Source organism: Capricornis sumatraensis, chromosome 8 (assembly GCF_032405125.1).
Source record: "Capricornis sumatraensis isolate serow.1 chromosome 8, serow.2, whole genome shotgun sequence".
Classification (NCBI taxonomy): Eukaryota; Metazoa; Chordata; class Mammalia; order Artiodactyla; family Bovidae; genus Capricornis; species Capricornis sumatraensis.
In genome coordinates, this window is record NC_091076.1 from 100,758,452 (window position 1) to 100,825,661 (window position 67,210).

The following is a 67,210-nucleotide window of genomic DNA, read 5'->3' on the forward strand; positions in this document are numbered from 1 at the left end:
TGCCATTTCCTTCTGCAGGGGATCTTCCAGACCCAGGAATTGAACCCAGGTCTCCTGCATTGCAGGCAGACGCTTTAACCCCTGAGCCACCAGGAAGCCCATTACTTCCTTAGACAGTGATAGAATTCATTTCTGAAGCATCTGGGTCCAGACTGTCTTTTTTGTAGGAAGGTTTTTAACTACACATTCGCTTTTTAAAATAGACATAGTGCTGTTTCCCTAGATATTGCTCCATTGCTGTTTGAAATTATTGTGCCGATTTTTTAGTATCTCTAGCAGGATTTAGGGTTTCCCTGGTAGCTCAGATGGTAAAGCAGGATTTAAGACTTTCTTTTGCTGGAATTCCCCAGCGGTCCAGCGCTTAGGACTCTGCATTTTCGGGATCTCAGTTCCCTGACCACAGGTTGAACCCCAGCCACAGCAGTGAAAGTCTAGAATCCTAACTATGCGGCCACCAGGGAACTCCCAGTATTTTCTTACAGTAAAGGAAAAAGGTGTTGGGTCACTGTTGGTGGAAACATGTCTGGAATGGAGTGGAGCCTTCCTCCTGGGGCGGGTCTGAACTGAGGCCCCTCCTCTCCGAGCCTCCTCTCCTCCATCCTCCTACCTTTCTGACTTGCCAGCTCTTCCTCCCCTAATCTTGATTTTGATTACAAGAGAAACTCTTGCAAGTGGACTTTGCTGGCCCTGCCACTCTCTGGCCTCAGCGGTCTTCCTAGGTCTCACTGCCATGGTAGCAGGTGATCACTGGCCTGAGCGCCCCTCCAAGCCTGCCCATTCAAACAGCCATGAATCCGGTGGAGGCTGCCTCTTCTTGCCCTCCACGAAGGCCTCCTCTGCCTGTTGGACACCATGGCTGCCCTCCTGCTGCCAGGGACCACCCTACTCCGAACTGACCTCCAGTCTCCATCTGTGACCTCCAGATAAACTGAGGCTGGGGTGGCCACTGTGCACATGTGCCATGCCCAGACCCCACCTCCAGAGGGCAGGGGGTATGCGCAAAGGTGTGGAGGAGCTGGGAACAGGGAGAAGCTAGGCTCACCATAGCCAGCCACAGTCACCCCCAAGTCTAGACAGCCTCTAGGGCACCCAAGACCTGTCCCCACTCACTGCCCATCTTCTGGGAGGGTCAGCTTACCCCTAGTGTTCACCCGGGTCCTTTGCAAGTTGGGCCCTAGGCCAATGCCCACCCACATGCTTTCTTTAAAAAAAATTTTTTTTAATTGGAGTAATGTTGATTTACAATATGGTGCTAGTTTCTGCTGCACAGAAAAATGAATCAGTTATACCTACATATATATCCACTTTTTTTTTTTTAGATTCTATTCCCATATAGATCTTTACAGGGCTTCTTAGGTGGGGCTAGTGGTCAAGAATCCGCCTGCCGATGCAGGAGATGCAGGAAATGCAAGTTGGGAAGATCTCCTGGAGAAGGAAATGGCAACCTGCTCCAGTATCTTGCCTGGAAAATTCCATGGACAGAGGAGCCTGGTGGGCTATAATCCATGGGGTCACAAAGAGGTTGATACGACTGAGTGACTGAACACACACAGGTTTTCACAGAGCACTGAGGAGAGTTCTCTGTGCTACGCTGTAGGTTCTGCATATTTTACATATAGTAGTGTGTAAATAGCCCAAGTAAGTAAGTGTTGGTCACTCAGCCGTGTCCCACTCTGTGACCCCGTGGACTGTAGCCTGCCAGGCTCCTCTGTCCATGGGATTCTCCAGGCAAGAGTGCTGGAGTGGGTTGTCGTTCCCTTCTCCATGGAATCTTCCTGAGCTAGGGATTGAACTTGGGTCTCCTGCTTTGCAGGCAGATTCTTTACCATCTGAGCCACCAGGGAAGTCCATCTCCCAATTTATCCTTCCCTCCTTCCTTTCCCCCTAGTAGGGACAAGTTTGTTTTCTTTGTCTCCCACACGGCCTCTCTGAATTCTCCCTGGAGGGTGGTGGTGGGGATCTGGCCTCTTTAAGAAAAGGTAACTGAAGAACTTGAGCCGGCCTGGGGACCCTCAGCCAAGGTGAGGGCAGAGGAGGCCCAGAACCCTCTGTCTTGACCAAATGGGACACTGGACCTAGAGAATAGTCTCTTCAGACGGCTGGGATCCCCACTCCCATTTTACAGATGAGGAGCTTGCGGCTCTGGAAGCCAAGTGGCCAGTCCAGAGTCTTCAACCTGGGCTGACTGAGGGGTGCAGTGTCCTCCCTCCATGGCTGTCGTTCTCTCCCCAGGTGACCCCTGCCCTCTGGGTCCTGGCCTCTGTCTTGCTGGCTGACTCTTGCCCTGAGCCACCATCAAGGTCGTCAGGCTGAGCAAAGTCACATTAGGTGGCGTCTGGCATGGCTCAATCAAATCAAATCACTTAGCGTAATGGGAGCAACAGGAAGGGGCGCCGGGGCTGCGGCCCCTGACCCAGGTGCTCAGGGTGAGGGGGGCAGACAAGCTCAGGCCTGCATCTGGGCCATCAGGGTGGGATGCAGAGCACAGGTGAGGTGGGAATGGAGGAGGCGGGACCCAAGGGCTCCTGCAGAATGAGCCCAGGCCAAGTGAAATGGAGAAGGGGGTGACAAGGTGGCTGGAAAAGATGGGGAGGGGTCCTGCAGGGCTGGGGGCCAGAGTGTAGGGAATGAAGCCTGGGGTTTTGCTCGTGTCAGACTCGCCCCAAAGCGTAAGCATGTATGGATTGTCCTCACTCTTCCCACCACACTGTGTTCTTACAACCTCCGGTGGTTCCCCTTTGCTTTCAGGGCTGTCCCCTCCCAGTGGTGCAGACTGGTCCACAGGCTGGCCCAGCTGGCCTTCCTTAACTAGCTTCCCCAGTCTTCGGTCACCCATCCTTCCAGCTGGCCCCAGAGCTCACCTGCAGAGGATGCCACAGACTTCCTACAGAGAAAATCTGATGTCTTCTCTGAGTGATGGCCTCAGCCTCTGAGAGGTGAGAATTGATGGAACCCTGGAGCAACAAAGCTGGGGTTTATCCACCATTCCCATTCCTCAAGGCGGCTGGTGATGGGGTCGTGACAGCTGCTCACCTAGGGTGGACTGGCCTGAGCCACGGGTGTGCAGGGGCACACTGGTTGAGCCTTGTCTTCAGCATCGGAGTGATGCGGGGGAGGAAACAGAAGTTTTAAGGGTTGGACATCGAGCGGTCTGAAACCTCGAAGAAATCTCTGGTCAGCCAGCTCAGGGCCACAGTGAGATCCAGAGCTCTCTGTTTCCAGCTGAGTTGTATCCCCCCAAAATGTGTATAGTGGCAGAAAGCAAAGAGGAACTAAAGAACCTCTTGATGAGGGTGAAAGAGGAGAGTGAAAGAGCCAAATTAAAACTAAATACTGAAAAAACTAAGATCATGTCATCCAGCCCCATTACTGCATGACAAATAGAAGCAGAAAAGGTGAAAGTAGTGACAGATTTCCTCTTCTTGGGCTCCAGAATCACTGCGGATGGTGACTGCAGCCATGAAATCAGAAGACGACTGCTTCTTGGCGGGAAAGCGATGATAAACCTAGACAGTGTGTTGAAAAGCAGAGACATTACTCTGCTGACAAAGGTCTATATAATCAAGGCTTTGATCTTCCCAGTGATCACGTATAGTTGTGAGAGCTGGATTGGAAGAAGGCAGAACACCAAAGAATTAATGCCTTTGAACTGTAATGCTGGAGATGACTCCTGAAAGTCCTTTGGATAGCAAGGAGATCAAACTAGTCAATTTTAAGGGAAATCAACCCCAATTATTCACTGGAAGGACCGCACTGGAAAGACTGTTGCTGAAGCTCCAGTAGTTTGGTCATCTGATGAGAACAGACAACCCATTGGAAAAGTCCCTGATGCTGGGAAAGATTGAGAGCAGAAGAAGAGGGCATCAGAGAATGAGACGGCTGGACGGCATCACTGATACAATGAACAGGAACTTGGGCAAACTCCGGAAGATGGTGAAGGGCAGGGAGGCCTGGCAAGCTGCAGTCCATGGGGTCGAAAAGGGTCGGACACAACTGGGCTACGGAAAAACAACAGCAAGAAAATGTGCCTGTTAAAGTCCTAACCCCCAGCACCTTGGGATGAGACTGTATTTAGAGATGGGGGTTTTCAGAGGTAATTAAGGTAAAATGAGGCCTTCAGAGCGGACACTAACCCAATCTGACTGTATCCTTATAAGAAGAGGAGATTAGAACACAGACACACACAGAGGGTCGCCCATGTGAGGACGCAGGGAGAATGCGGTGCCTGCATGCACAGGAGAGGTCCTAGGAGGAACCAGCCTTGTACACTTTGGTGTTGGGCATCCAGGCTCCAGACTGTGAATTTTAATATATAAATATATATATTTGGCTGCACTGGGTCTTAATTGCAGCATGTGTGATCGTCAGTGTGGCACTTAAACTCTTAGTTATGACATGGGGGACCAGGGATTGAACCCAGGCCCCCTGCACTCGGAGTTTAGAGTCTTAGCCACTGGACCACAAGGGAAGTCCCACAGACTGTAAGTTGATAAAACTTCTGTAATTCAAGCCACCCAGTCTGTCCAGCCGCTGTGGCAGCCCCAAGACACTCATAGAGCCATCGTGTAGTACGTAGTCACAGCTCCCAAAGCCAGAGGGCAGGTTTGCAGGTAGTCCGGTCAAAGACTTGATTCTGGGGAGGTGTGGGGCCGCAAAGGAAGGACGTTTGTGCTTCACCGTCTCCTGGGCCAATGTCAGGACCCATAGCAGAGGGTGAACCCTGCAACCCAGATCGGGTGTCAGGGTGGAAACCCTCAGCCCCGGAACTCAGACCTTCCGAAACTGCTGGCAGCAGAAGTGGCCACAAGCCTGACTGGAGGAGACCAGCCTCCCGCTGCCCAGGCCACACAGGCGTCACCAGGTAGGTGTCCTTCCCCAGGTCTGCCTGCCACCCCTCCAAGCCCCTGACCGTCATGAGGGGCGAGTCTCGTGTGGCCTGATGATGGGCAGAGATGGAGCATTTTCCAGGGAGCTGTGGCCAGGCAGGCATGTACCAGCAGGACCCGGGAGCAAGGGAAGTGGATATTGAGGATCTGGGTGGGGAGGGGTGGAACTTGCCTGGGGAAGGGGAAGGTACCGATAAGGGTATTTTCCAAATCCTGGCAAGGACACCTGGACTGGGTCCTAGGAGGCTGTTGGAATGGCTCGTGGGAGACTGATGACAGAGTCCGGGAAACAGGAGAGCGGGGGGGATGTATTTGCAAGAGGACCCGCAGCTGACGAGAACAGTAAGGAAAGCCCTGGGAGGATCTTCCAGGCCCCCTGGCATGGCTGTCACGTCCTTAGGTCTTTGCTGGGTGCTGGCTGGACACAGCGGCTCCTTCCTTGGCGCCAGAGCAAGACGGCAGCCAGTCTTCAATGTCCAGTCTCACAACGGACATCCTGTCACTTTGTCACCTTCTAGAGGCACGTCGAGTCTGCACTCAGGAGAGAGGACTTCATAAGGGCATGGATGACAGGGTAGAGTCCTGGGGCAGTTAGAGGAGCCCCCTCAGGGAGTGGGGGTGGGCAGCCCCTGATGGCATTGCTTCACTTTTATCCGCTAGAAAGGTCAAGGTTGGGTGACCCTTCCCTGACACTCCAGACCCGAGCCTCGACCCAGGACAGAGGAGACCACTCAGATATCTCCAGAGTTGCAGATGAGGGTGTTGACCCTGAGACCAAGACACGAAGGAACCATGAGGCCTCCCTGTTGGGTGGGGGCATCCAGAGTCTTAAAGACCTAAGACGCAGCCTCCTTAAAAAGTTAGACATGGAATCACCATGTGATCCAGCAAGTGTATTCCCAAAAGAACTGAATATGGGGCTTGAACAGATATGTGTGTGTTCATGTTCATAGCATCACTATTTTTTAAAAAATATATTTATTATTTATTTATGCTGGGTCTTGGTTGCTGCATGTGGGCTTTCTCTTTATGTTACTTTTTATATTTTATTGTATTTTACCATAGTGAAAAAAATTTTAAGTCTTAAGATGCAGGGAGGCTTGTACATGTTGTACCTTTTTTTTTTGACTCTTAAAATTTTTATTTATTTATTTATTTTATTGGAGGATAATTGCTTTACAGAATGTTGTTATTTTCTGTCAAACCTCAACATGAATCGGCCATAGGTGTACATATATCCTCTCCCTCTTGAACCTCCCTCCCATCTCCCTTCTCATCCCACCGCTCTAGGTTGATACAGAGCCCCTGTTTGAGTTTCCTGAGCCATACAGCAAATTCATACCTCAGTCTAATTCCAGGGCATGACTGCCGCCAGCACCAGCCGTGAACTCAACCGGACAACCAACTTGACCAAGCGACCAAGCGGGGGCCTGAGCACAGCAGCCCAGCAGGCTAGCTCCTCCCTCAGCCTCCGTGCGTCCTGCAGGCACCCACCCAGGGAGTGTGCTTCCTGCGTCCTCATCAGAGGGGAAGTGGTGGCATGTTCCCCTGCCCTGGGGCCCTGTCTCCTCGGCTGCTGCCGCCAACTCTAATATTGGGAAACAGGAAAGATGTTTCTGGTCGTGAGTGTTGGAAACTCAACTAGCTGGCTGGAAGGATAGATGGATGGAAAAACAAAAGCTTTAGGGTCCAGCCTGACCCTGACCCTCACTGGGGCCTGGTGGACCCTCTGGAGGGGGTGGCCTGTAGAGCCCACAGTGACCAGACCTCCAGGGATGATGGGGTCCAGGGCTGAGCCTGGCCACTGGGACCTGTTGTGGGAGGTGAGTCCCCCCACCCCTACCAGGGTACAGAGTGTCCCCAGATAGCTAACCACTGCTGCCAGGTGTGGCCCCTGTAGTGGCCCTGTGTGGCAGTGTGGGCAAGGGTGGCTAGTCCTCCAGTTCCCCTCACTGGGGGCTCTGTGTTGGTTGCTGGAAGAGAGGGAGCCCCACCAGGGTCCCGGGCTTCCTGGTCACCCTCCTAGGGTCTGGAAAATAAATCTGGGCCCAGTTGGCTTATGTGAGGAAGGAGCTGCTTGCCCACAGGGCAGAGAGGGGGGTTGGAGGGTGAAGGAAGGATGCAAAGACCTGGGAGACCACACTGGAAACTTGACCAGGCCCCTCTCAGCACCCCTTCACTGCACCACGTGTCCAGTGCCCCCAGGGCCTACAGTAATGGCTTTCCTCTGAAGCCCTCTCTCCTCCCAGCCCTCCCTTGTTCCACTGGAACCCCACCATCGCATCCCAAAATTATTCACCAAAGGCAGTCAGAGCCTTCTTTCCACACCCTGCTCCCAAGCCAGCTAGGATGGAGACCCTGCTGCAGAACGCCCACTGTCCCCAGCAACATTCAGAACAGACAGATACTCCCCGAGGGACAGACTGGCCACAGGGTCTGGTCTTGGCCCCTTGCCTCTTTCCCAGCCAGCTCTTAGACCACACGAAATGGCTCTGCACTCTCCACCCAGTCACCCGCTGGCCCTTCCAGGCTTGATCGTGGTACCCTGTGAGCCCTCCTGGGTTGCCCTCCCCCATCCTGCCTGCCCCCTCCTCCATAAGTAAGGCTTTGATGTCTGAATCCTCTCTCCCATCAGCCCAGTAGTCCACACTGGGCACTGGCGATGCTTGTGGACTGTCTGGCCATGGACCTGGGTCATATCCCCTCTCCCTAAGGCTGGCTGAGTTCCAGGAAGCCTGAGGGTCTGGAGGAGACCCTGTTCTGAAACCTGAGCTCTCCTCCCACCTGGGCCAGGCCGCTGCCCTCTCTCTGAAGGCGCTGGGTTTTACCCTGGCTTTCATGGGATCTAGACCCTCGCCTTTTGGAGTTTTGTATTAATACTTTCTAGACCACTGCTGTTCCTGGAAAACATTCCAGCCAACTTTTCCTTTGGTCACCCTCCTTTCAACTTGGAAGGCAGCCGCAGTCCCCCCCATCATTGGGCCTCCCTACACCTCTGGCTCCGAGCTCTCCTGGCCATAGTGTCACCAGGCTGCCACCCAGCGGCCACTCGGGGAGTGGCCAGCTTTCCATTTGGCAACCAGCCTGCTGGGTGGACCCACCCAGGCCCAGCCGCTTCTCCTGTCTATTTTCTCCCTCACCCACTCACTCATCTCGTTCACTCGTTCATTCACTGAGCAAACCACAGGGAGCCCAGCTGAGCCAGGTCCCAAAGGACCTCATGGCTGGAAAGACACAGCCAGAGAAAGCGCTCAGCCCTCCTCCCAAGGGACTGACTTTCTAGGTGGGACACAGATGGGGTCCAACAACTGGGGATGGTGGGATGAATTGGGAGATTGGGATTGATATACATACACTGAAAGCGAAAAAAGTGTTAGTTGCTTAGTTATTTCCAACTCTTTGCGACTCCATGGATTGTAGCCCGCCAGGCTCCTCTCTCTATGGAATTCTCCAGGCAAGAATCTGGAGTGGGTGCCTTTCCCTTCTCCAGGGGATCTTCACGACCCAGTGTTCAAAGCTGGGTCTCCTGCATTGCAGGTAATTCTTTACCATCTGAGCTACCAGGGAAGCCCCATATGTATACCGACCGCCATGTGTAAAATAGTAGTGGGAACCTTCTGTATAGCCTAGGGAACTCAGCTCTGTGATGACCTATAGAGGTGGGATGAGGGGGTGCGGTGGAAGGGAGGTCCAAGAGGAAGGGGATATATGTACACATATAGCTGACTCAATCCACTGTAGACCAGAAACTAATACAACATGGTAAAGCAATTATACTCCAACTTGAAAAAAAAAAGAGGCAACACTTTTCTGGTTTTCACGGCTCAAGGAACCCTGAGCAGCAGTCTCCTGAGACACCCTCTATAAGGCAGCGCAGGAAGTCCTGTCTGGGAACGCACAAGCCCTGGAAGTGTTTGGAGATGGTGGAGCTTCAGGGCAGCCTGAAGAACTGTGACCCTCAGGACAAATGCTTCCCAGGCACTGTAAGGCTTAATGCCCCGCTTGTGGTGTCCACTCCCCGTCCCAAGTATGTGTCCTGGGGCACCAGCAGCACTGTGATAAGGCCAAGGCTTGGATATCCCCCACATGGACAGCAAGGTGCTGAAGATACTCAACAAGAGCAAGAAACTGGTCAAGAAGCTGGCCAAGAGGTATGATGTCTTTCTGGCTTCAGGGTCTCTCTCTGATTAAGCAGATCCCATGAATCCTGGGCCCAGACCTGAGCAAGGCTGGCAAGTTCCCATCCTTGCTGACCCACAGTGGGAACATGGTGGCCGAGGCTGATGAAGTGAAATCCACAATCAAGTTCCAGATGAAGAAGCTGCTGTGTCTGGCAGTGGCTATTGGCCAAATGAAGATGACAGATGAGGAGCTGTGTACAACATCCACTTAGCTGTCAACTTCCTGGTGTCATTGCTCAAGAAAAGTTGGCAGCACATCAGGGCCTTGTCCATTAAAAGCACCATGGGCAAGCCCCAGCAACCTGTACTAAGGCACAGCTTAATAAACCATACTCCACACACACACACACAAAGAGGCAAGATTGAAACTTCCATTGAATGTATGTCAGAAAATACTTGAGATTGGTTGAACTACCTCACAATAAAAATTAAACCCATCAGACTGAAAAAACAAAAGCAACCGGGCAGATGGCAGGTAGGATGCGGAAGTGGGGGGGGGGGGCTTCTTCTGTCCCAGCCTCACAGATTCTACCTGTCATTCTGCCTGGGGCTATGTTGTGGGCGAGAAGATGCTGCTTCTGTGAGAGTAGTGGCCTCCTCCCCCCGGAATGTGGCCCCAGTCAGCAGTGGACTGCATCTGTTTCCAGGGGGTCCCCCACTCCACCCAGCTTCTGCATTTTTAACTTACCTGCGAGGACTGTCCTTTTTTGTTTTTTTAATAAATCATTCTTTATTTTTGGCTGCACTGGGTCTTCGTTGCTGCTCGCGGGCTCTCTCTAGTTGTGGCAGGTGGGAGCTACTCTTCACTGCGGCATGTGGGTTTTAGGGCTCATGGGTTTAGTTGCTTTGTGGCCTGTGGGATCTTCCTGGACCAAGGATGGAACCCACGTGCTTTGCATTGGAAGGCAGAGTCTTAACCACTGGACCATCAGGGAAGTCCCTGTTTTGTTTTTGAGTCCCTGTTTGTTGAGACGTAATTCATATACCATATAATTCACTCATCCGAAGCACACAGTTCAGTGGTTTTTAGTGTGCTCACAGCCATGCAGCTGTCACCACAGTTAATTTTTAGAACATTTCATCACTTCAAAAGGAAACCTCCTGCCTTCTAGCCCCAATCCCTCAGCCCTCCAGCCCTCCCAGCCTTAGGCAAGTGCTAACACACTCTCTGTCTCTATGAGTTTGTCTGGCTCTTTTCACTGAGCTTAATGTGTGCCAAAGCCTTTGACTGTGTGGATCACAATAAACTGTGGAAAATTCTGAAAGAGATGGGAATACCAGACCACCTGACCTGTCTCTTGAGAAATCTGTATGCAGGTCAGGAAGCAACAGTTAGAACTGTACATGGAACAACAGACTGGTTCCAAATAGGAAAAGGAGTGCGTCAAGGCTGCATACTGTCATCCTGCTTATTTAACTTATATGCAGAGTACATCATGAGAAACGCTGGACTGGAAGAAACACAAGCTGGAATCAAGATTGCCGGGAGAAATATCAATAACCTCAGATATGCAGATGACACCACTCTAATGGCAGAAAGTGAAGAGGAACTAAAAAGCCTCTTGGTGAAAGTGAAAGAGGAGAGTGAAAAAGTTGGCTTAAAGCTCAACATTCAGAAAACAAAGATCATGGCATCTGGTCCCATCACTTCATGGGAAATAGATGGAGAAACAGTGGAAACAGTGTCAGACTTAATTTGGGGGGGCTCCAGAATCACCGCAGATGGTGATTGCAGCCATGAAATTAAAAGATGCTTACTCCTTGGAAGGAAAGTTATGACCAACCTAGACAGCATATTCAAAAGCAGAGATAGTACTTTGCCAACAAAGATCCGTCTAGTCAAGGCTATGGTTTTTCCAGTGGTCATGTATGGATATGAGAGTTGGATTGTGAAGAAAGCTGAGTGCCGAAGAATTGATGCTTTTACACTGTGGTGTTGGAGAAGACTCTTGAGAGTCCCTTGGACTGCAAGGAGATCCAACCAGTCCATCCTGAAAGAGATTGGTCCTGGGTATTCATTGGAAGGACTGATGCTAAGGCTGAAACTCCAGTACTTTGGCCACCTCATGCGAAGAGTTGACTCATTGGAAAAGACCCTGATTATGGGAAGGATTGGGGGCAGGAGGAGAAGGGGATGACAGAGGATGAGATGGCTGGATGGCATCACCGACTCGATGCACATGAATCTGAGTGAACTCCGGGAGTTGATGGACAGGGAGGCCTGGCGTGCTGCGATTCATGGGGTCGCAAAGAGTCAGACACGACTGAGCGACTGAACTGAATTGAACTGAATGTCTTCAGGGTGTAACTGTGTTTTACCAGGTGTGAGGGTTTCATTCCCTTTAAAAGCTGGGTAGGTCCACCTATTGAATGGATGGACCACGACTTGTTTATCCCTTCATACACAGATGGACTTTTGGTGATTGTGATAGGGCGGCTGTGATCACCCATTTAGCAGCCTTTCATGTGGACATGTCTTCATTTCTCTTGGGAATAAACCCAGAAGAGGAATCGCTAGGTGACATGATAACTCTCAGGGCTTTCCTGGGTGGCTCAGCTGGTAAAGAACCTGCCTGCAACGTGGGAGAATTGGGTTCAATCCCTGGGTCAGGAAGATGGGAATGGCTACCCACTCCAGTATTTTTGCCTGGAGAATTCCATGGAGAGAGGAGCCTGGCGAGCTATAGTCCATGGGGTCCAAGCGAATTGAACACGACTGAGTGACTTGATACTTTCACTTTCATAGCAACTCTTAGTGACTAAACAGTGACAACCATGGTAACTCTATATTTAAGTGATGAACTGCCAGCCCTGAGAATCCTTTAATATCCATGCCTGATCCAGTCACAGCCCTGATCAAGGCGCTCTAACAGTGTCTGACCTCATAGCCCAGGCCCTGCTGGCCCCCCTTCTGCCCTCCACCCTCCACCCACTGGCTTCCATCCTGGGACTCAGCCCCCAGGCTCCCGCCCACTGCAGGGGTTTGGCAAGCACCGGGTTCTCCACATGGAGCTCTCCTGCCTCCCTCCTGCTTTTCTTGGGTCCTCCCAGAATTCCTCCCAGAAACACAGGCAGGCTCCCAGAAGTCCTTTCCTACTTTGGTTCCATGACGTTTATGCAATTAGTTAATTAGAATCCACGTCTGGAGGCACCAGAAGCGCAAGTACTCTGTGTTTTAAAGTACATAATAGATTGTGGGACTGATTATAAAACCTAATACAATTTTTTTCATGGAAAAAAAAGCACACAATAGATGTTTCAAATCATTCAGTAGAAGAAGAAATTCTTTGAGCCAAAGTCCATCCAGACTTGTTTTAATTTCTAAATAGGATTGGGATGGGCTGAGCTCCCTTTTGCCCGCATAACATTCTGCAGTCCTCGGCTCTTTTCTGGTAAGAGTATTTTGGTTTCCCTTTGGGGTCTCTCTCCCCACTCTTAGTCTAGGGGAAGTTAGAAACCCAGACTCGGCCAGCCAGTCTGTCTTTGGCAGCTGAAGTTGATTCATGGAGACAAATGGCTCAGGTGGGGGCAATGAGAAGTCACCCAGGCCTGCTCTCATTTTCTCCATGGAGACGCTGAGCTGGCACAATGTGGCCAGGATTTAAGGAGAGACTGCCCAGGAATGAAGCCATGCGGGGAAAAGTCAGACTGAAACAGGAAGAGAGATGGATGACACACCTGGATTAAGTCATGCCTTATGTCCAGGTGAGTCAATACATTCCCCCATGCATAAATCAGTCTGAACTGGGTTTCTGTACTACGTAATCAAAAGATTCCTGGTTAATGCAGGGTCTTCATGTGTGTGTGCTCAGCCACTTTAGTTGTGTCCAACTCTTTGTGACCTTATGGAGCCCACCAAGCTCCTCTGTCCATGGGGATTCTCCAGGCAAGAATACTGGAGTGGACTGCTGTGCCCTCCTCCAGGGGCTCTTCGCAACTCAGGGATTGAACCCGTGTCTCTTCCATTGTAAGCAGATTCTTTACCACTGAGCCACCGGGGAAGCCCAATGCAGGGTCTACAGCCCAGAAAAATTTTGTAATCTTCGCCCATTTTCCTATCAGGTGGATTTTTTTCTTAGTGATTTGTAAGAACAATTAGTATATTAGGAACTTTTTACCATATACTTTGCAAAGGTTTTCTCTGATCTGTTTGTGCATGTTTGTACGTATTTCTTTATAGAAGGTTTTGCCATGCATAATACCAAAAATCGTTGTATGATCAAATGTCTGTCTTTCCTCCCATAATTTGTGGTCTTTAATTTTACTGTATCTTTTTAAGGCAATGCCCTTTATCAGATCAACAAGTTGTTGTTCTACTACTGGGTTGCTAGACGATTTTTAAAAAATCACAAATGAGTGTTCAATTGTTTCAAGTCCTCCTTCTGCAGCTGTTAAGGTGATCATGGATTTTGTTTTCCTTTAATCTGTAATGGGAAGTACATTCATCAATTTCCTGACATTGAAATCCCACTGTAAGCCCAACATGGTCAGAGGTCTAACATTTTTTGTTATATAGCTGACTTCAATTTATTAACAGTTTCTTTGGGTTTTATGCATTCACCATCAGGAATTAGATTGGTCTTTTAACTTTCGTTTTGGAGTTGAGATCATGCTAGCCCTTCCATGATTTTTTTTTTTTAACATATTTTTGGCTGTGCCAGGTAGCATGAGGGGTCCTCTCAGATCTGAGATCAAACCCATTCTCCCTCTTCATTCCCCCTCAAAGTTGAGAGTCTTAATCACTAGACCACCAGGAAGTCTCTGCAATTTTTAAGACAAGGAGTTTTCTGTTCCACGATCACAGTAAAAACTCACCTGTGAAACCAGCCATATCTGGTGTGCTTGTGTGTGAGTTTTGGTCAAACATTGTGGCAGTAACCAATGACCATGTAAATGAGAACAAGAGAGGCTATGTGCTCACCGTGCTCTGATAGGGAAGTAGCCCCCTCACTTGCATGCTGGAGAGATTCAAGGCAGACAGAGGAGGGGGCAGCTCCATTGTGAAAGGGGAGCTCAGGGGGCTCAGGTGCACTCCAAAAGGGACTATAGGCTTGAGGAAGCTGTGGGTGGCCAACTGGAGGTGCTGCAACCCATCTGGTTGGTTACAGCAGCGTACTTGACTTTCTCTGGTTGGTCCTGAGCCGGAAGTGGAGGCAGAAATTAGGGAAGCTGGCAGGTATTGGCCAAGTCCTGGACGTTTGGGGCTGGCTGAGTTCTGTTGGCATATCTAGTAGCTGTGTGTGTGTGTGTGTGTGTGTGCAAACGCTCGCATTCTCAGTCGTGTCTGACTCCTTGCGACCCCCTAGACTGTGGCCTTCCAGGCTCCTCTGTCCATGGAATTTCCCAGGCAAGAACACCAGAGTGGGTTGCCAATTTTTCCTCCAGAGGATCTTCCCCACCCAGGGACTGAACCTGCGTCTCTTGCATCTTCTTCATTGGCAGGTGGATTCTTTACCACTGCACCATCTGGGAAGCCTGCTACTAGTCATGGTCCCAGTATATTCAGTCTCTCTGTGTTTTCATAGAATGCTACCTATTTCTTTTTCCCTTTCAAATGTATTGGTATCAAGTTGTTTGTAGGATTCACTAATAATTTCAATATCTAATATTTCTTTTATATGTTTTTCTCTTTCATTGCAGATTCATGTCTTTTCTCATTGTCCTTGTTGGACATGTTAGTGGTATGATGACATGACACGTGTTTTTAAAGTACCAGTTTTTAAAGTTAATTAATTTATTCATTTAATTTTGGCCATGTTGCATGACCAGTGGGATCTTTATTCCCCAACCAAGGATCGAACGTGCATCCCCTAAATTGGGAGCGCTGGGCCGCCAAGGAAGTCCCCTAAAGTACCAGTTCCGAGTTTTTGTTAGTCAATTTCCATTTCTTTCCTTTCTGTTCTTACCTTTGGTACTTCCTTCTGCTCTCTGGGATTTACTCTGCTCTTTTTGTAATTGCTTAAATTGAATACTTAGATACTTTTTTTAACCCTTTCAGTTTTGTGATAAATGCTTTTAAGGCTATAAGCGTCCCTTCAGTGTTGCAACTTTCTACATGTCATATTTTCATTGTTGGGCAATTCAAAAATTTTCAGTTTCCATTGTGATTATCTCTTTAGCAGCTGTTATTTAGGAGAGTGCACGTCTTAGTTTCTAGGAACATGGCATTCTTAAAAAAAATCCAAACTCTTTTTATACAAAAAGAAAATTTAACTCTAGGAGGGTTTTTTTTTTTTTGTAGTGTTCTTGGGATTTTCTACATTGAGAGTCATAACATCTGAAATAGGGGCAGTTTTATTTCTTCCTTCTCATGTATGAATGCCTTATATTTTCTTGCCTTCGTTCACTGGCTAGAAGCTCCCTCCAATCCTACACTGCATAAGGATGGTGAGAGTGGACAGCCTTGCCTCATTCTAATTTACAGGGAAAATATTCAGTCTTTCACTATTAAGTATACAATGTTAGCTGTAGGTTTTTGCATCTATATCATAAGAGAAGTTTGTCTCCCGTTTTCTTATTTTGTATTGTCTTTATTTGGTTATGGTATCTGGACAATACTAACTTCACGAAATAAATTGAGAGGTATTTCCTTCTCTTGTTTTATGGATGAGATTGTGTAAATTTTTTCTTTACATGTTTGATAGAATTCTCCATGAAACCACCTGGGCTGTTTGGGTCTTCCTTTGGGAGAGCCAAACCTTTGGGAGATTATGGATTCACTGTCCATAATAGTTATGGGGCTATTCCCACGATCCATTCTAAACTGGACAAGTTGTGGCAGTTTGTACATTTTCTAGGACTTGTTCCAGTTCATCTGAATCATCACCTTACGCTTTACAGTTGTTTGTAAGATTCCCTTACCTCCCGTTTGGTGTCTGCAAGGTCTGCAGTGAGGTCCCCATTTATCAGTCTTGCTATGAGTTTGTCATTTTGATTAATCTTTTCAAAGAAATACATTGTTTCATTAATTTTTTCTATTTTTTGTCTATTTACAACTTAATTGGTTTCTGCCTATAGAATTTCTGTTTACTTTCGATTTATTTTTGCTCTTCTTTTTCTAGTTCATAAGGTGGAAGCTTACATTTTTTTTTCATTTGAAAGATGCATTCTTATATAGTCTTTTCTCATATAAGCATTTAATGGTATGAGTTCCCCTCTAAACCCCGTGTTTGTTCCTGCCCAGACATTTTTCACATTTTTATATGTTGTATTTTCATTTTTATTCAGTTCAATTTATTTAGTAGCTTCCCTTGAGATGTCCTTTTTTGACCTGCTGATGATTTTGACATGTGTTTTTCCCAAGTGTTTGGATTTTCTTGGTATCTTTCTGTTGAAGACGTCTAGTTTGATTCCACTGTGGTCAGAGACACAACTTCTATGATTTCAGTCCTTTAAATCTGTTGATGCTTGTTTTCTGGCTACCATGGGATATATTCCCTGGGCATTTTAGCAAAAGGTGCGTTCAGGTGATTCCTGGTGGCTTGCTGTTACCACGATCATATGGCAATTAGAACTCTGTGTTGTGTCTTGCTCTTGTGGGTGAATGTCCGATAAACGCCAGTTAGATTCTGTTGGTTGATAATATTGAAGTCTTTAACATCCCAAGTGATTTTCTAGATTTCTATCAACTACTGAGAGAGGGGTGGTGATGTCGCCAGCTATAATTATGGATTTGTCTTAGTTTTAAAAATAAGAGTCTTCAGATGACTAACTTTTGCGTAAAAGAACAGATGACAAATTTTATATAATAAATATGAGAGAACACTATTGATGTAAAGGTTGTGGAATAGAGCCCAATTCAGTCTCAGAGGAAAAACTTTATAGCCTTAAATGCATAACTTAGAAAACATGAATAATTAGTAACCAATCTAGTGATTAAAAGAATATTAAGGAAATATAATGAACAACTCTATGCCAATACCTTTGACAAATGCCTTGAGAAACAAATTGCCAAACTCACCAAATAAGAAGATAACCTGAATAGCCCTATATCTCTTTTAGAAATGGAACTGTTGGTTTAAAATCTTCCCTTGGGAATTCCTTAGCAGTCCACTGGTTAGGACTCTGTGCTTTCACTTCTGAGGTTAGAGGGTACGATCCGCGATCAGGGAACTAATATTCTCCATGCCAAGAGGCTAAAAAAGGGAGGGGGTAGTGGAAACTTAAATAAAATAAAATAAAAATCTTTCCACAAAGAAAACTGAAATTGCTTGGTGAGGTTATGTTTTTAAAAACTCAATAATAAGAAAGCAATTTAATTGTTTAAAAAAAAAAATTGGTCAAAGTGGTTGAAAAGACACCTTACCAAAGAAAATACATAGATGACAAATAAGTAAGCCCATGAAAGATGGTCCACATATTTAGTCATTAGAAAAATGCAAGTTAGAACTACAATGAGATCCCACTCCACAATATGAAAATGAATTCACAAAATGAATATGAAAAATAAAAAAATAATCTGACTTTACCAAGCACTGGAGGGAGTTGAAATTCCTTTACTACTGGTGGGTGAAAATGGTACAACCACTATGGAAAACAGTTTGTCACTTTCTTAGTGATTTTTACCGAGAGGAATGAAAGTACGTACATGTCCATACAAACACTGCAGAAATCTTCATAGCTGCTTTGTTTGTAATATCCCAAAACTGAAGACAGCCCTGCTGTCCATCAGTGGGTGAGTAGACAGGCACACTAAGGTCTCTTCATCCGTGCAGTGGCATGGTCCCTGGTGTGAAACGTCCTGAGCAACTTAAATGAATCTCAGAGTTGTTATGCTGAGCAAGGAAATCTGACAAAAAGAGAGCATGTTATGTGTTTTCATTATATGAGAGTACAGAGTATAGCAGTCCATAAGAAATCCATGAAATGAATCTCTAGACATCTACAACCTGTCAGTGATTGTTCGAGGATGGGGAGGGCAAAGAGGGGCCAGAGGAAAATTTGAGGGCAATGTTTGCAATCTGGCCTGGGGTGACAGTTTCAGGGTGTGTTGTCTGCACAAACTTCTAAAATTGTGTGCTGCAATTGTGCACGGTTCATCACGTTAGGACGAATCACACGACAGTGAAACTGTTGACCTCTCAGGTGGCCTTCTGGAACATCGGCTCTTGGGAAGGTCCTTCTGGAACCCAGTAGCTGTGCTGTGAGAGGCCCAAACCACAGGGAGGCCACTGGGAGGCCCCGTGGTCAGTGACTGGCCTCCCTTGGCTCCTTCGTGGGAGCCAGGTCTCAGCTGTGTCACTGCAGGCCCAGGGCTAGCAGCTGGAACACCCTGGCCAGCAGGAACTGACTCACGGAAGGTGGGGAGGCCTCTGCTCCTGGCAGTCGGTGCCTGGTTGCAGGCCCTGAGCCTCTGGGGCAGGGGGGTCCGTGGCCACAGCCCTGCTTCACGAGTCTGCCCAGGAACTCCCCACCCTGGGCACCAGCCTGGGACTGGGCAGCCAGGTAGCTCTGCCCTTGGCTCCACTGTCTTGGGGCAGGTCCCCTGGGAGCCCCTGGGCCAGGATGGAGGGAGGTCAGCCACCCAGGAGCTCAGGGACTGAACTGTATCAGAGCAGGGGGGCCAGAAATAAGGCAGGGTCCAGACAAGGGGCAGACTAGCCTTCAAACAGGGTGCCAGAAACAAGAAAGAAAGGCAAGGGGTGGTGCAGAAAAAGAAAGGAAAGAAGAAAGTCTGCAGCCTGGGTCGGGCACACCAAACACCCAATCTGGGGAGTTAACCCAGTGGGGCAAAAGGCATCAGAGAGAATTAGAGGAATCACTCCAATTAACCATCTGCTCTCAAAGAGGAGGGGACACACCCATGGGGGAGGAGGTGGCAGAGGGAACAAAGGGCTGGAGGGCATGGGGTGTGACAGCAGGTCACAGACTAAAAGCACCCAGAGAGAGCAGAGAAGAGGTCAGAGGTGACCCTAAGTTGAGGCAGAATGTTCTTAAAGGCACAGCGGAAGCCAAGCGCGGATGTGGAGGAGCTGATATTACAGACCAAGGGCACGCCTGGCTCCAGGAACTTGGCCAAGTTGACCCTGAGGCAAATAGATCCTGGTTGTTACTGACGTTCAAGGCCAAAGAACTATTTAGGGTTCAACCCAGAATGAGGCTGTCACCCAGAGAGGGTGGGGAATCAGGTCAGCGTTTACAGGGGAGGTGGCATCTGGAAGCTTACAGAAGTTAAGCTGTGGTTCAGGAGTAATGAGCAGACCCCAGACCTCCAATCCTACCCAGCCTTTCTGGGAAAGACCACCCTCAAAAGAAACCCTGGCAGTCTAGACAAGCAAGAAGATTGCTAGAGAAGCCAGGGAGAGGGCAGGGCCTTCAAAAGCCTCCTCCAGGAGGCCAGGACAGCCCCTCTCAGTCCTGGACACTGGATGGCCCTCCAGGCCCCCCAGGGAGGGTGAGGGGACCTGGGTGTCCTGGAGCAGAATCAAGACCAGGGCTCAGCTTTTACAAACAGAACGGAGGCAAACCCTCTGCACGACAAAATACAAGACACAGCCTTGAGTGTTTAGACTTCGATGATGTAAAACTATTGTGTTGTTACCAAGTCTAAACTCGTACTACTGGCCTCCTGACAGGCCAATAATCAAGAGACAAATTGTTGGGGCAAGGAATATGACTTTATTTGGAAAGCCAGCAAATCGCCGAGATGGTAGGCTCATTCACCCCTCCCCACAAAGAACCATTACCTGAGTTAGAATTCAGGTTTCTTTTATATTAAATGGGAAGGGAGTTGAAGTCAAACATTTCCTGGTTCCCATCAGCCTCTGGAGGGGGTGTGTTCATTTCTTTCTCCCTGCAGTCATTCACAGGTGGGCCTGGTCAGGATATTTCTTGTGAACTAGGAAATGGCAATCCACTCCAGTATTCTTGCCTGGAGAATCCCATGGACGGAGAAGCCTAGTAGGTTATGGTCCACGGGGTCGCAAAGAGTCGGACACAACTGAGCGACTTCACCTTCACCTTCACCTTAAGCAAAGGTATTTTAGCTTAATGCTCATTACCTGGGAGCTGGGCCAATGCATATAATTTGAGCTTATAGGCGATATTCCTTTAGCGATTAACTTGTAATAGAATACAAGGTTCTTCTTCCCAGTTACTGTGGCTGTGAGGATGGGACCCAACAGGATAGGCGTCCTCGAGGGTCACAGGTGCGGGTAAGGAGAGGGCAGGTCCCACGCCCATCAGCTGAGAACCGGTCCTGCTAAGGGGTCCTGTTGGCCACAGAGCATAGGTCTGAGCTCTCAGGACAGACTCCCGGCTTGTAGCACCGGTAGGATTGGCAATGTGGCCATGGGGACAAGCTGTATACACACCGCCCCCCTCCACCTCCCGGGTTGGGTGGTCCAGCCAGGCTGCTGCCCGACCCCTGGGGATGGGAGGGCAGCTGTGGGAGCCGAGCTCAGACTGGCCTCCCAGAGGTGGTACTGGGCCCCTGGGTGCTGTGTTGGGTGCCTTCCAGTCCCTCCAGCTTGTCAGCAATTAGGAGGTGGGGAGCGGGTGGTGTCACAAGGAGGGGAGTAGGAAGGGAACAAGACCACGTGACTCCACTTTCTGGTGTTTCCATCCTCTTTGGGGAACTAGTATCTCTGGTGGAAAATAAATACTTTCTGAAGACTAGCATTTCCCCCCCCCCCCTCACTTCTGTTTTTCATTTTTTTTTTCCTGTTATATTCAAGCAAAGTAGGGAAAATACCCAAATACCTAGTGGCCGTGGTTGTTCTGGGAAGGGGTCAGGGTCTGGGGTTGGTGGGAAGGAAGTAAAACCCTGAAAACCCTGCTGGGTGTGCAAATTTGTATTGTGGTGCATGGGTTACTTGAAACAACTATTTGTAAACATGCAGAATGACCAGTTTCAGTAACAAGGGAGTGAGGCAGGAGAGACGTGGACAGCCCAGCCTTGTCCCCGGGTCAGCTGGTGGAGGTCAGCTCCCTTCCCAGGCCACCACTCCTACCTGCCCTGTCCGGCCCTCTGTGCTCTTTTAGGCTGATTGCAAGATTTGCACCTCATCTCCAGCTGTCCCCAATGCCAGCAGCCTCATTCCAGGATCCAGAATTCCACCAAGGGGTGGATCAACAGGGCTGGAGCAGGATAGGTACTTAGGAGTGTATACATCACAAAGATACCGAGTCCCCAGAGTCCATCACATCAGTGTGGCTCTCTGACTGCTGCCTCTATAGGCACCGCACAGCATTCCTCATTTAATATGTTCCTTGCATGAGTGCATGTTAAGTCACTTCAGTTGTCTGACTTTTTGCGACCCCATGGACTGTAGCCCACCAGGCTCCTCTGTCCATGGGATTCTTCAGGCAAGAATACTGGAAGACTGGCATTTCCATGTATGCTCTCCTCCAGGGGATCTTCCTGACCCAGGGATGGAGCCTGCTGGACGGAGCACTAGAGAGCCTCACTGAGACACAGTCCGGAGTGTCAACAGAGAGACCACAGAGATCAACACAGCCAGATGCCGAATTGCAAAGGACGGGTTCTAATCAGCACTATGCTCCCAGAGGGGCAATTCCAGCATGAATCAAACTCAATTTCAACTTGTGTGGAGGTGACTGGCATTTTAAAGTGAGAATACGGGAATCGGGAGGGCTGAGAGCTCAGGCGATAGAGTCAGGCAGCAGACAGTTAATAAAGCAGGCAGGAGGCTGGGAGACGCCATCTAGTTCCTTAACAGCACTTGTCCGAAATGAGCCTCTGGGTTCTCACAGAGGCCTGAGATGTCCAGCCTCAGGTGGGCGCTCTAAACAGGACTTGGGTTGCCCCAGGGATGCAGTTTGAGCTGTCAGAAACCGAGTCTGTCTAGGCCTGACGCAGAAGCAGGCTTTGAGACAAGCCTGGGTAGAGTTTAGTCAAGGAGAGAAAATTTTAGTCACCACATACCATACAATCCCTCCATTAAAAGTGTACAATTCAGGGGACTTCCTTAGTGGTCCAGTGGCTAAGACTCCGTGCTCCCAATGCAGGGGTGTGCAGGTTCGATCTCTGTTCAGGGAACTAGATCCCACATGCCAAAATTAAGACCCAGTGCAGCTAAATAAATATTTTAAAAGATAAAGTGTACAAGTCAATGACTTTTAGTATTATTCATGGAATTGTGCAACCATCCTATACTCCTACATCTGAAACATTTCCATAACTCCAGAAAAAAATCCGTCTCCGTCTGTAGTCACTCCCAATTTCCCCACCCCACTACACCCCACGCCACCCCACCTCCTGGCAACCACTGATCTATTGGGTTGGCCAAAAAGTTCATTCAGGTTTTCCCATAACCCAATACTTCCTGTCTCTGGATCGCCCTGTTCTAAACCCTGCATACAAATGAAAAAGTGAAGCTCGGTGGCATCTGACTCTGCAACCCCATGGACTGTAGCCAGAATCACATAATACGTTGTCTTTAGTGATTGACTTCTTCCGCTCGGCGTGTTTTCAGGTTTCACCTTTGTTGCAGCGGGGCAGTGTTTCACTCCCTCTTATGGCCAAATAGTATTGCATTATACAAATATACCACATTTGACTTATCTGCTCATCAGGTGATGGGCATTTGGGTTGTTTCCACCTTTTCGTTGTAATGAGTAAAACGCTGCCCTGAAGATTCCTGTGCAAGTTTTTTCATGGCCAAGTGTTTCTAAGCCCCTGTAGCAATAGGCCCAAACTTGGCCAATAACTGCCAGCTTCCCTAATTTCTGCCTCCGCTTCCAACTCAGCACCAACCAGAGACAGCCAAGTATGCTCCCCTAACGAACCACAGGGGTTGCAGCACCTCGTCGGCCCCCCACAGCTTCCCCACGCCCACAGCTCCCACTTGGGGTGCGCCTGAGCCCCCCTCTCGTGATGAAGCCACCCCCTCCTCTGCCTGTCTTTGAGGCTCTGCCAACATGCAAGTGAGGGGGCTGCCTCCCCGCTAGAGCAAGCTGAGCACACAGCCCCGCTTGTTCTCATTTTGCGTGGTTCTCATCCATTCCTACCCATTTTATAGTTTCAGCTCTGTGGTCCACTTTGAGGAACGTTTGCCTGTGTGTGGGAGGGCCCACGCTCACTCTTCGTGTGGTTGTCCAGTTGTTGAAAAGGCGTCTTTCCCTGCTGCCTCGTCTTGGCACCCTTGCTCAGACTTCTTGACAATGGACTCCTGGTGTGTAACTTTTTGTGAACTATTGTCTTTAAGGAAGAAAGGTGGAGACTGAATCATGAAATGCTGAGCTTGCTTCCCTGCCAGTGTGAAATCCATCACTTCCTTACCTGGAATCAGGTGACCCACAGGTGGGGCTGCTCCTCCATTTTGCTCACCTTCTCAGGCTGGTTCTGAGCCAACACAGGTGGAGAACTCCCTAGGGAACGGCCTCATTTCTGACTTGCCCCTTTTCCTGCTTTCCCCTGCCTGCCTCCCCTCTTGCCCCCATCCAGGAAGCTGGGCCCCTGCAGGGTGGGTAGGCAGGTGCTGTGCCCACTCCCATGGCCCACCAGTAAACACTGCATCCCTTCACTGTCCTTTGCACCCCGCCCTCCCCAAACCACATGGGGCCCTTCGTCCCCTGACACTGGTCCAGGAAGCGCCACGTAAGCTGGCTGGGCTGGGAGGAGGCTGGTGAAATGCCATCTTCTCAGGCTGCCTGGGCACTCTCGCAGGCAAGTAAAGAGGATCCCAATGCTTCCAATCAAAGCAGCTTTAAGGGCAGAGAATGTGGCCCTGTGTGGCTGTTTCTGAGATTTGCTGTTTTCAACTTGCCAGGGGTCTGAGAAAAGTGGCAGCCTGCCCCACAACCAGTCATGTGCCTCCACCCCTCCCGCTTCACTTCCTGGGCTCTGGGTTCCAACCACCTCAGTGGGACTCCAGCTTGGGTGCTGGGGCACCAGACTGGACATTCTGTGAGGCTCTGGGTGCTCTGCGCCTGCCCGCCTGCCTGCCAGCCCAGGGCTCAGGAAGTCTGGCCCACAGCCAGGTGTGGTTCCAGACCCATGGCTGCTTTGTGCCCAACACTGCAGCGGAAACTGCACTCTACACCCAGCACCATCACCCAGAAATGTGACTCTAATCCAGGTCTCTCTGCCAGTTTTAGGAAATTCACAGAGGGAGGGGCCAAATCAGATGGGAGAAGCAGCTGGATCCAGGACCTGGCTTCCCTCGCAGAGAGGACGAGGAGGGGACATGCGCCATAGAGACGTGAGTAGACCTCAGCTGGACTTGATTCAAACGAAACCAATTACTTAATGACATGCACGTGGTAACCCGGGAAATTTGATGACGGTAACATGGGCCATTTTATGTACAATGAATTATTGCAGTTATGTTCGAATTTTTTAAAGACCGTTTTCAGAGACTTGGTAAGTATTTATCTATAAATGACAGGACATCTGGGATTTGCTTCCAAATAATCCAGTGGTGGGAAAAGGTCTGTAGGGCTTGGAGAACACAGGCCTGGTGAAAACTCACTGCTGAGGCTCGGGCGGGCATGTGGGTGATTTGTTGTTTCAGTAACAGCTTTGTTGTAATACAGTAATTTTCGGGTTACAGAGCTATGCAACCATAACCATGACTTAAAATTTTTTATCTGCTTGAAATGCTCCTCCTTGCTTCATGGCATGGGGTCAGAGGCACTGATGTCTGAACCATCTGGGGCGTTTCTGTTCATTCCCGACTGGGGCAGCAGGAGCCCCAGGGTAGCTCCCACTTGTCCTGGGACAGCAAACGGTCACAGGTGGTGTTTACACCAGCTCCTGCCCCAGCCTGAGGGTCTGTAGCCCACAGAACCTGGGTATGCCAGTCCAGTCTGTGTTTGCTGGATGATAGGCCAGTATCCAAAAGGCCAGGGCTCTGACTCAAGGGGCATCTCCAGGGAGACCAGGCTACAGCACTGCCCCCCTGCCCCCACCACAGGAACTGTCTCGAGGGGCTTGTAGTGGCAGGTGCCTGCTGGGAAGGGGCAGCCCTGGGTGGTGGTGGGGGGGGGGGTCCCGGTGACCTGGATCCAGGACCGCAACGCTGAGTCCCTCAACCAGCCCCATACCCTGCTCTTCCCTCAGCCCTCTGCCCACAGGCCATCCCAGTGCATCCAGTCAGAGCGGTGGCTTCTCCCCTGCTTTGGCCCCTGCCCCTCGATAAACCCTAGAGCTCTTTGAAAGGTGCAAAGGAGGATCTCATAGGCCCTGACCGCGAGGCAGACTGGTTAGGGCCCTGGATGCAGAACCAGACTCAGCACTTCACCGTCCTTTATTAACATCCCTGCAGGGCAATGTGGGACTGCTGGCCACTTGCTGGGGGTGTGGGGTAGTGGCACAGTGCCCATGTGACTGGGGGAGGCCGACAGATGCAGCCCCCAGCCTCATTTGCAGGCTGCTTTGGGCATTTTGGCTGACCGGCTCCTGGAGACCTTGCAGGTGACTGTGGTGCAGTCAGCCCCCGTGGACATGCCACTCCTGCTCAGGGAGCCGGGAGGGGTCACTGCACAGCCCCAAAGACAGCAGCCTCCTCCTGGCGCTGAAAGGTTTTGGTGAAACTAATTGTTTAAAGCTGGGCTTCCCTGGTGGCTCAGCTGGTAAAGAATACGCCTGCAATGCAGCAGACCTGGGTTCAGTCCCTGGGTTGGGAACATCCCCTGGCGAAGGGAACGGTTATCCACTCCAGCATTCTGGCCTGGAGAAGTCCATGGACTGGACAGTCCATGGGCTCGCAAAGAGTCGGACATGACTGAGCGAGTTTCACTTGTTAAAGCCAGTGGGGGTGGGCTGGACCAGGAGGGGTGGGTGGGGTGCCTGAGGGTCACACGCAGGCCCTTCCTCCTGGGTACTCATTCTGCCCTGACCTGGCAGCTGTGGGGCGCAGCTGCCTTAAAGAACATCATGAAAGCTATGGTCCCTCTGCTGGGATGAAAGTGCAAGTGTACACACCATTCAATGGGTGGTGCTGGGGGTTCACACCCCCTACTCCACCACCCGGGTCCTCAGTGGGAGCTCCTGGGGGTGCTGGGCTTTATGAAAGGAAGAGACTTCAGGGGCTGGAGACCCCAGTCCCTTAAAGTCTGCCCAGCCCACCCCTCCCAGCTCCAGGGTTAACTGCCTACCTGGGGAGAGAACACCCAACCCGGGGCCTACACCCTCCAAGAGAGTTACTGCTGTGCACAGGGCGCCGCTGGACACCAGGCAGGGAGAGTCAGTGGCGGCAGCGGGAGGTGGAGGTGAAGCCAGCAGCTGGGGAGGGGACAACGGTCACTGGGCTGGCCAGGCAGGCTGGGGTGGGGGTCCTGGGCCAGGGAGGAGCGGGCCGGAGCACAGTGGGCAAGTGCTGGGCTCAGGGCAGTGCTCAGCTGCCAACCCTCCGGGACTCTGGAATAAACTGGCGCAGGGGGCTGGGCGTGACCCAGCTGCTCCCACCGCCACATCAGGACGGCACTTTGATGCCAAAGTGCTTGCGAAGCTGTTCCAGAAACACGAATGTGAGCACGGTGTGGGGCATGAGGCGGATGCCAGCAGGCACGAGGCCCTGCGGGAGAAAGGAGGGGAGCATGAAGACAGCTCTGGAGGGAGAGCCCCCCACCCTACACCCCCTACCCAGCCCCAGTGCCCCAAACCTTGTAAAAGGCCAGCGGCCCCAGCTTTGCTGTCTCCATGGCGCAGTGCAGAACACCCTGCAAAAAAACACCAAATAATGAAATAAAACGGAAAGCTGCTTCTCGAAAGGCAGGAACCCCCACCACCTCATCCCCCCCTCCCCCGCCACCAGTGCCAGTAGCTGCTCACACTGATAGTGGGCGTAAGTGTGCAGAGCAGCAGGCCTGAAAGTTCAAAGGTAAACACGGGGAGTAGGGCTGGTGGGCACAAAGGTCAAGGGCTGCCCTCGCCCGTTAGCCAGGCAGAACTAGAATTTAAAAGCACACCAGGGCCAGGCTGACCCGCCAGGAACCCACGGTTCTTGGCCGGCTGCCACAGACACAGAAGATACCATGCGTAATGGAGGGAGCCCCGGACAGGTGCTTGGCCCCAGGCGCTGGACCCGCCACCCTGCTATGACCAGGCTGCCTCTGTTACCATGTCAAAGAACCGGACTTAAAAATACACTTGGGGCCCAGGCGGCTGCAGGCCTGATGGCAGCTGGGAGGGACACAGCCTCGTCTGTACCCCAGCCCAGGGACACAGGCTCACCTGCCGGCGGCAGGGCGGGAAGCCCACTCACCCGATACTCGCCCTTGGCATTCATCAGCCGGGTCTTCAGCACATCCAGGGGCTGGCACAGGAATGTGGCACATCCACCCTGGAGGGCAAGTTGTCACCAATGGATCTGCCAGGAGGGCAGGAGGGCACCCCTTACCTCCCCTCCGCAGGCCTGTCTGAACTCCCAGGAGGTGTCCCCAGGGTCATGGGGACAACATGAACAGTCCCAGCCTGGGCTCTGGGGATCCATGGGCTCCTCCCACTAATGCAGAGCCCAAGAGGGGCAGCCACCACCCTCACCAAAGCCTCCCACCCTTCTGAGCTCTTGCTCCGCCCAGGTGCCCCCAGCTGTCAAGGCTGGTCAGGGACCCCCCAACTACTCACCGCAATGAAGCTGGCGATAAAGTGAGTGAAGATGCCGTCAGACAAGTAGCCCGTGCTGAGGACCAGCTGCTTGGCTTGATCGTAGCAGGACAGCTGTCAGGAAGTGGGGACGGTCAGGACATGAGGGGACAGCTCAGGGGAAAGCAGTGGGGCCCGCAACGACACCAACTGGACGGACCAAGTACCGGCTCTGTGGGTCATCCACAGACACCATACAGGGGCGGACAGACCAGGCCCAGACCCACCTGAGCCCACATCTGCAGCCCCACGTCTGTTAGTGCCCGCTGCCTTCCGGGCCCCCGACCCCCAGATGCTGCCTGAGAATGCCACCCCAAGCCGAAGTCCTACCTGGCCCACGGTGACCAACATCCCTCGACTGGATGCCATGGTGGCGCCTGAGAACAGCTTCCTCAGACCCTCTGTAGGGGGAATAGGAGAGGTTGGGTGCCCAGCCCGAAGCACCTCCCCAGCCATCCCCCAAGGCCTGGAGGCTGTCCCAGGCCCCCACCTCCTGTCTTACCTTCTCGGGCCACACGGTACAGGCCGTCCAGGGCGTGGGCATAGCTGCCGGGGGACAGAGAGTGAAGCTCTGACCACAGGCTCCCACAGGAAGGTCCTCCCCACGAAGAGCCATGCCCCCATCACAGGCCAGGAGGAACCCAAAGCATCACAGGGCCAGAGGACATCAGCCTTTTCTGAGTGCTCAGAGTGGTCTCACTGCTCAGGGGACCTCAGGGCCTAAAGATCCCCCGGGTTCCACAGGAAAGCCCCCTCACTGGGGGGCTGCCAGCTCCGAGGCTGGTCACGCCTGCAGGCTGTTCCTGAGGGCGGGAGGAAGGGACGCCCTGCCAGGTCCCCTTCCCAGCCTACTCAGTCTGCCCTCCCCATGGCCTATGCTACGGCCAGAGAGTGGACAGTGGGATCGTCTGGGGCCACACTTCTCCCTGAATTGGCTGATGCTGGCGCCTAGGGTTTAACTACGGTGTCTGTCCATAAACAGGGTCTCAGAACCCATGGTGTCTCAGATCTCACACAATGATGTTTTTATCACAGAAACAACCTCCTAGCTCCCAAACCCTTTTGAAGACCACATAAGCTTCTAACTTACCCTCCGTGAAGCATGTGCAGGTATAAGAGGGAGCAGAGTGACCAGCCCCCGCACCTCCCAGTCTGGCCCCAACCCTGGGTCACCCACAGGGGTAGGACCCAGAGATGCTGGAAGGCCCCTCACAATGTATGCTTCCAACATCCACCAGCCGCCCCATTGCTCCATGTGACCCCACAGGTGTGGGGGCCCATAGGACTCCCCACTGAGTCCCGCAGAGCTGCTCAGAGGTCTTCTCAGCCCTGGTCCCCAAACCCGTGGGGACACCGGGTGACTCACTTTCGGCGCTGATTCTGGGGCAGCTTCATGTCATTCTGCATCCTGAAAACAAGCAGAGAGTTCAAGAGGGCAGGGCCAGACACCCCACAGTCCCCAGCGGGAGTGAGCAGCTGGCCCTACCCAGGGCTGCCCCATCACAGGCTCAGCACCACCCTCCTGCGCCTCGGACCCCAAGATCTGAGTGACATGTTTTAAGCGGAACACACTGAGACCCTAGTGAGCCAACCTGGCCCCACTGGGGGACAGCAAAACCCTGGCCTCAGGGCCGCACTGACCTGACGTTGACCATGTCCGCAGGGGTCCCCACAAAGCCGCCGATGCAACCTGGCACAACAGCCAACACATGACCACTGGCAATGCCTCCTGCCTCACCTGCACCACCCCCTCCCTCCTGGCTGCTCACCGCTGATGGAGCCCAGCAAGACCTTCTTGTAGAAGGGCAGGGGGCCTTCACTGCCTTTGGTCACCTGGTCCCGCACGGTCTCGTAGATGGCAAACCGAGTCAGGGAGTAGGTCATCTGAGGAGAAAGGGCCCAGCTCAGAGGGTGCAGGAGGAAGGATGGTGCTGGGCACGCCCACATCCTTGGCCCTCCGGTGCACGGACATCACCATGTGGGCCACAGGGACACCCAGGAACCTTCCAGAGGCCACACAGCCAGCAAGCAGCTGAGCCATTTAAAAAACCTAGGGCTGACTGAGTCCAGGCCCCACCCCTCCTCATCCCCTATCATGTCCCTGCAAGCCTCAGTTTCCCCATCTGTAGGTGGAGGTCTCGGGCCAGCTGTGCCAGCTGGGCTGACTCTGTGCAAGGCAGAAGCCATGCCTTGCGCCCACCCCGGGGGGCTGCTGGTCCCCCAGGCCTTGTAGTTCTGTCCTTGTAAGAAGTCTTGAGAATGAGAGAGTAACTTCCAGGCCCAAAGGGCATCTGTGGTGGGCAGGAGGGAGGCCAGCGACCCCTCCGCCTCCGTGGGCTGAGTGGGCTCTGGGATCAGTCCTAAGGAAGGGATCGCTGGCCATGAGTCTCCATCCACCCGCTACCCTGGGAGATGGGGCCCCCCAGAGGTACCTGTCTGCACAGGGAGGCGCTCAGCCCGTTGTAGAGCGCCAGGATGCCATCAGAGCGCACCACCTGCAGCGCCATGCCCGTCATGCGCATCTTCACCTCCTGCTGCGTCTGCAGGTGCACCTGTGGGGGAGGGTCCCACCACTCAGAGCCGCACCCCACCTGGAGCCCGCCCTGGCCAGCTCTGCTCTAAAGCCCTTTGCCACAAGTGCTACCAGCGCCTGTATTGAGAGACAGGAAACTGAGGTGGGAGAGATTGGGGGCAGGAAGAGAAAGGGACGACAGAGGATGAGATGGCTGGATGGCATCACTGACTCGATGAAAGTGAGTCTGGGTGAACTCCAGGAGTTGGTGATGGACAGGGAGGACTGGCATGCTGCGATTCACGGGGTCGCAAAGAGTCAGACAGGACTGAGTGACTGAATTGAACTGAAGGCACCAGCTGGGACGTCTGGCGCCAAGCTCTGTTCCACACCATCACCTCACAGGAGACAACGCCAGCCAGTATCGGAGCGCAAATTCCAGCTGCCCTGGAGTGGAGTCATCAGCCCCATCCTTTAGATGAGGACACTGGGGGACTCCAGAGCCCCACTTGGTAGTCTCCCAAGAGAACAGAATTAGGGGACTCAGAGATGTCCTGAGGAAACAGGGGAGGCTCGGGAGAGGTGGGTGGAGCTCCGTGGGGCACCCAGGGGGAGGGGCACTTCGGAGTCCCTTCCTGAATCACACTCTCAGGCTCTACACGTCCTGCCTGGACACGCGGGGGCAAGGTACTGGCTCTGCTGCCTTAGTCTCTCTTGGCTGCGAGCCGGGAACCTAGGGCCTGGGGGCAGGGTGGCCACACAGCAGCACCCCATGCAGGCAAGCCACTGTGAGGGTTCAGCCAAGATGTGGGGCAAAGGCAGAGATCAAGGAGCTTTAAGATACTTTTTTTCCCAAAGACAATGCCTATGGCTGCCCACACTGCCTGCTGCAGCCCAGCCCAAGGCCATGTGCTCCCTGGGCCAGAGGGCGGCCACATTCCTGTGGCCAGCCACCTCCCAGACTCCCACCCCCACGCTAAGTGTGCAGCAGAAAATAACACCTGGGGGTAGGGCAAGGGGCAGTGACGCCCGAAGGAGCCTTGAACAAGGCTGGCCTGGGGCCAGGAAAGGCTCCAAGAGTCCTTGAAAGCTGCTTCTCCAGTCTGACCCTCCAGGGCCTGTGATGGGGGAGGGGGAGGAGGGCACAGGGACCTGCATGGGCAGAAAGTAAAACAAAGCGCCCATGAGAAAGGTTTCCTCTTCCTACAGGCCCAAAGCACCTAATACCTGGCCCTGCTTGGCCAGGCCACGTCACAGGCCCTGGCGGCTACCAGGAGCCACAAAGGACCCTCCCAGGTCTCTGAAATGCTGAGGGGCTGCCAGTTTCAGCCCCACCCCCAACGTCTACTAATCCTGCCTTTCCTGGTGGCCAGGCCAAAGCTCTAGCGATAGGTGGATCAGCCCAAGACACAGGTGCCAATCCCTCCAAGGGGGCCAGCGTGGGTTTCAGGCTGCTCTGGGTGGGAATAAGGAAGGGGATGGCCAAATGACTGCTCTTGCCAACAGCCTCCGTAAGACCACAGCCCAGGTACTGTGGCCCAGGGCCCACTTGCCAAAATATGCTTTGAGTTTCTGGCCTTTCTTTGTCGTTTGTGGTGAGTAAGGAGCAAAAAACTAGTCTGCCTCAGAGACAAGGGAAACTCTGTCTTATTCTGCCCCATAGGCATTTTTTTTTTTTTTTTCAAAAAAATGTAGAAAGTGTGATTGCTTCTCGATGGAAGAAACAATCACCCTCATTGGGCAGGACCTGCACGCAGGCTGGGACCATGGCTTCCAGATGCTCACCCACCTCCCAGGAGGAAGCAGCCCAAAGCAGAAGCGCAGGCCACATCCCTCCTCCGTCTACTGGTGTGTTTGGTGGGCACCCACTAGGCAGAGGGAGCGCGTGGTCCTGCTGGGATGCCGACAGCTGCGCTTACTGAGAACCACCCTCAGGAGAGCTGGGAGGGAGACCAGCCCAAGGTCACACAGGTAGCAGAGCGGGGGCCAAGGGGCACCTCTGCCGCCCGTTCCACGCAGAGCTTCTGGGCGGGGGCGACAGCCCGGCCCGAGGCCCTCCCCACAGCCGTGCTCACCTTGAGCAGGTCCAGCGGGTGCGTGCAGCAGGCGGCCCCGCATGACGCCAGCCCACCGAAGTACCAGCGCGACACGCGCGCCTCATCCGCCATGGCCCGGGCGCCGCCGCCGCCGCCGCCAAGGAGCGCAGGTACCGGCCCCGACCCGGCCTGTGAAACCCAGACGCCGGCCCGGCCCCGCTCCAGCCCCTCCCCTGCCCGACCCGACCCGGCCTGGTCCTCGTAGCCGCCCGCCGCGCGTTCAAAGGCTCGCCGGACGCCTTCGCCGCAGACAACCAATGCACCCGCGCGGCCCGGGGGCGGGAGCTAACGGGCGGGGTCTCAGAGACCCCGCCCCCAAGTCCGAGGGTGGGTCCCGAGCCTTAAAGAGCCCGCGGCTCGGTAGGCCAACGCGGTGGGCTCCAGCGAGCCGCCCCAGTGGAGGCGGCTCAGTGGGACCCCCTCACTGGCCGGACCGCAGGAAGCCTGCTAGGTAGACCTTCCTCGTTCATCTCAGGGACCTGCGGCCTCCCCTATGCTGCGCCGGCCAGCCCGCGGGGCGGCCCCGGCGCCTAAGGCACGTCTGCAAAGGTCACGGCCCGAGTAGCTCGGGCGCTCGGCCAGCCCCCACCCCTCCTAGAGGCCTGCCTCCCATAAGCGCCCTGCCGCTGCCGCGGCCCGGAACTTGCGCCCGGTTTCCCAGCCCCGCGGCGCAGGCCCCGGATACGTACAGCTGCTAGGGGCAGCGGAAAACCTCCACGGATCACAACCTGCGGATTACAGGCAATTCGGAGACTAGCCGCCCCGCCTACCCATCCCTCCCGAACGCCCAGCCTTAGGCCAGCTCTGACCAGACAGCCTCCAGGCAGCTACCCTGAGGCGGCACGGGATGGGGATTCTGGGCGTGAGGGCTCGGGCTCCTGGGAGGCGGTAGTCAACAAACTGTCCCGGCCTAGCCGGAGCCGGAGCCGCGCACCTCCCAGCAAACTGGAAGCGCACGTGCGCTGCTATCCAGAAGGCGCGCCTGCGGGGCAGAGAAATCTGGGTCCCCAGGGCCGCTTTTGGACAGGGCCCCATGGATCTCAGGGGAGGCAGAGCCAGAGACCCCTGGACTAGTAAAGGCCCCATGTCCTGCTGTCCCAGCTTAGCCACTGCAGCCCCCAGCCCAAGGGAGAAGGGTGAGGGGCACCAGGGAAGCAAATCTTGGCCCCTGGACCCACGGGGCACCAGGAATAACAAGTCCAGCCAAGCCTAAGCAAACAGGGATTCTCTGTCGGAGGCAAAAGTTGCCAGAGCAAACCCTATTTCCCTAAAGCGGCCTCCTGGAAACTAAGGAAACTGCCTTCTAGAACCACAGGAGGCCTCTGCCCTCTGTCATCAGTTGGGAGGGTGAACAGCTGGCTACAGAGATTTCCAGCCCAGAATTGCCAAGCAGCCTGGGATGGGGCCAGTGGTAGAGGTGTGCTGAAAAGGCAGTTGCAAGTATAGGAGAAATCCTGGGAAAAACAGGAATGCCCCAAGAGTGGGGCACCCTTTTTAGAAAAAGGTGGATTTTGCAAACTATAGGTCTAGGAACTCGAAAAGATCCCAAATTTTCAAAAGGATCCCAAACACTTGTGCATAAATCCGAAGGGATGGGGACTTTGGGCAACAGCTTGGCCTGGCAGCCAGGGATCCCTGTTCAGGGATCTGGTGTCTGTGCTGCAGCGTTTACACTTTCTTGGTTTCCGGGCAGGGAGGATGCAGCCATGTGGGTGGCCTGGTATACGTCAGGGTCCCTGGAATCGGCAGGGAGGAGGAGGTGGGGGTGTCTATGGGGTGAGAGGCACATGGCTAGCTCTCGTTCTGCCACTGCCTTGTCCTCTGTGATCATCTCATGAGCCTGCACGAAGGCCAGCTCCTACCAGGCTCTGAAGGGATCTTCTAAGTTCTTCTGTGGGTGCTAGCAGGGCAACTCAGGATGCCCAGCAGACCCACCTCCCAACACCAGGCCTAAGGGCTAAGTGGGCTTCAGGGACCCAGGGTGATCCCCCGTGGCACACCCAACCTATTTCCAGGTCTGAGACACCTTAGAGCTACCACAGGCTAGAGCAGGTCAGGGGGTGCTGGAAGGGTCCAGAGGCCTGGGCCAGGGGGCTGCCTGAGAAGGGGAGGCTGAGGATCTTCAGCGCCTTCAGACAGGACTGTGAGGTCAGGTGGGGGCACCATGGCAGCATCCTGTGTTTTAAGCAATGCGGGAGGAGTTGGGCTTGATGGTCCCACAGGTAGACACCTTTAGCAATACTACCACGAACAAAGCGACCCCTCCTTGGCGGGTGGGGTGAAGGGAGCCCATGTCATCACCCTACCTGCCCTGGAAAAAGATGAAGGAGCTCAGAGGATAAGCGGCCTTTAAAGGTCACCCATAGGGCGGGAGGTGGGGTGTGACCACACAGGCCTGGGCTGAGGGGTGTTCCTGAGCCTGGACCACTCCCTGCCCCTAGGAAACGGCAGCTGATCAGCAGCCATCGCTTTGCCCCAGGTAGCCAGCTGTCCCTTCTGCTAAGTGAAGGCACACCCAGAGATCTGGTGCTGGCCAGTCGCTAACTTCATGGGCCCCAGGCCTGGCTAGTGGGGCTCTCCAGTCAGGGGGCCGCCTCCCCTCTCCTGGGATTCTTCACCTGGGAGCCTGGCAGCTCCCAGGCCTATCCTGAGCCATCTCACCCAGAGGGTAGCACTCCCAGACCGAGTGTCCCCTTCTGGTCCCACAAACCAAGGGAGGGGGCTCCAGGTGGGACCTAAAGACCCAGGCCAGAGGGTGGGTCCCCACAAGTCACAGGAACTGTGGGCTTCCCCAGAGTGGGTACTCAAAAAGCCCTGCAGCTGCCTGCCCTCAGCTCCAGGGGCCTTCTGCCATGGGCCAGTGATGGCGCTTCCCCAGGAGAAGGAAGCCAAGGGTCCTTGGAGAAAAGAGAGCACTAGGCAGAGCCTGCAAGCTTGGGTGATCACTGCCACCTGTAAACGTCACTCTGGCACCAGGTCACCTCTTCTTACCAAATCCCTGGCTCTATGACAAAGCTCCCTGAGCCCCTCTAAGGGAGCAGTGGACACCCCCCAACTGCTGTAGTCTTGCAAAGCACACCCTCCTGCCTTCTGTGCCCCAGCTATGGTACACACCTCACTCTCACCTGCCCAGGTCTGTATTTGCTGTTAAAGACCACCAACACTTAAAGACAAGGAGTTCCAAAGGCACCCCCACCAGCTCCCAGGTGAAGATTTAGTGCCAGCCACGCAGGAGCTGCCACCTCCACAAGCAGGACAAGTATGCGTTGGGACCTCAGAGGACAGCCTGCTGCACGTGGTGCCCAACCGACACACACGACTCCACACACAGGGCCTACACGATGCATTTTTCCCAGCGGCCACGGGGGGCGTGTACACTCCTGGTAGATTCTGGAGTCCTTCTCCCTGGGGCTGCACAGTCAGTGGCTGCCCCTCCCTCCCCATCTCAGCAGGTCCATCCGTCTGTCCCAGAATGGAGTTGGCCTCATGGTGTGGATGCCCAGTTCTGCTCCAAGGCTGCTCCATCCACTGAGCCTGGATGCTGGGCGCAAAGCAGCCGGAGCCCCACTCAGGGCCCGGGAACCCTGTCCACAGTCTCCTGGGCGGCTACTCCAGAACCACAGTGCCACCCACTGCCTCCAGGGCTGCCTTGATCTTCTCGGCCTCGGCCTTGGCCACGTTGGCTTTGATTTCCTGAGGCAGGGATTCCACCAGCTTCTTTGCCTGCCAGAGAGTAAAGTCAGAACCCAACCTGGGCCTGGGTCAGCCTGAGAGCTGTCAGTGGTGGTGGGAGAGGGCTGTGCAGTACATGGAACCTCACCTGGACGAGGTTGATGCCCTGGACATAGTTCTTGATCTCCTTGATCAGCTTCACCTTGTCCACGGGCTTTGCCTCTGTCAGGCGGACAGTGAAATGTGTCCGTTCTTTTTGTTTGGGAACGTCGTCTTCTGCTGCCTGGGGGAGGGAGGGAGGAAGTGGGTGGCAAGGTGAGAAAGGACGGGGTGAAGCAAGCAGATTCATTCCCAGGCCACCCTGTCCTCTAACCCAAAGGCAAGACCCAGCCTGACAAAGCCTACGATTTTGCCAGGAGGTCACAGTGAGACAAGCGGGCTTAGGCTGCCAAACTGGGTGGTCTCCTCACCTAATCCATTCCATCTCCCCAGATGCTGCTCTAAAACTACCTTCTGCCCCCACCACCCAGCACTCTAGTTTCCTTGTCCTTTAAAAATTGTAACTTTTGAGACAAGGAAAAATGACACCATAAGCACTCTGCAGATAACACTACAGAAAAGCAGTGCAAGCCCAAGGTTACATACTGATGACAAATGTACGACCAGCTTCAGCTCCACCAGGTGACCAATAATGGGACAACTGGGCATGACAGAGCTCCAGCGGTGAAGACTACAGCACCCCCAGACCAGGGACTACATGGGCCAACAGCCTGGGGCAGTTCTACTTTGGGTGTGCTGCCTAATTATGAACAGCACCCCCTTTATTCTTAAAAGGGCTCCAGTTTAAACAAGTTACACAGTAATTCTCTCCTTGCCCCAGATGTTTAGCCTGTATAGTCACCTTCCAGTTCATGGTGTGGGAAGGAGTGTGGACAAGGCTGGTGGCACTATCAGACACGTGAGATGTGGGACGCTCCACAGGACCCCTGACCTGGTTTCCTCAGTAGGTGATGGCTGGGGGAAGGGGGTTGAGGGCAGCCACCCAGATTTAAGAGGCTTGAGAAACCCAACAACCAAATGCAACACAGAGACCTCATTTGGATTTGAGTAAAGTGACTGTTTTAAAGAAAGTCTGGGACGTTCCTGGTGCTACAGTGGATAAAAATCTGCCTGCCAATGCAAGGAACATGGGTTTGATGCCTGGTCAGGGAAGATTCCACATGCTTTGGAATAACTATGCCCATGTGCCACAACTACTGAGCCCGTGGTCTAGAGCCTATGCTCCACCAACAAGAGGAGTGACCGCAGTGAGAGGCCAGAGCACCACAGCTGGAGAGTGGCCCTCGCTCTCCACAACTAGGGAAAGCCTGCAAGCAGCAACGAAGACCCTGTGCAACCGAAAGCAAAACTAAATACTTTTTTTAAAAAAAGGGTCTGGAAATGGAACTTCCCTGGTGGTCCAGTGGTTAAAGAATATGCCTTCCAACGCAGAGGACAAGAGTTTGATTCCTGGTCAGGGAACTAAGATCCCGCATGGCTTGGGGCAACGAAGCCCTCCTGACTCTACAACAGTGCCGCAACTAAGACTAATAAATAAAAAAACTATTTTAAAAAGTCTGGAACTATTACCAAAACTTGAAGAGGCTAGGGTAGGAAGCCCTGCTAATTGCATTTGTTGTGCAAACAGCTCCTGGTAACACGAGGAAACACGTGCTTTCAGAGATGGATGGTGGAACACACAAGGCAGAAGAGATCAGAAATCTGTCTCAAGCTTCAAAGAACAGGTGAAGCAAATGTGGTAAAACCTTTATGATTTCTGACGCTGGGAAATGCATATCAATAATTGCGTTATTTCTCCTTGTGGATAAGTCCGAGATATCCATGGCCGGGCTATCCCTCTGCCTCACTCTCATCCTAAGCTCCTCAAGTCTTTCCTCAGTTTCCTTCCCTGCAGCCTTTCTTAAAACTGTAACCCTCTCCCTCCCTTAAGAGCTTCTTCCTTACTCTTTTCGCTTTCTGTTTGATACAAATTCTTTTTTTTGTTGTTTCCTCGCCTTTGGCTGTTCCCCTCCACCACAAGCATGGTCTTCATATGGGCAGGAACCTGCACAGTCTTGGCAGGGAAGAGATGCCAGTGAGGGTGCCGGGGTGCCCACAGCCAGAAACCACACAGACCCACAGGCTGTGCCTGGTTGACGCAGGACCAAGATGAGGGATGAGGAGAGAAACCTGGCCATGTGAGCTCAGGTAAGATATCAGCTGGACACCAGAGAAACACCGCTTTATGCCCCGGCCTGAGCTCACCTCTGGGGCTGCTGGGGCAGGGGCAGTCCCAGGCACCATGCCACCCATCGGCATCAACCCGACATCTTGGATCTTCAGTGTTTTCTGCAGAGACAAAGAAGGATAATTTCAGGAGCTGGTTGTTCCACCCAGACATGCTCAGGAACACGCCTGGCAAGGTCCTTGCATTTATGGAGCACACTTTGGATAATTTACCAAACTCCCAAATACCCCAGCAAGGGGCCCCAGAACTCCTTGCCCAGCCTGAGCACTGATACCTTCAGGAGCTCGTTGAGGTCGGAGATCTCCAGCAGCGTGAGGCTGGCAATGTCCTGGACCAGCTGCTGGATCTTGGGGGGGTATTCCTTGGGGGCGTTATCCAGGGGGGCACCAGTGAGGGCCTCCCCCCTTCGATGACTGCTGCATCTCATAAGCCGCACAGCACAGACGTGAGGTACCTGTTGCCTGAACCCCATTAAAACAGAGTCGTCAGCCTAGCACAGGCAGGTGACATGGGCCAGGCAGGTAGGTGCCATGAGCTCAGAAGACCTAGCTCCTTGGTCCCAACCCAGGTTCTCAGACTCCAGGGACCGCATGGATAACAAAAGGGATTTCCCAGCCATTTTATACATTCTTCAAAGGGCCTTGGAAACCCACATAACTGTTTGCAGACACGCTACCCACGACGTTTCCGGCTTGGATGAACTCTACCAGTCCATGGACGTAAAGCAATTATCTGAATGCATTTTGCCACGCAAACTTTCAGAACCTGCGGTCCCTGGCGGTAGAACGCCACATCAACTCATGGGAGTCCTACCACGCCACTGTGCTGCCGGGGAAACTGAGGCCCGGAGAAAAGCACGGACCGGTCCAAGGTCATCCGGGGCCACCCCAGAACTATCGGCGGCCCATGAGGTCAGGGGATCGTTAAGTGGGGGCCCCGTGCCTACCAAGCACGTAGGGACTCGCGGAGTCGGGGGAAAGCCCCCCGCCCGCGGGAGCCGCCCCAACGTGCACCCTCAGTGCCGGGCCAAGGGCCCCATCCTATCAGCCTGCCCGGCCCTTAGCGGCCCGCAGTACCTGACGAGGCGAAGCGCAGCGGCTCGAAGCCCGAGACAGGGCCCCCATAGGAGGCTTGTGGCCGACGGCAGCATCGCTGCACAGGAGAGAAGGTCACACGCGGATCCTAGTAGGCGGGACGCTCTAGCCGCCGGGGCCACGGGACAGACGAGCTGGGGGAGAACACTCTAGCCACCAGGACGACCAAGCATAGAGTTGGGTAGTACGCTCTAGCCTCCAGGACAGCCGCGCATACTAACTGGAGGAGGACGCTCTAGCCTCAACTCGACTTGCCTCCTCGCTCCGCGAGATTATGCAAAAGACAACGGGCGGCGCAGGCGCAGAGCTTCGTTGAGGGGACGGTGGCCCGACGGCAGCTGACCTGGGCCCTACCTGCCGAGGGGCGAATGAAGCCAAGAGAAGACTGAGACCCAGCGCCAGGGTTCGTTCGAGTCGGGGAAGCGGACTGGGCCCTCGATACGCTAGGGACGACGGGCAGGGACCTGACCCTGTTGAACAGCCCAGTGACACCTGCAGCAGAGTCCGGGCATATGACGTTAGTGCTGCCGCAGGACACGCCCGGGTATCCCTTAGTGCCATTCCTCCTAAAGTCTGTTCCGGGGGCCCGGCCGCTCGTGGCCTGTGGTCACCTGGCGGGAGGGAGCTCCCCGGCCCTCTGGGTCGCCTTCTCCTCGGTCTCCTGTATCTAAACGGATATCTTGCAGGCCAGCTCGGGAGCATATTTGGTCCTTCCGTCCTGGCCGCCACAGTAGCGAAGCTGCCGCCCTCCGCCTGAACCAGACCCGCAGCTAGCTAGAAACTCTGCTTGCAGCGTCTGCTAAGGGTTGTGATTGAGCCCGGAAGGGGTCGAGGATGGGGTCCTTGGGAGAATTTGTAAGCCTGGACTCTTGCCTCCAGCTGCCCAGATCCTTTGCACTCTTGTCTCTTAGTTCAGCTCCCAAATATCTGGCACATGGGGTGTCCCCAGCCCTTCGGGTCCTAGGGGCTTTGCTCCTTAAATGCAGCAGGGGACATTCCCCTCTCCTTCTGTCCTAGACACCATAGGTGATTTTCTAAGAGCCCAGAGATAAGTCCTAACTTTAGGTACAAGGCGGCTGGGCTTCCCTTTGCCCAGCATCTCTGTGATCCTGAGCCTGCTTTTGACCTGAGCTCTGAGCCCATTAAACTACTGCATTGCTTCATAGAAGAGTTAAGGGGAGTCACCCAAGAGGTTTGTACACTTAGTTTATGAAATGTACTGAACCCTGGATGTGAGAGGCCATGAGTCTATGTTGTCATAAACATTTTCTTCTAGGCTCCAATTCTGACAGTGCAGACTCAGACTAGAGCCCAGGCCCCACACGTCTCTCCCAGGAGTCAGGGCAGCTGGGTGGAGAGGGCACAGGTCCTTGGTGCTCAATCTCAGGGAGGAAGACAACCGATCTCAAGGCTGAGTAGCGTGCACCAGTTGAGACTACTGTGGAGCTAGGCCTGGGGCAAGGGGCAGCTGGCCTGTGAGGAGGCACCCACACACCCACCCAGAACTGAAACAGCTGCCCAGCACTTTCCCTCTGAGCAGACACCCTGATACTTGTTGAAAGACATTTTTATTATCGCTGTTCCATTCCATCTACTCAGGGCACTGGATAAGATGGCAGCTCAGAAGCAGAGAAGCTGGAGACAGGCCCCACCCTTCCTGTGAGGGCCAAGAGCATCCCTGCTGACAGCCTGGGGGGCCATGCTGGAGAACTCTGGGGAGCACTCACGCTAGTCACAGACCATGGCCTCAACGTCTCCCAGGTGGGGATGGGAGGGCATGAGCTGTGTGGGGCAGAGACCCCACTCTGGCCAGCCCTCACAGAACCTGACATACTGGGCTGGGGGCTTCCTCTCAGGGAAGGTCCTTCCCTTCCACCCTCCTCCCCGAGGCCCAGCCCTGGGGAAAGGAGTCAGACACGAACTTAAGGAGCCAGAGACAAGGATGGGGCCTAGAGGGACCAGGAGCTGGCAGGCAAGGACAAAGATGGAGGAGGGCCAGAGTGAAGGGCCACCCCGCCCACGCAGAGGGGAGAGCGCGAGGCAGGAGGACCACGCTAGTTAGAGATGGAGGCGGCAGTTTTGGAGAACCGTAGTGTTACTCTAGATGGGGAGCTCCCAGCCGGGGTCAGTCAAACGAGATGAGCTGGGCTTCGCTGCCCTGTGCCGGCGGGCCCTGTGCTGGGGGCTGCTGGGCCACTGGGGGCTGCTGCTGAGGAGGGCCGCTGGAGGGCGCCATCTGTGGGAGGACACACAGGCCAGTGGTCTGTCTTCCCTCTCCAGGCCCCAGCCTCCCCATCCTCTACCAGCTCCTCTCCAACACTCCACAAACCAGCCTGGCCCGGTATTTAGGCCCCTCAAGCCCATGCTCCCCTTCCCTTCCTCCAGTCATCAGGAACTCCCTGTCCTCTTCCTGTCCCCAGCAGAGCCCACTCCCCAGGCATTCCGGATTCATGTCTCTGGAGCTGAGTAGATGGGACCTTGGGCTTTTAAGTAAACATGATTTTGACACCCAACAGCTATTGCTACATGTCTGTCCTGGTCCTGCCTGAAGAACAGCAATCCTGGCCCACGCCAGCCGCACTTCCCAGGACAGCCCCACTGCAGATGAGGGGTCCACAGGGAAGCCTGTCCCGTCATGACCCACGGTGGTCCCAGGAGAGGCTCACCTGCTGGTACACCGGCTGCTGCCCTGAGATATAGGGTTGCTGTGGGGGCGGCAGAGGCGCGTCTTGGCCAGGGAGGGTCGGCATCAGATTCTGTGGACAATGAAACAGCCCCATGCTAAGAAAGCAGCTCTGTAACCGGGTAAATGCCAACCAGTAGAGAGGCAGTGGAGGGGACATGGGGCAGTGGGCAGAGCGTGGAGCCTGCCCAGCACGCTCCCACCCCCAAAGGCCCTGCTCCTCCCATCTGAGGCCCCCGACAGCCTCTCACCTGCATGCTGTAAGGCTGGTAGCCCATGGACACTGACTGGCTCCCCATGTAGCCCATCGTACCAGACTGCGGGGGCTGGGAGATGGCTGGGAGGCTCTGTGGGGCCTGGGAGGCCACATTCTGTGGAGGAGAGAGGGCGATGGGAGACAGTTGGGCCTAGGGGCCTTGAAGGGAAGGGGCAGCCTCCCCACCTACCTGATAGCCCTGCGTGGGAGTAGGCTGGTATGATGAGTAGGCTGGGCTGGTAGTGGGCCCTGTGGGGCCCTGCGGGGCTGCCTGTGCACCAGCCGCCCCTGCTGGGTACATGTAAGCGCTCACCATGCTGGGGTCTGCAGGCAAAGAGGAGAGAGCGCAGAACTCTGATGGGGTAAGGGACAGGGGTTTGAGTTTCCCTTTTCCTTGTGACTTACAGAAATAAGTTTGTGTTTCACATTCTCACAAAATAATAGTAAGTGAAATCAACAAAGACAGGAAAGGACCCACAGAACGTCACACTCTCAGAAGACCAGTCACAGCCCAAATGAGAGGTGGTCTGCAAGACGATAGGCCAGTGGTCTTTGGGAAGTCAGTGTCACAGAAGCCCACAGAACATTCTAAGAGGGAGGACAGCTAAACAGGGGGCGGGTTTCCTGTTGGCACAGGTGAGGCCCTGGGGCTGTGTGAGCACGAGCCAGCCGTGGATGCAGTCACACCAGGGCCTCCAGGCTCCTCGTCTGGTGCCTGTGCCCAGGCCCTGCAGAGCATCCTGGTCTACAAACGCAGAGGTCTCTAGTAGTAAAGGGTGTCACACCTGCCACTCCCCCTAAATTGGGTCAGAAGAGAGTGAGTGTGGGTTGAGTGTGGGGAGAGAGTGTGACTCTGAGAAATGCTGTGTACTGCTCTGCTGACTGTTCTGTAAGTTTGCGATCACACCGAAACAACGAAAGAAAGAAAGGGTGGTACTGGTCTGGGGTTTGTCTTGGCTGTTGGCCCCCCAACCCTCCTGCCCCAGCCCACTCCGTTACCTGCTGCGGCTGCTGGCATGCTGGGGTAGGGGCCGCTGGCAGCCGGGGCCGGCTGACTCATGTACATGGTGTGCATGGGCGAGCCCTCCACCGAGCCGGCTGGGCTGAAGGTGCCCGCGAAGCTCGCCGGGCCGGAGGGCTGGTACAGCACACCCCCCGCCGCAGGCACTGCCTGGAGCTGGAGACAGAGAGACCGCTTTCAGGGCACTTGTCCGTCACCAGGGTGCCCAGAGGGACCGGGGCATGTGGTGGGTGCGTGCCTGGGCGTAGGGCAGGGAGAAAGCTGGCATCTGGGCCCGCATCTGGATGGTCTGCTTCTGCTGCTCCAGGCGCATCTGCCGCTCCTTCTCTTGCTCCTGCAGGCGCTGGATGGCCAGCTGCCGCTGCACCTCCAGGTATTCCTGTGGGCCACGAGGCAGGCGTCAGGGCCGGGCAGGCTGCCACCACCCCCGCACCCCACAGCCAGGCGGGCCGCCACCACCACACCTGCTTCTTCTGCCGCATGATCTCCAGCTTCTGGGCCAGCTGGATCTGGCGCTGGCGCTCGGCCTCCTCGGCTGCGCGGCGAAGCTTCTCCCGGTGCTCCTCCCGCAGGGCGCTGAGCGCCCCCCGGGCATCACGAATCTGCGCCAGCTTGTCCTGCAGTCCCTCATAGTATACTGTGGGGAAGGGGTGAGCTGGGGGGCCCTGGCATTGGCTGGAACACGAGCTGCCCAGCAGTGGGCACTGCTGCCCAGCCCGGCCTGGGAAATGGCAGGGTGCAGCTGGCATAGGGGCTCCAGGGCAGATGGACGCACATGCATAGGTATGGGCACACATACATACACATACACACTCCCTCCAGCTCACTGTGCTCAGTGGGACACCTGCCACTGGGACTCCCTCATGCAGAGCCCAAGGTCCCTCGCGGCAGCCCTGCCCACACCATCCCAGGCGCGATAATGCCTGGCCCAGTAGGTACCCACTGCCCCTAGCAGGTGTGGCAGGCCCCTGATGGGAGCCCCCGAGGCCTGGAGGGCCATCTGGGAGGGTGTGCGTGGCACATACGTCTGCGCTCATCCAGCTGGTTGAGCAGCTCTAGCAGCTGGGGGTGCATGGTGTTGATGGACTGGAAGAGGGACAGCACGGCCGAGTCGTTGGTGATGCTGCGGCCCCGCACGTGGTTGCTCTTCATGCGGTTGACGAAGGTGGTGACGGCGTTCTGCAGGGCCTTCAAGAACTGTGCGTGGCTCTCCTCAGACTCCCCATTCTGGTACTGCTGCCAGGGCACAGGGAGTCTGCCTGAGCACCTCCCACACCCCCAGCCCGAGTGGGGACAGGGTCCCTCTGTCCGGCTGAGCCAGGTGCTGAGCTCTGAGCTTGCTGCACGACTGACTGGGTGCTCCTGGGGGGTCTGCGAGAGGTGCCCTCAGCACCCAGTTCCTAAGGGAGGAAACGGAGGCCCAGGGAGGCTCGGCTTTTGCCCACAGGCACAGCGTGGCCGAGACGAAGCTGTCCTGGCCCTGGCCTCTTACTCCACTGGGCACCAAAGAGCAGAGCCCCAGAATATTCCAGCCTGTTTGGGGTAGACAGCAAGGAGCTGAGCAGAGCCTACAGCCAACCCAGAGACATTCAATGGAGAGCTGTAAGTGACAACAGCCCACCTCTGGGAGGTCACCGTGAGTCTGGTGCTCTGCACTCTGGGAGGCCAAGTCTGCCCCAGCCCGAGGAGGGAGTCATGGCTTACCTCACTAAAGGCAGCTCCGGCTGCAGTTACAGCCTGAGGGTCTGTCTCTGCGAGGGAAGTCTGGAAAAGACCAGACAGTGAGACTCCATCTCTGCCTATCCTGGTGTCCCTCTCCCAAGGGACCACAGTCCGAAGACTGAGAGTGGCCCCTTACCTCCATGTTGGCAGGGATTGCGTGTCCCTCCCCAGGCTGGGCCGTGGGCTCTGTCAGAGGCACTGGCGCAGACGGTGTGGGGCTCTTCCGAGCCTCCTCCTGCTTCTTCTCCCAGTAGTTCCGGTTCAGGTACCGCGCAAGCTGCACAGGCAAGAGGGGGTCACTCCCAAGGGCCAGGAGGCAGCAAGGTGAAAGCACCACACTTGGGGTATCCTCACCTCAGGGTCGATGTCCTCAGCCAGAGGCGCCGACGAGTTCTGGGGAGACATGGTGGATATGAGAGGCCACAGGCCGGAGCAGAGGCCTGGATGATATAGCCATGAGTGGACCCTGCAGACTGGCCAAAGCCTGTCCAAGCGCCAAGGGGCTCCATAACCGTAGATGGGATGCAGGGTGCTACCCCACCAGCCCTCCCACAGAACATAGGGTCGGGTGGGCAACTGGCAGGGCTTCTCTCAGCTCCACCCACAGTGCCCTGTAGGGTTTGCAAATGACTTTCTAAACCTCTGCCCCACCTGCCACCTTCCTCCTTTTTACAGAAGGAACTCGGTCCACCTCCAGCAAACAGACCTGTGACGGCCTCACAGGAGGCTAGAAAAACAGAGCACCTTTGACCCAAGGTGGCCCCAGCTCCTCCCGCTCGGGGGGTATGGGAGACACCGGGGTCTCGACGGTGAGGCCTCCAGCCCTTGCAGTGTCCTCTGCTCCACCGGGGTCCTGACCAGGGAGCTGAGACCTGTGGGCACCAGGCTGCCTCTGCCCCTGCCCAGGAGACTCAAGCATCCCTGCTGAGGCACAATCACCTACCCCCCCATCCCACAGGAAGGGGGTCTAAGCCACTGGGGCTGAGCTGAAAGGCAGGCTCACCACAGGCGAAGAATACAGGCTGCTGGCGGGGGGCGCTGAGGAGGCCACGGGTGTGGGTTCTGCCTTGGGGTACGCGGTATAGGCCGACTTCTGCCTCTGCGGGATGACCAGGAGGAGGGCGTCTGAGGTGCATGCCGCACTTTCCTGAGCACCCCCAGACTCAGCAAGGCTGCCCCCAGCTCACCATCCGCTCCTTCTCCTCGGCCTCCGACTGAGACAGGGCCAGAGCCAGCTGCAGCTCCTCCTCTTCCTGCAGGGCTGTCTCGTCCCTTTTGGGGGGCAGCTGAGGATGACAGGACAGGGTTAGCGGGGCCAAGGGTCAAGGCGCCCCCAGAGGCCCGGGCAGTACCTGCGACTGCTGAGACAGCGGGCTGGTCAGGTACTCCGGGGGCAGTTCTGTCGTCGAGGCCGCTTTTCCCTCCGCTTTCCTGGAGGAGACAGGATGCCATGTGTCACTGGGCGCTGTATCCCACCCCCATGTGTTCTTGGAAACAGCCTGGGGCTCCCCTCTGACACCCTCAGGGATGGAAGACGGGGGTTCCACAGACCACACTCCAGAGAAAAGCTGGACCCACGAACCAGTTGTCACCTCTGGGCTGCAGGGCCCTGGGCAAGTCACTGGCCTAAAAGACAGCCCCTTTCCTGGAAATGGGGCTCAAACACCTGCCACGCTGTGGCTTTCCACAGAAAAGACTTCCCAGTGGAGTGGCCTACAGATACCACTTCCCCAGGAGATCAGATCCTATCACTGATGCTGGGAAGATGGACAACATGGGCTCCTGGGCCAGCCACACAGAGCCTGACTGTCACCACAAGGAGACCCCGGACCCAAACCTAGAGATGTGCCTCAAACAGCCTTGGCCCCTCAGTGATGTCCTTGTCACAAAAGAAAAAGACGCTGAAACTTACCAGGTTAGATAGCTGAGGAGATGGCTGGGTCCTAACAGGACCGAACCATCATAGGACATTACTAGGACTTGGGAACCCTGAGCAGGGACTAACCACACTGATACCAAATGCCCCAGCTCGACAGCTACCAGCAGGCTCGCAGGAAAAGTTCCCCTTGGGAGGCACACATGGGAGTGGAGGGGAGAGGGACAGGGTGCCTGCGGCTCACTCTTGACTGGTTCAGGATACAAGGTGTGTGTGGGCACACAAGCCTGGGGTATGTTTGTGTGTATGTGTATGTGTGAGAGAAAGATGGAATCAATGGGGCTGCAGAAAGGCAATTCATTGTCGTGGGGTGAGGGCCTGTGTGTGTGTGTGTGCACGCGTGTGGGGTGAGGGCCTGTGTGTGTGTGTGTGTGCACGCGAGAGGAGTGAGGGTGTGTGTGTGTGACAGAGTCAATGGGGCTGCAGAAAGGCAATTCATTGTCATGGGGTGAGGGTCTCCAGGCAACTCCTGTGTCTCTTCTCCCAACACTTAATAAACAAACCCGAGCAACTGGCCAGCAGGACTCAGACCTAGGAGCCCTGCCTGGCACTGCCCTAGCTCGTGTCCCGGGGACTCACTTGTTGAGCTGCTCGTAGCAGGGCTCACACACCCGCACCTCCTTCTCGATGCCGAACTTGGGGATGGTGGAGTACTTGGAAGAGCACTTGCCGCAGAAGATCTGGCCACACGCCCGGCAGTGGTGCTGTGACACAGGGTGGGTCAGGGAGGCCTGGTCAGCCACTCTTCACGACCACCACCTGCCCAGCACCACCTGCTGCAGGAAGTGCCAGGTTGGGGTGGGCAGAAGGTGAGCCTGGGAGGCCACAAAGGATCTGGGGGAACAGGGCACACTCACAAGCTCTCAATTATAGCCTCTACTTTGAGGAAAAGTAGTCAAATTAACAAAAAAAGTTCACAAAAGAACACATAAGCTGTCCTAATAAATAAGTTTTGCTGGACATTGAGTCTGGGGAGTCTGCTCAGATGTCCCAGGCCCCAGCCTTGGCCACGGCTTCAGTGAGCAGAAGGAGGGTCCAAGCTGGACAAGTCAAGTCAGCTGAGGAGACTCAGCCAGGGGGCTAGTGGCCGAGGCAACGCAGACCCAAACCCCTGGGCATGGGGTGCTTGCATTCCCCAGGAGTACAGCCTTGCCTGAACTTTGCCTGAGGGCACCGACCATTGGATACAGACCCCAGATGACCTCACTCCCCACGCCGCCAGGTCCCAGTCCAGAGAGAAAGGGCCTGCTGTGCGCACAGTGGCCTTGGGATGACAGTGGGAGGCTTGGGGTCTGTCCCAGCCAGGCGGGGAGCTGGGGCCCTCCCTGAGGCAGGCGCACTCACCTTGCGGGTCATAACCCCAAACTGCACCCGGCACCGGTGGCACTCCTCGGCATCCACCCAGTCAGGGGCCTGGGGACGGGCAGAGTCAGGTCACACGCCCCTTCCCTCCCTGGCCACCCGGCTTTCCACAAGGGGTGCAGGGACTGCAGCCAACCCACTGCAGACATGACTCGAGGAAGATCTCCCTCCAAAATGGTCTTCTTTTCTTTCTAAAGATCTGACTGCAAGACTTCCCACAGCTTTGGGGACATGGAAGTATTTAACTGGGAACCACAGCCCTAAGGCACCTTCAACCAGGTTCCTTTCTCAACCTGCAGACAAAGCTGCATATTCTACCTAAAGGGCATTCTCATGCTGAGGTCAATTAGCAGCTCACCTGCTCCCAACAAGCCCAGATCCCAGGGTCTCCCTTCTGCCTCCTTGCAAGCAGCCTAACTCCTGGACCCAGCACCCCGTGAACTCACTCTCTCCGCAGCAAACATGGCATCGCTCTCCTTGAACTCTGGGAAGACGTGTCCTGGAAAAAGGAGGCCCCTGTTACCACTGAATGCTGCCCTGCTGTGTGAGGCCCTCAGCCTCATCTGTCCTTTCCCATCAGCCCTGAGGCCTCCAGCAGTCACATCCCAGTTCTTGGCGTCTGCCTCCCCGAGCAGACAGAAGTGGCCCAGAGCGTGAGGCGGCAGGCACAGTGACCTCACACTGCACAAGGGCGTCTTGGGGCGCAGCTCAGCCAGCCTGCCCCACAGCTAGGGTGGCTCCACATGGCCACTCAGTCCTGGGGACCACACACAGAGCCAAGCCTTGCTCCCACCACATCAAGGCCTCGCGGGTCTTTCCTGGGCCTCCCGTCTGGCTCCTGGCCTGCGTTCCAGCCAACCACACTTCCCAGAGCTTTTAAACCAGAGCTTTTTCTTTTGAGCCATGGACCCGTTGAAATCCCGTAAGTCTTTGGTTTTTGGTTGGGTTTTTTTTTTTTTTTTTGGCCATGCTGCGTGACTTGTGGGATTTAGTTCCCCAAAGTAAGTAAGTAAGTAAAGTCACTGAGTCGTGTCCGACTCTTTGTGACCCCGTGGACTGCAGCCCACCAGGCTCCTCAGTCCATGGGATTCTCCAGGCACAAATACTGGAGTGGGTTGCCATTTCCTTCTCCAGGGGATCTTCCCGACCCAGGGATCGAACCCAGGTCTCCCGCATTGGTGGCAGATGCTTTAACCTCTGAGCCACCAGGGAAGCATAACCAGAGATCAAATCTGGGTCCCTGACAGCGAAAGTCCAGAATCTTAACCAGTGGACTGCCTGGAAATTCCCTCCGTAAACTCTGGATGTTCTCTCTCATTTCTGAAGTTCAGGAATTGAGGGTCTGAGACCAGCTTATTGACCTGGATGGTCCTTCATCACATAGTGTCTGCACAGTCCTGCCCACCCTGCTAGCAACAGGCAGTGCCCTTGCTCCCACTCCGTGGCTCATCTTGGGGTCAGAAGACCTGGCCCCGCCGTGCGGCACAGGTGGGAGAGGACCCAGCCTGCCGTCTCACCCACACCGGGTGGGAGCACCAGGAAATCTTCCAAACATGGCCTGAATCCACCGCTCTCCTTGCCAGAACCCCAACATCTCTCCACAGGCACAGCAACAGGGAGGCACACACACTGGGCCTGAAGAAGCCTGCCTCAGCTGCCACAGCCCCGCTTAAGACTCTCCAAGTCCACTGGACTCAGAGCACAGTGCCGTCCCCAGCACAGCCTCCCTTGGGCCAACCTGGTGCAGGGCAGCCCCTCAACTCCTGATGGTGCGTCCCAAGCCCGGGACTGGACCCTCTTGCCCCCACCCCCGTGACTCACCTTCCACCTTCATGATCTGGTACGTGTCCTGGACCACCTTGTACTTGGGCTCATTCCGGAAGGCGTGTGCCCAGGCCTGAATCAGGTACAGGATCTTGTTCCGGACGTTTACTTCCACCTGCCTCTGTAGGCAAGGGAAGAAGGAAGATGAGGAGATGGAGGTGCCAAAGAGAAATCCCAGAACAAGGAAGCAACTGGCAGACTGCAACTGGAGATGGGGCCATGTAGGGAGCCACTCTCCAGATCCAGGCCTCCTCCAGGAACCCCATCCCCAAAGACAAATCCATTCCCCCTGTCTGTCGACTAAGGGCCTGCACTGATCTCTAAACGCCTAGAGAACCTGGGGAATCCCTCAAGTGAAGGCTCGCCCACCCCTACTGTCTCATCACCACCTGTCTCTCCCCATCTCACCCCTGTGCTCTACAGGACCCTGACTACCTAGGGAGCCCCTCAGCCTGTGACCCACTCTGGGGCTGGCTAAGGCCAGCCACCAACAGGCAGAGCCAACCGAGCCTGGGCTGAAGGTGCAGACGCACAGTCAACCAGCTCCCTCCTTCCAGTCATAGGCAGCCCAGACAGGGGATGAATGGCTCCAGAAAGTTTCCCACATACAAGGCCACCACCTCCAGCAGATTAAAGCACAACCAATCCCACTTCTAAAGCTCTCTTGATGATGTACACACACAATGCTCCGGACAAGGGGTCGAGAAAGCTGCTTCGAGGAAACACCCACCACAGCTCACATGCCAGAGTTCCTGCTCTTTTTTGTAATCTGGGTCCAGTCAGTGGACCCCTCTCCAGGTAGCCCCAGCCCTCCAAGGACTCAGACCCTGTGCCGTGAGAACAGAACACGATCATGCCCACACAAAGAGGGCAGGTTCTAATTATTCTTCTGTCACCCAGGACAGAGGAGGGGCTGGCCAGGCCTCCAGTCAGGGCTTGGAAAAGTCCTACTGTCAGCTCAGCCTCAGATGGGCTCCAGGCTGCGAGGCCCACAGGTGCCCAACAGGCCCAGGTCACAGTGGCGGTGGAGTTGGTGCCGGAGCCGCGCTCCTAGGTTGCCACCTAGGGCGGCCTCAGCTCTACGGGATGCCCTTCACCTCCAAGAATGGCTGTACCACCCACTCTACATCATACAACCCCCTGGTGTCACTGCCCACATCACAATCCCTATAGGTGGGCAGCGAACCTGCCCTGCTCGGATGACCCCTTGAGGCCCTGGAGGACTTCCCTCCTCTGCCTTGGCGGGTGGGGCGGGGGGCGGGTTCTGGCATCCCTTCTCTGTTGCTGTTCCCCAGCTCTGCCTCCACACACACATCAAACTCACGTGCCTCCCTGCTCTATGCAAGTCTTCTGGGGACCCCAGGTCTCCACTCACATGCTCTGCCATGGCCACAGGCACACTGTTCCTCCTCACCTTCTCTGCTACTCAGTGAGCATCCCCTACCCCTCAGACTCAGCTCCTGCCCTCCAGGAAGTTTTCCTCACCTTGCAGGAGGAGTGGGGTCTTCTCCGCACTCCCAGATGCAGCCCTGCCTAGCTTCTGGGAAGGCCTGACCTCTCCAGGCAGGGATCACAAACACTTGCCCTCCAGCCCTCGGCACTGTTCCTGACACAGGTGCCAGCAAAGCCCCAAGAAGCCCTTGGGGTGGCGCACCCCCACATGGGCCTCTCTGCTCCCTGAAGAGCACCCACCTTCAGCAGCTCCTTCAGCTCCTCCATGGTCTGCTTGTTCGCCACCTCATCATGGACTGTCTGGCCGCAATTCTTGACCACAGACTCCATGACCTGCAGACCCCAGGGCGGGGAAGACTTAACCTGCAGGTCAGGGCAGGAACTCTCCCTCCTGGACAGGTCCACCTTCCCCACAAGACGGTGGGCCTCAACAGGGCCCTCAGACCACCCAGCTGGATAGGAAAGCCCACAGAGCAGTCTCCAAGGCTAGCAGCAGCCAGGGCTACACCTGCTCCTTTTAACTCCATGTTTTATCACCAAGGACAGACACTGGAGTCAACCTCAGGGCATACACGTGTCAGTCTCAGGTGGAAGAGTGAAAGCACTGCTCCCAGCTCAGCCCAGCCCTCTGTCCCTGGTGCCTCCACTGTTGGCAGTGCGCCCATCGCTGCCACCCCGACCAGGGCCGACTGGAGTACAGGGTCTGATTACCTCTAGGGCGTACAAGGCCACGTGGGGATTCTTATCATTAACTTTCTTCTTGATGGAACTCACTGCATATTTTGCCCTGACAGAAAAAAAGGCATTGGTAAAAGCAAACAGAGGAAAAAAAGAAAGAAGAAGAGAACAGCTTCTAAGACTGAGGAAAAGCCCATTGGCCATCTGGTTCTTGAGACCCCCTAGGCAAATGTCCAGGTAATCATGCACTCCCGAACTGTATAGAAAAAGTCCTTTAACTGTCCTGAGATCTCAAGAGCCAGAGCATACAGACCACACAGTACTCCATCGGGGCCTAACATGCTCAGCTTTCATCAGGGCAGGATCTTGGAAGATGAGTGGGCACCAAGCAACCCCAGTCCACCGTACGGCCACCCCCCTGCTCCCGAGGGTGCACTTACTGCGTGTCCCCCTGGCGGATCAGGTCACAGATCTGGAGGATGGACTCCCAGTCAGTCTCCAGAAGAAGCTGGCTGGTCGCTTTGTCTAAGGCAGAAACACACCATTACAGGGGCTCATCCTGCTGGGTGATCCCCTAGCTGGATCCCCAGCTCAGCAACAGGCAGGAGGAACTGCGCCCTTCCCATTTTAGACATCTGGACCAAACGGAAAACTACGTGACCATCCTCCTGACACCTGACAATAACCGTGGAAAGCACTGTCCTTCCTGAAAGACATTGCGGGCTTTTTACACACAAGTGCTGTTCCAAACACTTTACGCGAACTCACTCAACTCTCACACAAACCTTAAATATTAGGGGATATTTCCACCCTCTCTGCGGACAAAGAAACTAGGCGAGAAATGAAGACAGGTAAAGTCACTAGGCCTGAAATCACACAGCTTGCTGGGGTGGAACCAGAATTCAACACTAAGCTCTGTTGCCTCATCCCTCAGAGTCCCTGGTTTTCAGAAGCTTAGCCTGTTTCTTTAGCTCTCAGCTGTGGCACTGCTGGAGAGACATACAGCAGAGACCCCAGTCCTCTGCCTCAAGTGTTTTGTGGAGTGCAGACAGGATTGACCTGCCAAGGAGTATTCCCCAACGACCACCTCTAGTCTACGTCACTGTGGCCTCAGACACACAAATGAGCAGCTCGGCTGCTCTCCCAGTTCAGTCAAGACCACGGTCCCTGGAGTCATGCAGAAGATCAAAAAGGATTTGACAGTGACTCCTGGATTGATCGCTGAAGGGCTGAACCATCTCATGAGCTGAGTTCCTCAGCCCAGATAATTCAACGAGCAACGAAGAGGCCTCATCTGAGGTCCCTCCGAAATCGCATTTGAGGAAAAAGGAGGCCAGGTTCAGGCTGACCATTCCACTACCCAGAGCGCCTGTCCCAAACACAGAACAGTTTCCTGAAGGAGAGTGAGCTTGTCCATAAACATTGATTTTCCTTCCTAAATCCTGTGACTTCCAGGAGGTTCAGAAAGATCAGCTATCCACCCCAACAGAGGAAACGCCTTCTTAGCCCCGGCGCTTCTTTTCGGAGCCCAGTGGGGACATACGGCGCAGGTCTGGATCCCTGGGGAAACAGCGCTCCGAAGAGCTGGCAGGTCCCAGGGAAGACACTGCCGGCTCCACCCTTAGGGCCCACGTATGGGTGAGAATTCCCAAATCCCACGCAACTTAGGTTTTTGGCGGGGAGAGAGGGTCTACTGAGACTTTACTATTTCACTGAGTCATCCATTCGTAACTCAGGACGTGAGGCCCGCTTGGCCAGACGCTGGTAGTTACTTCCCCAAGCTCCTGGCCGGTCTCCTGCGCGGACCCTCACTCAATCGGTCGGCGCCAGGCCCTGCGCTCGGGACCGCCGGGCCTTATGTCGCCTGCGCGCCCGCCCAGGGCCCGAGTCGCGCGGCGGTCGCCCGGAAGCACTGGGGGCGGGGGTCTTTCCCACCAGGGAGCGGGGGCAGCGTTACCTAGGAGACGCTCGAAGGTGCCACTGCCGCGCCCCATGGCGACCCGGGACCCCAACCTGACGCCGCGGAGATTCCCCACTGCTGGCCGGCGCGCCCCCGACTTCCGCTTCCGCCTGCCTCTCAGACGCGCGCACGCGCACGTCGCCGGCCAGCCCGCGAGCCGTGGGGAGGCGGGTCTTTCCACTCGCCCCAGACGCTGGGCGCCAATTAAACGGCGCCTACTGAGACGGTCAATGTCGAGAGCCAATGAGCTGCCCGGCGGCGGAGTCTATCCAATGAGAGCGGAGCTGAGGGTGGGCCTCGCGTGGCTCACGGAGCTAAGGCTGTCGAGTGGAGCGTGAAGCGGGATGTGTCTCCTCCTGGGGGCCACGGGGGTGGGGAAGTCGCTGTTGGTGAAACGCCTGCAGACTATCCTTCCGCGCCGGGCAGGGGGTTGAAGGGGTCCGGAGGGGCGTGGGGATCCGAGGGGCGCTGGCGGCGAGCGGGGTGGGGTGCGTCGGGGGCCCTCGGGCTGGGGGCGGGGTCCGGCCGGCGCGCCCTCCTTGGCCCCACTCAAGAGTCCTTGACTGCCTCGCACAGTTGAGTTCCCGGGATGGGAAGGGCGACCTGGGCGATCCGCCCCCAACGCGACCCACGGTAGGCGTCCTGCAGGTTTAGAAGTGGGTCCCCTTGAGATTAGCAGAGCTTTGGGTTCCTTTAAATGGAAGCAGCGGTCTGACTGGTGGGTGTGTTCAAGACACCTTTCCGGAGGTGGTGGGTGTCACCGCGGGGAGCCTGGCTCCGCCGGGACAGAATTCGCAGGGCATCCGGAGCCGCCTGCCCCTCACCACTGGTCAGATTGAGTGTGCTGCTCCCCGCACAGGGCGAATCCCTTTGGTGGGTGTCACAGCCAGTCCTGTGGGTCCTGCACCCCAGGGAGCATCTTTAGACCTCCTCCCTTGTGGGTTCTGCCTTAAAGCCTAAACACTTAAGACCTATGTTAGTGGTTAGGTCGCTGTGTAAAGGGCTGGGCACATTGCTCTCCAGGAGTTGCCAGTGGGAAAGCGCTTGTGGTGGTCTCTACATCCCGGTTTTTTCCACAGGTGGGTACCAATTTAACGGACATTGTGGCTCAAAAAAAGATCACCATCCGAGAACTGGGGGGCTGCATGGGCCCCATCTGGTCCAGTTACTATGGAAACTGTCATTCTCTCCTGGTAGGTCCTAGTCTTTTGCTCTTCCTTTGGGGAAGAAAGTCCCCATTTCAGTGTTGTCTAGTCCCCAGTTTCACTTTGTGTGGGATGGAATTTGGGTTCCCAGGCAGCTATGCTAGTCAAGGAAACATGGCCCAGGCCAGAATTGCTTCCTTCTGGGACTCCAGCTGCTCCCTAATGCTGCTGGTCCCAGGCAAATGTGAAAGCTCACCGAAGGGTTGCTGAAGACAGTATTTCTTCTCTGCAGATAACTGTGTCATCCACTCACTGTGTTATTGTTCTGGGTGTGTTTGTATGTTTTATGTTTTAATTATGTATGGCCTGGTTCATCCCATCCTGCAAGATCTATGCCCCAAATTCTGGGACACTTCCTTGTAAAAGTAATGGCTACACAAGTAGAGCAACTTCCGTGTAGGTGGAAACAAATAACACTGGTGATTCTTGCATAGCTCGCTCCCCTCTGCTTTTCCTGAAGCCTTCCTTGCTCTTCCTGAGCCAGGCTTGTGATGTGAATAGAGATTTGGCAAGGATGGTATTTCATCCCAGGGGGGCCCTAATCTCCATTCACTTCTTTCCAGTTCATGGTGGATGCCTCTAACCCCACCCAGCTCTCGGCATCCTGTGTGCAGCTCCTGGGTCTCCTATCAGCAGAAGAACTTGCAAATGCATCAGTTCTGATTCTCTTCAATAAAATGTACGTGTCTGTGAGGTGAGCAGGAGTGCAGGTGTGCCCCAGGACGGAGCTCCTGTAGAGGGTAACCAAGAGGGTGGCTCACTGGGGGGTGGGAGGGGCACAGTGATGGCTAGGGTGGGCTTCTGGCAGCTCACTCTGATACGTGCTGCTTTCATTCCAGTGACCTGCCCTGTTACATGACCATAGAAGAGATGAAGTCATTAATCAGGCTCCCGGACCTCATTGCTTGTGCCAAGCAGAACATCACCACCTTAGAAATCAGTGCCTGGAAAGGCACTGGCTTGTCAGATGTGCTGCGCTGGCTCCAGGACACCCACAGAACCAATGGTTGACTGCAGGGTGGAGAAGCATGGCCGGCCTGCTCTGTGACAAGAAGGCAGAGGCGGTACTGCTTGGCCATCGGCTGTCTGTTGCTTTTTATAAAAGCAGGCTAAGCCCTGGAAGACGGGGTTCTGTGCTGAGTTGCAGTGATGGATAAACTGTCACCCAGGTTACAGAAACCCCTGATATCTGCCCTCTGGCTCCAGGATTGGGAGAGGACGACAGGCCTGCCAGGTGGCTTGTGTCCTGTACCATCCTGGGATGGTTTTAGGGGAATTGTTCCCCTCTCCCCAGGAGATCTGCTTTCCAACCTGTAAAGTTTCTGGTACCTTAATGGTGGGATACCCCACAGACAGCGTCAGGTACATGAGTCAGTGTGGTAGGAAAAACCAGGCTTTGGGTTAGAAACAGTAAACCTTTACTAGAGGTGCCTCAGTGGTCAGGGATCCCGCAGGTAGGCCAGGGTGGAGAGAGGCTCTCATGGAGTATGGGAGGTGCTGGTGAGCTCATGGCCAGACCCTCAGGCCACAGTTCCCCCATGGCCCGCTGTGTTCTCAGCTAAGAGAGCTTGCAGGAAACACCTACATCTATTGCTGGTGCATTTGTGTCCTAGGGCCCCTGTAATGAATCACCATAAACGGTGGCTTGTAGCAACATAAACTTAACAGTCATAGGACTGGAAGCCAGAAGTCTGAAACTGAGGTATCAGCAGGGGTGATCCTTTTGGAGACTCCAAGGGAGAATCCATTCCTTGCTGTGGTTGCTGCATGGTGTCCTTGGCTTGTGGCTTGCAGGACTTGAATCCCTGACTCTTGTCTTTTTTTTTTTTTTTGGTTGTGCTGGGTCTTTGTTGGTGCCTGAGGGCTTTCTCTAGTTGCAGAGAGCTGGGGCTACTCTGCCTTGCAGCACATGGGCTTCCTGTTGCAGGCTTCCCTGGTGGCTCAGACGGTAAAGAATCTGCCTGTAATACAGGAGACTCGAGCTCAATCCCTGAGTTGGGAAGATCCCCTGGAGAAGGGAATGGCAACCCACTCCAGTATTCTTCCCTAGAGAATTCCATGGACAGAGGAGCCTGGGGGCTACAGTCCATCGGGTGTAAAGAGTTGGACATGACTGAGTGACTAACACTTTGACTTTTCTCTTGTTGCGGAGCACGGGGTCTAGGGTGCAGGTTTCTAGGGCGTAGTTGTTGCACTCAGGCTCAGTTGCTCCACAGCATGTGGCATCTTCCCAAACCAGGGACTGAATCCATGTTCCCCACACAGGCAGGCAGAGCCTTACCCACTGTACCGCCAGGGACATTCTCTGCCTCTGTCTTCACATGATCTTTTCTTCTTATGAGGACGAACCAGTGGTAAAGAATCAGACTGCCAATGCAGGAATTGCACGAGACACAGGTTTGATCCCTGGGTCAGGACGATCCCCTAGAGTAGGAAATGGCAACCCACTCCAGTATTGTTGCCTGGGAAAGTCTATGGGCAGAGGAGGCTGGCAGGGTACAGCCCACGGGGTCGCAAAGAGTCGACATAACTGAGCAGCTGAGCACAAACAAGGGCCCACCTTAATCCAGATTGAGCTTATCTCAAAATCCACAGTTACAGGTACAAAGATTGTTTTTCCAAATCAGGTCCTCTTTATAGGTTCTGGAGGTTACAACTTGGGCATACCTTTGGGGCTGCTATTAAACCTGCTGCAGTCTGGTAAGAAATCCTTTGCTTCTGAGTGTGGTTGTGAGTTTCCTACAATACCTTCCCCTGTCTCAGCTGGTGGTCTAGCTCACTGGGTTCCAAGGGCCTTGGGAAGGCCTGCATGGCCTCCTTTAGCCTTGTGGGGACCCAGGGCTCCAACACCCTGGGGTTTCTCTAGGGCAAGAACAGTTCACACTGCCCTGCCTTGGCCACCCCTGTGGTTGTGCTTTGGCCTCACCCACTCTGATCCCAGGGCCAGATGTCCAGGCCCAGAGGGGCCAGACAGGGGGCTCAGTACACACTCCAGAAGAGTAGGCTGAGGGGTCTGGGCTCCAAGTTGACCTACATCCTCAGCCTGCTTCAGTTTCCCCAGTTGCTCTGAGAAACAGCTCTCAGATGGAGTAAATACACTCTGTGAAGAGGCCCTGGGGTTGGGCAAGCCATCCTGAAGAATCTTAAAGACAGCCTTCCCGAGACCTGGAGGAGAGAATAGCTGGTTTTTGGAGGGAGCCACTGGCTGGCTGGGTCGGTCTAAGTCCGTCTAAGAGTGCTTTGCAGTGTTTGTAACGCCTGAACATGGCCGCGGTAGAGGCTTGGAGCCCCACTGGGGACCATCTGTGACTGTGACCCAGGAAAGCATGCTGGCTGTGCAGAACGCATCTTCCCTTCTGGGATGGAGTGAGGTTCTGAGCTGTTCTGCTGTCTGGAACCTGAGAATCTGGTGAGGGGCTGGTCATTCTCCCTGGAGAATGTGCCACCTGTGCACACTCCCCACTCGCCCAGATTGCAGGGTGAGCTTCTGAATGCTGCGGTCCCACTAGGCCCCGACACCACCCTGAGGTTGGCCATTGGAGGAGCCCATCCATTCTGTGTTCTCCCCACTCTGCTTTCTCAGAATCACCTACAGAATTCGTCGACACAATGGACCGTGGACCCCCAGAGTCCATGTGGATGCCACAGGGCTCCCTGAAGTCAGTACTGAGTTCTCAAAAGTGCTGATGCTGCCCTCTGGTGTCCTCATTCCTAGACTGGCTGGGAGGGTAGGTGGGCAAGGGGGCAAGAGTCCCCCAGGTATCAGCCAAGGAAGGACCATAACAAAGACTGCCTCCTCCTGACCCCCACGCTAAGAGCAACACTAGTGCCATCACCAATATATTTTTTGTATACATTATACTTGTATGAAATATAAGTATATAACAATATGTTTAAGATAATTCGGTTGCCCACCTGTTAAAAATGAGTAAAATAAAATTTTTTAAATATCAATAAAGTTAGACAATTTAATGAATCATGACTTTCATTCACAAAGTGAGTTTTTAATATTCAGGAGTAAACTGTCAAGAAACGTATGACATAGATGAAGCAGACCACAAACTAGCCACAAGAAACAAGATTTATATACACAGTAGTTCTTAACTGGGACAGTCTGGCCACCAGTGGATACTCTAGAAATATTTTGGATGGTACAGCTGGGGGTGGGGGCTGCAATCCAGCATCTATGTGTATCTATTAGTACAAACATAGAGAACAGGAGAAAGAAAGAATGACATTTATTTTAAGGAACGAGCTCATGTCATCGTGGAGGCTGGCAAGTCCACAATCGGCAGGATTGGGCAGCAGGCTGGTGAAGCAGGTTGACGGTATGTTTATAGTCTGAAGGCCATCTGCTGGCAGAGCCTTCTTTGTGCGGGTGAGGTCAGTCTTTTCTATTATTAAGGTCTTAACTGAAGTCCACCTGTATTATGGAAGGTAATCTGCTTTATGCATAATGTCTACTGATGCTAATCTCTAAAAAACACCTTCACAGAAACATCTAGAATAATATCTGTCCATCGGTAGACATCACAGTGAGTTCCTTGGTCTGATGGAGTGATGGTCAGGTGCCCAAACTGGTGCAAAATCCTCTGTTGTGATTCTTTCATAGTATTCTGAGTATTTGCATCTACCACCTGGGCGGCAAAGCACAGTCCAGAGTTGGCATCTCTCCTTGTCAGAACCCCTTGTAGCCCTGGGTTGCTGGCATCAGTCTGAGCTGACCCTGTGCTCAGGGCCTGCCCACCAGTGCACCTGTGAACATCCATGGTCTCAGTGTCTCGCGTTGGCAGACAAAACAATTGTTATCAGCATTTTGGATTCTCAGAGGGTACAAGAGGTCTACAGGCACCTCAGTGATGCTGTGTATTCCAGCTCTAGACCACCACAATAAAGCAAGTATAATAAAGTCAGCCACACAAATATTTTAGTTCCCCAGTGTGTAAGTTTGAAATATTGTGAATATTGCCAAAATGTGACACACAGACATGAAGTGAGCAAATGCTTTTGGAAAAATGACACCTATAGACTTGCTTGATACAGTTATCACAAACCTTCATTTTTTTTTTTTTAAGTTATCTGTGAAGCATAATAAAATGAGGTCTGCCTGTTTGTCTACATTCAGCCCATCTCAGTGTTGCTGCAACACCCATGTCCACAGATTTCATGGACCCAGGTAGTTATCTCACAGGAGCACATGGGGTATCTTTGTTCCAGTCACCTTCCAAACCTGGAAAGGGGCTCTTCTGATAGGCACTGACATGTCCTACTCTAACACACCCCTCAAATGGTCATCACTGATTTCCATAGGACTGTGCCCAAATGGACATCCTTAAATAGGCCACTGCCCTCCTGCCTGATATGGCCAGGCCATTAGCCACTACCCCAGTCAGTAAAAACTCAAACATGGGGGCTTCTACAGCTCAGTGCTTCATCACTGCTAGGAAAAATGCATGTAATTTAGCCCAAACAAGCTGGTCCTTTTTAACCTATTTCAATCAGTCTCCATTTGCTGGTCTTTACGTAGAAGCTTTCCAAACAAAATGCTGTCCATTCAACTTGGAACTGCCGTTCACAAAGTGAACAGCTCTTTGTCGGTCAGTCGAGAGCAGTTTGTAGGGCACTGTCCGAGTGACTCCCAAGTAGAGCCCAGCACCTCCTCCTGGTCCCAGAGTCCGCCCCGGGTGCAGAGGCTTCCTGCACCTTCTCACATCCTGCCGGCGGCTTGGTCTGGTGTAAGCCATTTCCACTACCATGTCTATATGGAAACCTTCTGGGCACTGCCACTTGCATTAGAGTGTCTCTCGACATCGTCTGAGACATCACTGCTATCGGAGCTTAAGATTTTATATCCTTCAGTCACTGGGGCAGCTTCAGTTATTGTCAGGTGGCAAGGTGGTAAACCCCCCTCAAGTGGAAGTTCTCCCATCCAAAGTCCCAGCAGCTGCCCCTAGGGGGTTGCTTACAGGCTGTTGCCCTCCACACAGGGCCACCATGGCACCCCACCTTCTACCCCACACTGGGTTCAGCCAACCTTCAGTTCAGTCACTCAGTCATGTCCGACTCTGTGACCCCAAGGACTGCAGCACGCCAGGCCTCCCTGTCCATCACCTACTCTCGGAGTTTACTCAAACTCATGTCCACTGAGTCAGCAATGCCATCCAACCATCTCATCCACTATAGTCCCTTTCTCCTGCCTTCAATCTTTCCCAGCATGCAGGGTCTTTTCCCAGCATCAGGGTCTTTTTCAGCCACCCTTACTGGTTTCCATTTAGCATGTCCCGAAGGGAAGTTATATGCCTTCTGTTTTTATAAGATGAGGTGCAAGACTGCACAACTGCCCTCAGAAGCCAATTGCAAGCCCAGGTTGTTACCTCTGCTCTTGACTGACAGCTAGGCTATAAATCAGATTCCCAAGACCGCCCTCCTCAGGTTCAACTAATATGCTAGAGTGGCTCACAGAACTCAGAGACAGTTTACTTACCAGATCACTTTTTATGAAAGAAAATAACTCAGCCAGATGAAAAAGAGCCCTAGAACAAGGTATGGGGAAAGGGCAGAGTTCCCATGCCCCCCCCCCCCAGTGAACACTCCCCATGTTGCCATGTTTACCGACCTGAAAATTCTCTAAACTCTGCCCTTTGTGTTTTATAATTGATTGAATCATTAATTCAACTTCCAGGCCCTCTCCCCTCCCTGGAGTTTGGGCAGTTGGAGGTAATGGGCACTGAAAGGTTCTAACCCTCTAATCACGTTGGTTCTCTTGGCAGCTAGCCCCGATGTTTAGGCGGGGTCCAAAACCCAACTCATTCATCTAACAAGAGACATCTTTGTTGCTCTAATCAGAAAATTCCAAGGGTTTTAGGAGCTCTGTGCCAAAAGTGAAGATCAAGACTAAATGTATATTATACATAAATCACACCATCACAGGCCGATTCCAAATTGTTTTTCAGAAGAATGCTGGTCTCCCTATGGATAACAAATCCACTAGGACGGCCTTCAACTCTGTTCATTAACAGGCCAAACCAGGACTTTCTTGGTTAAGAGAACTAGAATAGAATGGGAAACTGTCCTCTGAAGATGTAGTTAACTTGGCAAACCGATTAGCCTGCACCCTAGATGAGTCTACTAAGAAAGAAAAACAAACATTAAAATCCTTAATATTTCAGTTCAACAGGTAAGAGTCCCCTAAGCGAAGTCCTCCCAGCCTTCATCATTATTTTAAGAAGCCAGGACATTGAAAGAAAGACTTCGAGAAACCAAAGCGCTCTGGGCATCTTCAGTCACCCAATCCATCTTTCTAGTGTCCTCCCACTTCTCAGTGATGGGATTCCAGGAAATCAGTTTTTCCAAGTCTCCCTCTTAATTGGTTCACAGAAACAACTCTCCAGACTGGGAATGAATTTTCTATACTGGAGCTACATTCTCAATGCTCAACCCCAGTACTACTGAACAGTCCCTGCCTCAGAGCTCAATTCCCAATTGTGGAGGTCTCCAATAAACCTCAGCAAATCAAGAAAAAATGATCCTGAACCCACAACACTTAGTGCTCTTCCAAAAGGAGTGAACAGATCGTGCCCTTACACCAGACTGGTGGTGATAAAGTGAGGGGGCAGGTGGACCCGCTATTTAAAGTGCTGGATATTATGAATCTGAACACCAGTGTGCAGGCTTCAGTGTTGCTTTCCCAAGTAATGAATTCTCAGCAGACGATATCAGGCAATTATGCAGCATTATGTGGGAAGATATTGGATCCAGGGTTGGTGTCACATTCTAAAAATGCAATCCAGAAAAACTGTCCACACGGCTCCCTCCCAGATGCTCCAAATTGCCTGACAGACCATTCGAGGTTTGGCAAGTGAGTTTCACAGAGCTGCCCACCATCTCACGGGTATAATTCCTGGTAATGATTGGCAGGGCTTCCCTGGTGACTCAGTGGTAAAGGACCCTGCCTACGCTGGAGATGCAGCTTCCATCCGCTGGTCGGGAAGATCCTCTGGAGAAGGAAATGGCAACCCATTCTAGTATTCTGCCCAGGAAATCCCACGGACAGAGGAGCCAGGTGTGCTATAGTCCATGAGGTTGCAAAGAGTCGGACATGACTTAATGACCAAACGGCAACAATGATTTGCATGTATCACTTGATTCATCAGCTAAAGTAACCTTAGACAACCACACAGACTTTGATTTCGTACTTAATGAATAAGGAGGCATTTGTCCAATAGCAAATACTACTACTACTACTACTTGGATAAACACCTTTGGAGAAGTAGAAACTCAATTTCACAAGATGAGGGAACAAGCACAAATTTCACCCGACTCTCCTTGGCCCTTTGATTTATTCTGCTACCTTCAGGTCTAGGGTCATGGTTTAGAACCATCACACAAGCTAGTTGTCATATATTACTTTCGCATTCTGCTTTGCATAGTTTTGGCTTTTTGTTTCTGTTTTTATTTTTTTTTTCCCCATGCTGCATAGCTTGCATGATCTTAGTTCCCCAACCAGGGACTGACCTTGGGCTCTTGGCAGGGAAAGTACAAAGTACTAACCACTGAACCACCAGGAATTCCCTATTTTAAAACTTTGTACATGTTTCTTGTCAACCCCCTGCAGAAATGCACACTAAATAGAATGATGGTGACTCAGTGCCTTGAGATGACTGCTGATGCTTGTACCTTCTTTACAAGATATGATTTTAAGAGGGAAAATGGCTGAGAGTTTCTCCTTCTACTTTCCTTATTACTCAAACGTGGCCTCACTCAGTGTCAATCACTATGCACTTTCTCTCTGATGTGGGACACGATGTCCAGGCAAGGTCCTGGCATTGAGGGACAAAACACAATTCTGCTAAAACTGATCAGTGATGGTCTCAAGGAAAGACCCGGATCAAAAGGGAGAGGGAAATGCGGAAATGAGCAAAGGAAAGCTCAATCAGAATGGGGTCGCGAAGCTCTGAAGGGAAGGCTCTCTCACGCATGCGTCCCTCAGCACAGCTCACAGGCCCAGCGGGAAGATTTCCTGACTCAGAAACAAGCTACTCACTGCAGCCAATGGAAAACCAGATCCCTCCTAATTTTCTCCTCAGTTCAGTTCAGTCGCTCAGTCATGTCCGACTCTTTGCGACTCCATGGACTTCAGCATACCAGGCTTCCCTGTCTATCACCAACTTGCCAAGATTCCCCAAACTCATGTCCATCGAGTCAGTGAGGCCATCCAACCATCTCATCCCGTCGTCCCCTTCTCCTCCTGCCTTCAATCTTTCCCAGCATCAGGGTCTTTTCCAAATGAGTCAGTTCTTCAAATCAGGTGGCCAAAGTATTGGAGCTTCAGCTTCAGCATCAGTCCTTCCAATGAATATTCACGACTGATTTCCTTTATGATTGACTGGTGTGACCTCCTTGCAGTCCAAGGGACTCAAGAGTCTTCTCCAACACCACAGTTCAAAAGCATCAATTCCTCCTCCTGCTGCTGCTGCTAAGTTGCTACAGTTGTGTCCGACTCTGTGCGACCCCATAGACAGCAGCCTACCAGGCTCCCCCGTCCCTGGGATTCTCCAGGCAAGAACACTGGAGTGGCTTGCCATTTCCTTCTCCAGTGCATGAAAGTGAAAAGTGAAAAGGAAGTCGCTCAGTCAATTCATCCTAAAACCTAGTAAAAGCTGACCTTCCCCTTTGTCTCCTCCAACTTGCCACACAGTTTGCTTGTTCTGGATTGAAATTCTGATTCCAACAAACTCATTTTGGCCAAAGATCTTATTTCATGCTAAGAGTCAACACCCTTAACGCAGGCTGGAGGTCCTGATGGCTGATCCTACCTGGGTTCTATCTCTAGAGGAGACCCGAATCTGGGCTCCATTCCTGAGGGGTGATGCCCGGTTGGGGGCCCATCTCTGAGGGATGATCCCAGCCTGGTCACCATTGCTGATGGGTTAGGTTGGGCCTGGTGACATCTCTGATGGTAAAGCCAGCTGAGCTGACTTGACCAGTTTTTAGAGGCACTCCAACAAGTGTCTAAGGAAATATAATTTCCACATTTCATGTGACCAAGGGCAAACTTCCTTCACCGTGACCTATTTCCTCATTCCCACGTTCATACTGTACTTACAATGTGTCCAGGAAACACCAGTGTTTCTCAGCAGCCCCACCTCACTCTTTGCTCTCACTGCCCTGCCTGTCTCAGAACCTGATTGTAAGAAGGATGTCAGCACTCAACGAGAGATTGCGCTGCCCGCCCCAACTGTCATGTGATGGGGGGTGAGTCCTGGCTACTGCAGCCAGCCAGCACCTGGCCACCCATGCAAGGGCTGGGGCCACCCACCATGCAGAAACACAGCCCAGAGAGTGACAGCCCTGATTCCAAGTACAGCTTCCAGAACTTCAATCTTTTAATTCAAAAATAAACTTCACTGCATAAAATACAAACTTGGGGAAGAGCAAAACAGATCGCATACCACTCCATACTCATTCTCTTGGGCCGCCCTAGCCAGTGCTGAGGCCTAGCACTGACTGAGGTGCCCAGGCCGTCTTTGCTGGCTTGAGGAGCCTGAGCTGTAGAGAGCAAGGCAGCCCAGCGGCTGTCAACCTCCAACAGGGCTATGAGTGCCCTGACCCTGTCCCTCCATGTTCGACTGCTAGCAGCCTGTAAGCCACATCCCCATGCTCTCACTTGTATCCCACACCTGAGCAGGAGGATAAATCCAGGTGCTCCCTCCTTTGGCACCTGTGGGAGGTTCAAACCTTGCCAGGCCCTGCCCTCAGCAGGAACTCACATGGCTCCTCTGATCTCCAGAGCCCTGAGCTGGGCTCCTGTCCTTGCTGTCTAGCCACTCCTGACCTGCTGGAGAACCCTGCCGTGTCCTCCCCAGAGACCCTGATGATATAAACACTCAGCCTCCCCAACCGTGGTGTGGGTGGCTTAGTCTTCGCACCCTAACATAAGCTGGGATGGCTCCACCTGCCCTGCAGGGACCATGAGGACATCTAGGTGACCTAGATGCTGACCCCCCCGCCCCTGCCCCACACCAGCCTGCTGTCTGGCTTTGGCTCCAGCCGTGTGGCTCTGTCGAATCTGGTAGAGCCTCACTTACTGAGTCAGCAGTGTCTACAACTCACAGGCATTTAGGGACAGGATTATGGGATTGGCCCTCCCTAAAGTGGCCCTGGGTTGTGTCTCAGCCTGGACCTGTGTGTTCAGAACAAAGCTGCATGTGACGCTAGGCTTAAGGGAATGACGTTGACTGCATTTCACCCAGGTGGTGGCTCCATCTATGGGGGCTCAGGAGACAGACTCTCTGTGAGATATGGGTCCAGCGGATGGTCACTCCTGAAAGAGCAATCTCTAGAGAGAAGAAACAGGAGCCCGCTCCCCCACCTGAGTCCCAGGACATGGCCTGGGAAGGGACTCTCGATTGTAGGCCATCTGCCTGTCCAGCTCCAGCCCAGGTGCAGCAGCTCTGGTCCCTCGTCATTACAGCTGCGTCTCTGGCTTCTTCCCAGGAGGGAGGTGGGGTGGCTGTAGCGACTGAGTCCCCTGCCGCTGCTGCTGTAGTCTCTTTAGCGCCCTGTAGGCGTTCACGGCCCGCTCCCTCTCCTCCGTCACAATCCTCTGTCTGGCCAGTGAGGTGGTCAGAGGCTGGGACATACTGCCAGGGCTTAAAAGCTTCTTCAGCATCAGTGATTTCTTGCCAGGCTGAAGAACAGAGAGAGGGAGGGTGAGGCACAGGTTCGGGAAGAAGGGGAGGTTAAGGAAGGGTCTAGGTTAGTCCAAAAGTCTAAAAGTCAGTCCGTGAGAACACGGTGCTCTCCTGTATGCCCTGGACCCAGCAGCATCAAG

General features: G+C 53.8%; 5 protein-coding genes across 7 annotated transcripts in view; 1 reads left to right on the forward strand and 4 right to left on the reverse strand.

Moving 5' to 3' along the window:
- Positions 1-26,312: 26,312 nt before the first annotated feature.
- Positions 26,313-32,672, reverse strand: SLC25A10 (solute carrier family 25 member 10). The gene is made up of 11 exons (XM_068976709.1): positions 32,205-32,672; positions 30,050-30,169; positions 29,387-29,501; positions 29,259-29,307; positions 28,984-29,025; positions 28,120-28,163; positions 27,948-28,018; positions 27,600-27,692; positions 27,238-27,315; positions 26,636-26,692; positions 26,313-26,547 (listed from the first exon to the last, which is right to left on the reverse strand). The coding sequence occupies exons 1-11, from the start codon at positions 32,295-32,297 to the stop codon at positions 26,446-26,448; spliced, it is 864 nt and encodes a 287-aa protein (XP_068832810.1). The 5' UTR covers positions 32,298-32,672; the 3' UTR covers positions 26,313-26,445.
- A 2,695-nt stretch (positions 32,673-35,367) lies between these two features.
- MRPL12 (mitochondrial ribosomal protein L12) lies at positions 35,368-39,465 on the reverse strand. The gene is made up of 5 exons (XM_068978377.1): positions 39,261-39,465; positions 38,459-38,645; positions 38,202-38,285; positions 36,046-36,180; positions 35,368-35,948 (listed from the first exon to the last, which is right to left on the reverse strand). The coding sequence occupies exons 1-5, from the start codon at positions 39,332-39,334 to the stop codon at positions 35,832-35,834; spliced, it is 597 nt and encodes a 198-aa protein (XP_068834478.1). The 5' UTR covers positions 39,335-39,465; the 3' UTR covers positions 35,368-35,831.
- Positions 39,466-40,866: 1,401 nt separating this feature from the next.
- Positions 40,867-54,261, reverse strand: HGS (hepatocyte growth factor-regulated tyrosine kinase substrate). 3 transcript variants are annotated; one of them, XM_068976578.1, is made up of 22 exons: positions 54,170-54,261; positions 52,653-52,737; positions 52,246-52,321; positions 51,775-51,867; positions 50,080-50,203; positions 48,705-48,757; positions 48,241-48,309; positions 47,476-47,600; positions 46,313-46,391; positions 46,148-46,246; positions 45,964-46,059; positions 45,315-45,353; positions 45,097-45,237; positions 44,943-45,002; positions 44,264-44,471; positions 43,703-43,875; positions 43,477-43,617; positions 43,217-43,394; positions 42,408-42,541; positions 42,213-42,332; positions 41,945-42,034; positions 40,867-41,514 (listed from the first exon to the last, which is right to left on the reverse strand). In XM_068976578.1, exons 1-22 carry the CDS (start codon positions 54,204-54,206, stop codon positions 41,404-41,406), a joined length of 2,331 nt encoding a protein of 776 aa, XP_068832679.1. In that variant the 5' UTR covers positions 54,207-54,261; the 3' UTR covers positions 40,867-41,403. The 3 variants fall into 3 exon arrangements, with proteins under 3 accessions (XP_068832679.1, XP_068832678.1, XP_068832681.1); XM_068976577.1 differs by having other exon boundaries at positions 44,264-44,474; XM_068976580.1 differs by lacking the exons at positions 52,246-52,321; positions 54,170-54,261 and having other exon boundaries at positions 44,264-44,474; positions 52,653-52,713.
- Positions 54,262-54,516: 255 nt separating this feature from the next.
- ARL16 (ARF like GTPase 16) lies at positions 54,517-56,388 on the forward strand. The gene is made up of 5 exons (XM_068977506.1): positions 54,517-54,577; positions 54,747-54,805; positions 55,252-55,365; positions 55,941-56,056; positions 56,217-56,388. The coding sequence occupies exons 1-5, from the start codon at positions 54,517-54,519 to the stop codon at positions 56,386-56,388; spliced, it is 522 nt and encodes a 173-aa protein (XP_068833607.1).
- Positions 56,389-65,801: 9,413 nt separating this feature from the next.
- Positions 65,802-67,210, reverse strand: part of CCDC137 (coiled-coil domain containing 137) — a 5,435-nt gene continuing 4,026 nt past the window's right edge. Inside the window, exon 6 of the mRNA XM_068978314.1 lies at positions 65,802-67,066. Within this exon, the coding sequence (XP_068834415.1) occupies positions 66,845-67,066 (222 nt within the window). The 3' untranslated portion in view covers positions 65,802-66,844. The remainder of the gene's footprint in view (positions 67,067-67,210) is intronic.

What these genes read in the sequence shown, in the direction of transcription:
- SLC25A10 (XM_068976709.1), bottom strand. Translation starts at nt 32,297, where the DNA reads ATGGCGGATGAGGCGCGCGTGTCGCGCTGGTACTTCGGTGGGCTGGCG. An exon ending in CCCCAGAATCAGCGCCGAAA is followed by an intron (nt 28,164 to 28,983) that starts GTGAGTCACCCG and finishes GTCCCCCGGCAG; the next exon opens with CTATGCCCACGCCCTGGACG. An exon ending in TGTTGGTCACCGTGGGCCAG is followed by an intron (nt 27,693 to 27,947) that starts GTAGGACTTCGG and finishes ACTTCCTGACAG; the next exon opens with CTGTCCTGCTACGATCAAGC.
- MRPL12 (XM_068978377.1), bottom strand. Translation starts at nt 39,334, where the DNA reads ATGCTGCCGTCGGCCACAAGCCTCCTATGGGGGCCCTGTCTCGGGCTT. An exon ending in CTGCCCCAGCAGCCCCAGAG is followed by an intron (nt 36,181 to 38,201) that starts GTGAGCTCAGGC and finishes TCCCTCCCCCAG; the next exon opens with GCAGCAGAAGACGACGTTCC. An exon ending in AGGGCATCAACCTCGTCCAG is followed by an intron (nt 35,949 to 36,045) that starts GTGAGGTTCCAT and finishes ACTCTCTGGCAG; the next exon opens with GCAAAGAAGCTGGTGGAATC.
- HGS (XM_068976577.1), bottom strand. Translation starts at nt 54,206, where the DNA reads ATGGGGCGCGGCAGTGGCACCTTCGAGCGTCTCCTAG. An exon ending in TTGGGGTTATGACCCGCAAG is followed by an intron (nt 47,601 to 48,240) that starts GTGAGTGCGCCT and finishes CCTGTGTCACAG; the next exon opens with CACCACTGCCGGGCGTGTGG. An exon ending in TCTCCCTGCCCTACGCCCAG is followed by an intron (nt 43,395 to 43,476) that starts GCACGCACCCAC and finishes CTCTGTCTCCAG; the next exon opens with CTCCAGGCAGTGCCTGCGGC.
- ARL16 (XM_068977506.1), top strand. Translation starts at nt 54,517, where the DNA reads ATGTGTCTCCTCCTGGGGGCCACGGGGGTGGGGAAGTCGCTGTTGGTG. An exon ending in CGCCCCCAACGCGACCCACG is followed by an intron (nt 54,806 to 55,251) that starts GTAGGCGTCCTG and finishes TTTTTTCCACAG; the next exon opens with GTGGGTACCAATTTAACGGA. An exon ending in CTGATTCTCTTCAATAAAAT is followed by an intron (nt 56,057 to 56,216) that starts GTACGTGTCTGT and finishes CTTTCATTCCAG; the next exon opens with TGACCTGCCCTGTTACATGA.